Source organism: Lithobates pipiens, unplaced genomic scaffold, assembly GCF_037356315.1.
Source record: "Lithobates pipiens isolate NorthernLeopardFrog02 unplaced genomic scaffold, aLitPip1_a1.2 Scaffold_19, whole genome shotgun sequence".
NCBI lineage: Eukaryota > Metazoa > Chordata > Amphibia > Anura > Ranidae > Lithobates > Lithobates pipiens.
Genome location: NW_027507764.1, coordinates 452,653,451 through 452,725,539, shown reverse-complemented (window position 1 = coordinate 452,725,539; position 72,089 = coordinate 452,653,451). Strand labels below are relative to the sequence as shown.

Here is a 72,089-nt window from a genome sequence, read left to right as displayed (position 1 = left end):
AAAATCTGCCTTTAGAACCCCTTTCAGCAATTGGTCTGTCAGTGCAAGCACATAGCAATGGGAAAGGACTATGGCAATGGAGTTGAGGCTTCCTATCTCTACTGAGACTCTGAGCAGTGAAATGTGGGGGGCGCCCCCCTGTCAGAACATAACAGCACAGCAGGGGAGATCACTGTACTAACATCAGATTGTTAGTACAGTGGCTCTGACCTGAGATATTTCTGTTTTTTTTGTTCAACCTAGCAGTGTGTGCCAGGCTTTAGACAAAGCATACAGTGAACATAAGTTGTTCGGAGACTTTTTCTTCTGTCTCTTCATCGTGGATGGAACTCTGTGAGGCTGTTCTAATATTGCAAGCTGTGAGTGTAGCTTACACCACCGAGGAGAATGATGCTGGGAGACAGCATGGGGAAAGCTTAGCATCACCTGGCTTTTTCCAAAGGCCTCAGAAAGTAGCAATTGAATAGTTTGTGTGAGAGTGCCCATTGCTTTAAAGAAGAAGCCTGTGTGTGATTTTTAGCTCACATTCAGCCAGAGCTGGAGCTACTCACTCCCCTCTGACTGCTCCACATTTTATTTGCTTGCTCCGGGTTGCCAGACAAAGAACACCTGGTGCTCATTATGAGAGAATCTTCAGACTGTGACAAAGGGTCCCATAGTAACCAGTGTTGTGGCAGACGAACTAGGAAAAAGTAATATTGCTAGTGATGGTACAGCGCTCCCCTAATAAGTGTGAAAGTGAATTACCTCAGTACTCTATATGGATCCTCTATAAGGCCTGGTTCACACCTATACAGGTTGCAGATTGCATATTCCAGGTGCATTTTGCATATTTCAATACACATTTTTGAACCAAAAACAAGAAAAAAGGTCACCGGCCCTTTCCATAAAATGCACAGACATGAACATGACCCATAGGAAACCATGTGGAATGGACTGTTGTGTGTTTCTGCAAACCTGAAAACACACAAAAAAATGTATAGGTGTGAACCGGGCCTTAATGACGACAACACAATATATAAAAAAATGAAAAATAAATGCATAAATAGTGAAAAAACTACAACAGTGTCACTTTAAATGTGACGGTGATAATCAACTGCAATAAACTGGGAATAGAGAATATCATATGTATAAGCCGGTGTCACTTAAATCTATATGGCAAGGCAAAATACATTCCAAGAAGTCAAAGGGAATTTGTGGGTAATGTGCTAACAAACAAAAAACCTCCAGTGGCCAAACATCATGTGACTTTGAAAAAGTCACATGACGTGTGAAGAAACACATCAGTGGTGTGGACCTCATGACGTCAGCGTGCACATCTAGGAAGTCTTCAACCTGTGTGTTTGTTGCTACCACAAAGACTGTGCTAACACGAGAAAAATCTCAAATGTCCCACACATCATGTGACTTTGAAAAACGTGTGATGAAACACGTCAACGGCGTGGGCCTCATGACATCAGCGTGCACATCTAGGAAGTCTTCACCCTGTGTGTTTATTGCTACCACAACAGACAAGTGATCCTTAAGGGGGGCGCACACCCTGAATGTGCTTTGTCTGTGATGTGAGTGCACCAGATTCAGTACACCAATACATATGCATTTTATACTTTTAAAGAGTTTTTATTAAAGTTTCTTAAAAGATTCAGCACTATGTTAGTCCTTTCCATTCCTTTCTGAGCATTATTAAGATCACCACAGGATACATTGCAAGCCCTGTCAGTATCCATTACCACCAGATATTACTGAAAGCCTCAACAGAGGATTTAGCCATCCTCCAGAGGATTCTTATACCCTTAAAAGGGGTAGAGGCTGAGAATCCCCCACTAACGTCAGCCAGGGAGGAGAGGAGGAGAGAGCTGAGGAGTCACGTGAGTGCCGGGAGACCCTCTGATATAAGGTAGAAATTGTTTTTATATAGCTCAGACACTGGGACACATATTGTTATTTAACAGAGGGGATGGGATAAATATATTGTTTTTATAGCAGCCAGAGAGGAGGGACGGGCAGTGTTTTGAGCTGACAGGCAGGGAGGGGGAGAGAAGGACAGAGAAGTACAGAGCAGGACTGCGGATGACAGAGGCATGTAAACTGACCACGGTGTCAGGGCTCAGCAGCCATGATAAAGCGCGGTCAGTTTACAGGGGGGAGGGCAGAATCAGGCAGAATCAGACAGGTATTTTAGGTTATACAGGGGGCCATATGACACATCACAATGACTGTGCAGTGATGCATGCTTTAGGGGAACAGGATCCATTTTTTTTTTAGGGTAACAAACACTTTAAAGCAGGGGTCCCCAACCACCGGGATGTGGCCTCTCTGCTCATGGACTGCAGGTGCGGCAGGGGGCAGGCAGCTTGAGAAAGCCAGGCAGGTAGGCGGATGAGAGAGCTGGGTGGATGAAAGAAGCGGGTGGGCAGATGAGTGTAGCGGACGGGCGAGCAGAGATGACTTCCTCTTTCTTTGCCCACCCCGTATCACCACTCTTCCACCCTCACAGCCGGGCCCCTTCAATGTCAGAGGTGAGGCAGGGAGCAGAGAGATGACTTCATCTCTCACCGCCCGCATCACTGCTCTCCTGTCCTCATTCAGAAACTACCACTGAACAGAGACCTGCTTCTGTGCTAAATTAACCAGTGCTGCCACCAATGCAGTGACAATCCACATCTGGTGGTACTGGCAGGCAATATGGCAAGTGACAATCTGCATCTGGTGGCAAGTGACATTCCACATCTGGTGGCAGGCAACATGGAAAGTGACGATATGCATCTGGTGGCAGGCAGCGTGGCAAGTGACAATCTGCATCTGGTGGCAGGCAACGTGGCAGGTGACATTCACATCTGGTGGCAGGCAACATGACAAGTAACAAGCTGCATCTGAAGGCAGGCGACATGGCAAGTGACAATCCACGTCTGGTGGCAGGCGACCTGGCAAGTGACTATCCACATTTGATGGCAGGAGAAGTGGCAAGTGGCATTCAGCATCTGATGGTAGTCAATGTGGCAAGTGTCAAGCTGCATCTGGTGGCAGGTGACGTGGCAAGTGAAACTCCCACTAATTTGGCATTATGGTTAGTTGAACTATTTATTTTACAATGTAATAATAGAAATAATGCACTTCAATCATCCTGACACCATATCAACCATAGTCCCAGGATGACTGAAGCGCTAACACCAGCCATTGACCCCAAAAAATTTCCTGCAAAAAATCTCTTACCCCCTCCCAACTGATACACTGTATTCTGACAGTGGGGAGACTTCCTTGCCATCAGAATACACTGATCGGCACTGATCATGTGGACATTTTCCAACAGGTTGGATGTACAGACGTCGATTAGGAGATTGACTTCTGTACAAACCATCCTGCCTATACATGGATCAAAATTCGGCTGGTCCCTGCTGAACCGGCCAAATTTCAATCCATGTATGGCTGCCTTAAGTGGGCAAAGTGACCATCATTCAACCTAGAAGAAAAACAACATCTAGCAGTAAAGAAGAAGCAAGCTCTGGATTGAAAGTGAGCATTGTAATAAATGCTGCTTTAATTTTAACAGGTGCAGGGCAACAAATTGAACAAAAAAAAATAAGTTAAACTTTAACATTTTGGAAAGTAGTACATAAAAATAAAAAATTGATTTATGGGGCTTTTATTAATGAAAATTCTTTTACTGTATTAACCATGATACAATTTACCAACCACAGTGTCCTCTAGTACAAATGGGACACTCATAAAATAAGCCATCATGCAGAGCCAAAGGCATTGGCAAACGGCTTGTTTCTTTAACACTATGGGCCATTTGGTTTGGCTGAGAGCCTGACAAGGAAATAACATTGCTTACTTTGTTAAAGTGCAATTAGAAAAGGCATGGAATAGGAAGTCATATATATACCATTTGTTTCCAAAATGCCTTTCATTAAATTGGCAGTAACTGGATGCAATGTTTGTATTTTATAAAACCTAAGCTATGCACCCTTAAAGTAGAACTAAGGGCTCTGCATTTTTTCCCTTAATGCATTTTATTAATATTTTATTAGAGTTACTTATATAGCGCTGTCAATTTACACAGTGCTTTACATGTATATATTGTACATTCACATCAGTGCTTGCCCTCAAGTTTACAGTCTAAAGTCCCAAACTCACAGTTTACGGTCTAAAGTCCCAAACTCACATTCATACATACACATATTAGGTCCAATTAAAGAGGAGCCAATTAACCTACCAGCATGTTTTTGGAGTGTGGATGGAAACCAGAGTATCCAGAGGAAACCCACACAGGCACAGGGAGAACATGCAAACTCGAGGCAGGTAGTGCTGTGGTTGGAATTAGAACCAATGACCCTAGTGCTGCTGGATGGGAGTGCTAAGCACTTAGCCATTGTGCTGGATACAGAATTAAGGTTCAAACACCCCAGTTACACCACATATACCTTACTCCAGGTACATTGGCTAAAATCTTTCCTAAGTATTCCTGCTGATGGTGGTGCAATTCATCCAGAGCAAATTTTATGCACATCTTCTAGCAATACAACGGGTTTGGTTAGAAATGAGTGCATGTATAGAAAATGTTAAAACTTTGTGTGTTGACCATCCATAGAAGTGTGTCTCTTGGGGCTGGTGGACTCCCTGGCTCCTAAGAAAGTGGTTCACACCCTTTTGATGCTGCTGTTATATTTTGCTAGGAAACTGATTGTCCTCTCATAGAAAAAAACCTGCTTGTCTTGCCTGGAAAGTGCTTATTAACCACTTCAGCTCCGGACCAATAAATACCTTAAGGACCAGAGGTCTTTTTGCAATTTCGCACTGCGCTGCTTTAACTGGTAATTGCGCGGTCATGCAATATTGCACCCAAACGAAATTTGCGTCCTTTTCTTCCCACAAATAGAGCTTTCTTTTGATGGTATTTGATTGCCTCTGCGATTTTTTTTTTTTGCGATATAAATGGAAAAACAGCGAAAATTTTGAAAAAAAAAGATATTTTCTTCTTTTTGTTATAAGAAAAATCGAATAAACTAAATTTTAGTCATACATTGAGGCAAAATTTATTCAGCCACATGTCTTTAGTAAAAAAAATGTCAATAAGCATATATTTTTTGGTTTGCGCAAAAGTTATAGCGTCTACAAACTAGAGTACATTTTCTGGAATTTACACAGCTTTTAATTTATGACTGCCGATCTCATTTCTTGAGGTGCTAAAATGGCAGGGCAGTACAAATCCCCCCCAAATGACCCCATTTTGGAAAGTAGACACCCCAAGGAAATTGCTGATGGGTATGTTGAGCCCATTGAATATTTATTTTTTTTGTCCTAAGGGATTGAATAATGACAAGAAAAAAAAAAAAAATTTTTTTTTACAAAAAGTTGTCACTAAATGATATATTGCTCACACATGCCATGGTTATATGTGGAATTGCACCCCAAAATATATTCCGCTACTTCTCCCGAGTATGGGGATACCACATGTGTGGGACTTTTTGGGAGTCTAGTCGCGCACGGCACCCCGAAAACCAATCACCACCTTCAAGATTTCTAAGGGTGCAAATTTTTGATTTAACTCCTCACTACCTATCACAGTTTCGAAGGCCATAAAATGCCAAAATAGCACAAAACCCCCCAAAATGACCCCATTTTGGAAAGTAGACACCCCAAGCTATTTACTGAGAGGCATGTTGAGTCCATGGAATATTTTATATTTTGCCACAAGTTGCGGGAATATTACAAACTTTTTTTTTTTTGCACCAAGTTGTCACTAAATGATATATTGCTCACACATGCTATGGGCATATGTGAAATGACACCCCAAAATACATTCTGCTGCTTCTCCCGAGTACGGGGATACCACATGTGTGGGACTTTTTGGGAGTCTAGTCGCGCACGGCACCCCGAAAACCAATCACCACCTTCAGGATTTCTAAGGGTGCAAATTTTTGATTTAACTCCTCACTACCTATCACAGTTTCGAAGTCCATAAAATGCCAAAATAGCACAAAACCCCCCCAAATGACCCCATTTTGGAAAGTAGACACCCCAAGCTATTTACTGAGAGGCATGTTGAGTCCATGGAATATTTTATATTTTGCCAAAAGTTGCGGGAATATTACAAACTTTTTTTTTTTTGCACAAAGTTGTCACTAAATGATATATTGCTCACACATGCTATGGGCAGAAGTCAAATTACACCCCAAAATAAATTCTGCTGCTTCTCCCGAGTACGGGGATACCACATGTGGGGGACTTTTTGGGAGCCTAGCCATGTACGGGACCCCGAAAACCAAGCACTGCCTTCCGGATTTGAATATAAAATGCTACCAAAAAACCTGTTAGCGATGGCAGGGATCAGGCCTGACTCTGCGATCGCTGCAGTTATGTGTTTAGTGTTTTGTAAGTGACAGTGATCGATCGATACTGCACTTGGGTGGGCTGGGCAGAGGGGCAAAACGCAGGTGCCAGCAGGTATTTGGGCTGATCCCGCTAACAATGCGTTTTTTTGGAACCCTAAACTGCTGGGGACGCTAGTATAGATCTGATCAGATCAGATATTGATCTGTTCAGATTCTATACCACTACGGGAGGTGTATGCTTTGCGTGTGGGTGTTAGCGGTACTGGCACTAACCTAGCGCTGCCTGGGGCGACGCAGACCCTGACCCTAAAACCTAATTGATATCACCCGCCGGGTGATCAGGGGGTTAAACCTTTATTGGGTAATAAATGGTGGGTGCCCTGATGCTATAAAAAACAAACTAACCAGAGTCACCCGTAACACTTATACGGTGATCAGTGGTGAAAGGGTTAACTAGGAGCAATCAGGGGGTTCAAATTTTTATTAGGTAGTATATGGGGGTCCCTGGCGCTATATAAAAACCTGACGGGGAACCTAAATAACTAACTGGCTAACCAGCGTCACCAGTGACACTTATACTGTGATCGCTGGTGAAAGGGGGTGAAAGGGTTAACTAGCAGCAATCAGGGGGTTAAAACCATTATTGGGTAGTATATCGGGGTACCTAGCGCTATAAAAACCTGGCGGTGAACCTAAAAAAATAACTAGCTACCTAGCGACACTAGCGACACTGATGCAGCGTTCAGAAAAATTATCGCTTAGTGACACTGGCAAAAGGGGGTGAAAGGGTTAACTAGCGGAAATCAGGGGGTTAAAACCATTATTGGGTAGTATATCGGGGTACCTAGCGCTATAAAAACCTGGCGGTGAACCTAAAAAAATAACTAGCTACCTAGCGACTGTAGCGACACTAATGCAGCGATCAGAAAAACGATCGCTTAGTGACACTGGCAAAAGGGGGTGAAAGGGTTAACTAGCGGCAATCAGGGGGTTAAACCCATTATTGGGTAGTATATCGGGGTACCTAGCGATATAAAAACCTGGCGGTGAACCTAAAAAAATAACTAGCTACCTAGCGACACATGCAGCGATCAGAAAAATGATCGCTTAGTGACACTGGCAAAAGGGGGTGAAAGGGTTAACTCTAGGGGCAATCAGGGGGTTAAATCTTTATTGGGGGGTGATAGGGGGCTACCCTGGACCTAACACTAACTGTCCTGACAGTTTTTACTGTCACAACTGACACTGAATGCATTGATCAGTAAAGAAATGATCAATGCAATCAGTGACACTGTGACTGGGGGGGGAGGGGGGCGGGGGGGGATCGGGGGGCGATCGGGGGGGGATCGGGGGGGGTTTGTGTGCCTGTGTGTACCTACATGTCAGTGTAGTGTTGGTGCACACTTACTTTTACTCTTCTCCTCGTAGTCCGGTCAAAAAGACCGCCCCGAGGAGAATGACATCACTTCCTCCTTCCTGTGTAAACAATACACAGGGGAGGAAGCTTCTCATTGGCCAGGAGCGATCCAGAGGGGGTGGCCGAAAACCAACGGCCATCCCCTCATCACGGAGCGCTCCTGGACCGAATCGGACCGCCGTAACCAGCGGGAGGGGGTCCGATCGGACCCCCCACCCGCTGGAAGGCAATCACGTAGATGTACGTGATTGTGCCTGCCTGTGCCATTGTGCTGACGTACATTGGCAATACGGCGGTCCTCAAGTGGTTAACCACTTTCAGACCGGACCATTTTGCTGGTAAATGACCAGAGGTCTTTTTACAATTTGGCACTGCGCTGCTTTAACTGGTAATTGCGCGGTCATGCAATGTTGTACCCAAACAAAATTTGCGTCCTTTTCTTCCCACAAATAGAGCTTTCTTTTGATGGTATTTGATTGCCTCTGCGATTTTTATTTTTTGCGATATAAACGTAAAAAGACCGCAAATTTTGAAAAAAAATGATATTTTCTACTTTTTGTTATTAGAAAAATCCAATAAACTCAATTTTAGTCATACATTTAGGCCAAAATGTATTCAGCCACATGTCTTTGGTAAAAAAAAAGTCAATAATTGTATATTTATTGGTTTGCGCAAAAGTTGTCACATCTACAAACTAAGGTACGTTTTCTGGAATTTACGCAGCTTTTAGTTTACGACTGCCTATCTCATTTCTTGAGGTGCTAAAATGGCAGGGCAGTACAAAACCCCCCCAAATGACCCCATTTTGGAAAGTAGACCCCCTAAGGAAATTGATAAGTGGCATGTTGAGCCCATTGAATATTTTATTTTTTTGCCTCAAGCGATTGAATAATGACAAAAAAAAAATTTTTTTTTTTTTTTTTACACAAAGTTGTCACTAAATGATATATTGTTCACGCATGCCATGGGCATATGTGAAATGACACCCCAAAATAAATTCTGCTGCTTCTCCTGAGTACGGGGATACCACATATGTGGGACTTTTTGGGAGCCTAGCCGCGTACGGGGCCCCGAAAACCAAGCACCGCCTTCAGGCTTTCTAAGGGCGTAAATTTTTGATTTCACTTCTCACTACCTATTACAGTTTTGAAGGCCATAAAATGCCAAGATGGCACAAAACCCCCACAAATGACCCCATTTTAGAAAGTAGACACCCCAAGCTATGTGCTGAGAGGCATGTTGAGTCCATGGAATATTTTATATTTTGCCACATATTGCGGGAAAATTACAAACTTTTTTTTTTTTTTTTTTTTCACAAAGTTGTCACTAAATGATATATTGCTCACGCATGCCATGGGCATATGTGAAATGACACCCCAAAATAAATTCTGCTGCTTCTCCTGAGTACGGGGATACCACATATGTGGGACTTTTTGGGAGCCTAGCCGCGTACGGGGCCCCGAAAACCAAGCACCGCCTTCAGGCTTTCTAAGGGCGTTACAGTTTTGAAGGCCATAAAATGCCAAGATGGCACAAACCCCCCCCCAAATGACCCCATTTTGGAAAGTAGACACCCCTAAATTTAGGGGTACACTAGTGAGACTAGGTAATAAATGGCGGGTGCCCTGAAACTATAAAAAAATAACTAACCAACCAGCGTCACCTGTAACAGTTATATGGTGATCACTGGTGAAAGGGTTAACTAGGGGGCAATCAGAGGGCTTTATGCGGTAGTATATGGGGGTCCCTGGCGCTATAAAAAGCTGCGGCGAACCTAAATACCTACCTGCCTAACTAGCGTCACCTGTGACACTAATACAGCGATCAGAAAAATGATCGCTTATTAGGCTGGGTTCACACTGGAGCGATGTGGGAACGCCACGAATGCGCGGCGGGTTCCCGCATCGCATGCCTCCCGGCGGCAGTTCACACTGCCCTATGCGAACTGCTGGGAGGGTCAGTGAAATGTTAATGACACCCCCAGATCAGTTCGCATATCGCAGTGCGATCTGCAAACTCGGATCGCATGGTGTGAACACCCATGCGATCCGATTCTGCTGCGGACCAAAAAAAGGGTCCCGTGCGAGTTTGCGGCGGGTGCGGCGGGTGCGACACGAATTCAGCCATACTATCTGTATGGCTGAACTCGAATCGCACAGAGATCGGATGTGATTTGCACTGCAGTGCGGTGCGAATCACATCCCTTCTCATAAACCGCTGCAATGTGAACCCAGCCTTAGTGACACTGGCGACGGGGGGTGATCACAGGGTTAAACCTTTATTGGGGGGGTTAGGGGGGTACCTTAGAACTAAAGGGGGCTAACCCTAACTGCCCTAACAGTTATTACAGTCACAAATGACACCCACAAGGCTGCAGATGGACACTGATAAGGCTGCATTGATGGGCATTTAAATGTAAGTTTTTCCTGAAAATTCCCTCCTAAACTTTGGGTGCGTGTTATACAACGATAAATATGGTAATGTATAATGTAAGGTAGGGCCTGAAAGTGGATCAAGCCCAGGGGCCCCCACCACCTGCTGGCAGGGCACACACACGCATAGGTGTCTCTTTTGTAGCCAGCTAGCCGTGGGAGACACCCATCAACAGGGAGGCAGGAGAAGCAGTTTGGGGATCAGCCGGGTAGCCAAGGAGGATACATTTTTAATGAAGCAGACTATACATTATATATATCTGGACTTCCTGAACTAGAATTTAAAAAAATGGGTTTAGTATCACATTCATTAAATCTATCGGATCACCTTGCAAAGTTGTAGTGTCCCTGTTACAAGGACAAATAGGAATGTATAGTAGTAATAGTAAAAGGTGGAGAGGTGGGGCAGTGACATCATGTGCTCTACCTCATCCAATCAGAGAACACTTTGCAAAGCATTCTCTGAATGGCACCCGTGCCAAGCAGCCAACCGCCTGTATTCACAATGCAAAAAGGTGGTGGACGGGGGCATGCTGGATGCATCGCTGACCATGGTGGCTCTGGGGGACCAGCGAATGTGTTGCAGTCTCATTAATATCTGCTAATTGCAGCTTAGGCTATTGCTCACTGCTTATATACCGTATATACTCGAGTATAGGCCGACCCGAATATAAGCCGAGGCCCCCAATTTACCCCCAAAAAAACTGGCAAACTTATTGACTCGTGTATAAGCCGAGGGTGAGACATGCCTGTCCATCCCTGTGTGTGTGTCCATCCATCCCTGTGTGTCCGTCCGTCCCTGTGTGTCCGTCCATCCCTGTGTGTCCGTCCATCCATCCCTGTGTGTGTCCATCCATCCATCCATCCCTGTGTGTGTGTGTCTCCATCCATCCATCCATCCATCCCTGTGTGTGTGTGTCTCCATCCATCCATCCATCCATCCCTGTGTGTGTGTGTCTCCATCCATCCATCCATCCATCCCTGTGTGTGTGTGTCTCCATCCATCCATCCATCCCTGTGTGTGTGTGTATCCATCCATCCATCCATCCGTGTGTGTGTGTGTATCCATCCATCCGTGTGTGTGTGTGTGTGTGTGTGTGTGTGTGTGTGTGTGTGTGTCCAGCCTACCTGTGTCCCGAGCCTTTGTCCCGAGCCTCCGTCCCGTGTCGTGCCTTGCCTTCGTCCCGTCCCGTCCCGTGCCGTGCCTTGCCTTGCCTCCGTCCCGTGCCCTCTTCGTCGGCGGCCATTGTAAAATTCAAAAGCCGCGCCTCCTCCTTCGCCTGTGATAGGCGGAACACTGAATTTCCCAGCAGCCTGTGTTCCGCCTATCACAGACGTCGTATCATCCTCGTCCGTAGTACGAGGATGATACGACGTCCGTGATAGGCGGAACACAGGCTGCTGGGAAATTCAGTGTTCCGCCTATCACAGGCGAAGGCGGAGCCGGAGGCGCGGCTTTTGAATCAGAATGGCCGCTGTCTGTCTGCTCGACACGCTGATCGAGCGGGCAGACAGCGATGACTCGAGTATAAGCCGAGGGGGGCACTTTCAGCCTCAAAAAAGAGGCTGAAAATCTCGGCTTATACTCGAGTATATACGGTACATATGTTTTTGCCTGGCCAAATATATTTTTCATTGGCATTGTGGTTTGAAGACAGTCCTATATGGTTGTGTCCATAACACCCCCCCCCTCCCCTTCTCTTTTCTGTCTTTTTGGTTCTCCCCTTATTTGTTAATATACTAGACTAATATATGCTTGATACAATACTCTGAGTCACTTACTTCTGGTTACAAATATCCAAATATTTGAATATTACATATGATGATATCCGATGCTTAGTGGGGAGATTACCTTCTACTGACTTTCCAACAAGATAGTAAGACCTGTTCTTTCCAACAACCCCTGAATGTGTCCTGATGAAGCTAAACAGCAAAACGCACTGACGCACAGGGGCTCACTGTTATTTACATATGATATATGCTTTTAATTCTTTATTTCTTTTTGCTCTGTTTGCATTATGTATTATGATAAATAAAATTATATTTTTATATCTAATACTGTCCAGTGTGCCTATAAAGTCTGACCCTGGGCTACTTTTTGCCCCCTTTTTTTTCTTGAGTTTGAAAATAGAATGTAGATGAGCATTCTTTCAGCATTGTGTACCGTGCTAAAGATTGGTAAGTTAGGTATTGCTGATACATATATTGCCCTTGATTCACTTGTACTTTGTTGTGAGAGTAAAACACTTCAATTTATAAATATAAATTAGAAACTGGACGTTTATATACCCATAGAGTAAGATAATGGCACTTATACACTATAGGACCACCCACCTGCATTGTTCTGCTGATAGGCAGCTCCTACAGGCATTACGATATATCTGTATGTCACTGCCTTCTTCCGGGTTCAGAGCCCACCTGCAATTGACAATCAACAATTGACAATTAACACAGGAAACAATCACTGTTTCTTCTCCCTGCAAAGCATTAGTACTTAAAGTGATTGTAAAGTCTCATTAAAAAAAAAAATTAACAAAAATTACTTATCTGCTCTGTGAACTTAGTTTTGCTATTGTGGCACCCGACCCGAGCTGCAGCTCCGTGTGTCCAATCCGAAACGGAGCGGCCCTGCCCCCTCTCTCCCCTGATTGTCTAACTGACTTTGATTGACAACCGTGAGAGCCAATGGTGCTGCTGCTCTGTCTCAGCCAATCAGCAGGGAGAGTCAGCCGAGGAATTTGTGGACATCAATGGACAGGTAGGGGGCTCAGGTAAGTATTAGGGAGGTGCTGGGGTGGCTGCTGCAATTATTTTTTATTGAGTTTTCAATTTCACATACAGCTTTAGCCCACACAGAGGCATGACCAAAGGGTCACATTCTCATACAGCACATAGAACATAAAAAAAAGCAAACAGAACAGTCTGCTAAACTATTACCCCAATGTGGGGAGAGGGTTCAGTTCAGGATTAACCATGCTCAAACCTGGGATACTAAGATACAAATTAGAATGCTCCTCTCACGACTAAGTGAGTGGTCGGAGACTATATTTCAGTTAGAGTAGGGTTAATTTCTGCTTGCTGTAGTGGCATCATCGAGCCAACATGTCCAAACCTTATTAAATTTATTAGGGCAATCCCTGTTTGCATAAGTGGCCTTGTACAAGGGCAGACTGGCATTTATCAGACCCTTACAGAATTGAGGAGGAGGGGATGAATGCCTTGTGATGGATTTGCAAGTGTAAAAAAATAATAATATACTGTTAAGTATTGTCCTTGCCATGGTCACTGACAGTTGCCCCACCAAACCCAACAAGCAGTATCTCGGATCGCATGGTATGTGGAGTTTGGTTACCTTGTAAATCACTTGAAGGACCTCCTGCCAGTATAGTTGTATTGCTGGGCAGCCCCAAAAGATGTGGAAAAACTCCCCAGGTTTGGTGTGTACATCTCCAGCACAGTGGGGAGTGTGCCGCAGACATCCTATGGAGCCTGTGAGGCATATAATATGCTCTGTGTAGTATTTTATATTGAACCATCTTATCTTTGGCTGAGACCAGGGGGGAGAAGGGGGAATTCCAGATCTCCCTCCAGTCATCCTCATCCAGTCCCGGGATGTCCCTCTCCCATTTCCTGAAGGCATGAGCAATCTGGAGGTATCTAAATGTGCTTGTGGCCTGTCGATCTGGGATCGTGTAGAAATGCAGGAGATTGGGGTTCAGCCACAATGGTGTGTGTGGAGAAAAGGAATTCTGCTTGTGCGTCTGCAAGGCTTCACTCATTTTGCATGCTTGTATGGTGGTATTCATGGAAGGAGTAAGATGGTGACTTTTTTTTTCCCTTAAATAGCAACCCCTGTAAGGCCTCCAGGGATTTGACTATGGCTGCCTCCAGCACTATGGCGGAATTGGTTAGGTCAGGTTGAAGCCACCAATGGTCAGTCACTAGCTGGGCAGCCAGGAAACACTTATAGCAGCCAGGAAAGGCCAATCCCCCCCCCATCCACAGGCCTGGTCAAAGTAGTGTATTTGTATCTGGGCGGCTTTGATCCCCAGATAAAGGATGTGAAAAGTTGTTTGATGGAATTAAAGAGTTTTTGTGAGAGCCACTGAGGAGAGTTCCTAAAAATATATGTGAATTTGGGGAGGACCTTAATTTTGGAAGGTTAATGCGTCCAATTAGTGAGAGAGGTGGTCCATGCTTTTAGTTTGGTTTTAACCCTAGCTAATAAAGGATCCAGGTTGAGTCTCACAAAGTCCTTACTATGTCTGGATATCACAATTCCAAAATAAGTAAAGTGGTCCACCCACTGCAGCGTGAGAGATGGGGATGCAGAGCATCTAGCCACCTCATCTACTAGGAACGACAGGGCTTTGTGTCAATTCACCTGTAATCCTGTGAAGTCTGAGAAGGTGCTCGTTATATTGAGGGCACCTTGCAGAGAGGCCCCAGCATCATTCAAGAAGAGTACTAAGTCATTAGCATAGAGAGACACTCTCTTCGTCAGCCATCTCTGGGAGAAATTCTGAGGGCTTCAGCGATGGGTTCCATGGCCACCACAAAGTGGGCTGGGGAGAGAGGGCATCCATGTCTGGTACCCCTCTGTAGGGGGAAGCGTGCAGATAGTAATCAGTTAAGCCTTATAATTTGCCAGGGGGCCCTTGTAGAGCGTGCATACCCAGTCAATACATTTTAGTGGGAATCTCATCCTCCTCAACACCTCTCATAAATACACCCATTCCACAGTATCAAATGTCTTTTCCATGTCTAGAGTGGCATTCATTCTAGTGCCCTGGTTTGTGTGGGGTGCATGGATATTGGAGAATAGTCTGTGTATGTTGATGTCTGTGGACCTTTCTGGCATAAAGCCCATTTGACCTGGATCTACAAGAGATTTTATAACTTTGTTCAGCCTGGTGGCAAACAGCTTGGTAAGGATCTTCAGATCACAATTGAGAAGTGCAATTGGTCTGTATGAGGCATACAGCTTGGGATCTTTATTGGGCTTAGGTATTAGGATAATGTGGGCTTCTTTCATGGAGGGGGATAAATAGCCTGTTTGTAAACAGGATGTGAACAACTCATCCAATCTTGGGGCAAGCAGTTTGGTGTGGGTTCTATAGAATTCGATGGGTAAGCCATCAGGGCTCGTGGCCTTACCCACCGGGAAAGACTGTATGGCAAGTGTGATTTCTTCCAGCGTGGTGTCCACAACCAAAGATGATCAGAGAGGCTAGAGGGAAGATAGCATGCCTCCTGGATCTCATTAAGAAGGGCCGTGTTTGTAAATGCCAGGTCTATAGAGGATGAGGTCTTGAAGGTGGTAGAGAAACAGGAGTATGTCCTATCATTAGGCTGTAGCCACCTCCATACTTCCATGAAGTCCGTGGCATGTGCCCAGATCTGAATTAAAATTAGCTTGAGGTGAAGGCCTATCCAAATCTCGTGATAGGGTGGTGTTGAAATCGCCCATGGACAGAACCTGGGCAGGGCAATGTGGAGCCAACCTTTCGTAAAGAGGGTAGAGGGACTGCACCTGACTAGAAGGGGGCAGGTAGACATTAACAATAACATATTTCTTGTTGTATATGGTCAATACCAGCATAACATATTTCCCATGAGGGTCTAGATGTACATCATGAAGTATACATGGTATCTATTTTCTGATCAGAATAGACACACTGCGGAGTATGCGGAGTAGTTCGCATTGAAAGCTTTTTGTACCCATGGTTTTTTAAGAGTCATTACTGTGCTTCCCATTAGGTGGGTCTCCTGCAGCAATACTATGTAGGGGTTGTGCATTTTCAGGTATTGAAACAGCAGTGACCTCTTGTATTTGGAATTGAGCCCCCTGACATTCCATGAGAAGACAATCAAGGACTCTTTGCCAGAGTTAACCATCATGGAATACCAGGGGGGGCGTAGGACCAGGATGAGACCGGAAAGCCACTTTGCAGTAAAATCATCATGAACAAGAGCATTGTCTATGTGAGTCTTCAAAGAAACAGGTGTTTGAGCAGCAGTAGTTATATGTATATCTCTAAAACATATGTCCTCCTCTCCCCCCAAAAAATAACTCCCTACTCTAGCATCAAAAGAACAACAGAGCAGCATGGCCAAAAATAGGGGCCAAAAAGAGAAGAAGAAAAAACAAAATGATGCAGGCTTTGTTCTCATAACCATCAACAAGGTGAAAACTTCAGGGTTAGTGCAGGTGGAGCACACCCCAACAAAACGTCTGACAGTACCTGGGTAGGTTCCAGACGTAAGGTGGGTGAGGGAGAAAAGGGGTGAATTTCAGTAGTGTGTCTTGTAGAGTAAGTGCTTCACTTCTGCAACATGTGGCTAGTGTCAGGATCCCAGCCTCCATAAATTACTGTATTAGGTAGAATTGTATTCCAGTATTGATGTCAGGTAAAGAATCAGCTGACGTCGAACCAAGAGACAGCTGTGGCAGGGGTTTCAAAGTAACGGGTGGAACTATCATCCCCCACCCTGAGCTTGCTGGGCTACAGGAGGCTTTATTTCAGGCCTTTCTCCCGGAGGAGCTTGCGGATCTCTGAAGGAGCGATGGCGGTGCTGCACTTCAGGTGAGTAATCAGAGTACAACAAAATGGTAATAGTAGGTTATCCTCGCGCTACAATGGTGAATTAAACAGAACTGGTATGGTTGCAGCAAACCACCGACAGAGGTGCAAACCCTCCCCTCAAGTGATAAATAGTAAAAAGTACCTGGAGGAAAAGTACCTGGAGGAAAATATCTGGGGTGCTTGCACTACACTTAGGATATACACCGCAAACCATTGGAGTATACTGCTGTACCTATACCAACTGAGGATATACACCCTAATCGAGGACATACACCTTAAATATTGGAGCATATTGCTGTCTAACTGACAGCAGTGAGGTAAGGTACCCACTGCACTCAGTGTGTGAGCACCCACTTTGAGGAACTGTAAGATCACCGGTGGAACTACCCCCTGTTTATTCACAGGATTAACCCTTCACACAGCACAGCGTGGATTCACTTTATCTTGCATGAACTGATATGGATTGCTAGTCCTTTATGTCAATTAGAGACACTTTAAGAAACCTTTTTTGAATTGCTGTTTTTTTAGGTTTATTTATTCTTTGATATATTTTTATACACATTTTTATTTATTTATTTGTTGGATTTTACCCTTACACAATTTTCTGTATACACGCTGGCACTTGGATGCACTTTTATGGACTGAGACACACCTTTTTGATTTCACAACTTTCTGGATTGATATTATCAGGATCTGCGTTTTTCGTTTGTATTACTTCACTTGCACTGTATTACGATTGGATAGATTATTTATATCTTTTTATTTGATCTTAGTATGAATAACACTAGGAATATGTGTATATTCTGAACACCCCATTAATCACTTTGAATGATTTTATGCACATAGGTTGTAGATATAGTTTAAATTAATTTTAATCGCATAGGTGCGTCTTTTAGATTTTATATGCGATTATTTATTTATTGTTACTAGATTTAATTAATTTTGTGTGGAGCGCAACACCATTCTTTTTTACGAGTAATCAGAGTACAGGGAGATCTTGGAGTTCTCAAAGGATAGCTCTGTGGCATTTCTGGCAGCTGCCAGTAATTTATTCCTATCACAGTAGTTGAGGAGCTTAATCAGGAAGGGTCTAGGTGGAGCCCCAGAAATAGCTGGTGTAGTGGGGACCCTGTGGGCCCGCTCCACTACAAATGTGAATGGGAGATCTGTGAGGCCAAGCAGCATGGGAGGAACCCCGCAAATTCAGCAGGTTTGGCACCCTCAGTCTGTTCAGGGAGCCCCACCACCCACAGGTTGTTACGATGGAGCCTGATTTTTAGCTCCCTGGAGCCCTTATGCACCGCGTCTTCCACCTGAGATATGCAGGATTCTGCCTCAGACATCCAGGACCAGAATTTGTCCATATCCATACCCGTAGAGGTTGTGTGGTTCCTGGTATCAGGGTCACGCCTTGTACTTCCGATGCCCCGGGGCTACGCACCGCGGGCCTCGTCACAACTAGTTGTGACGTTTGCGTCAACCGAAAGTGATGTTTTGTCCCGCGAGTTGAAGACTGAGACTGACTTAGAGAGGGTGTTTGCTGTGTTATCGTAGAAGGTCCATTCACATTGGCCCTTTTATGTCTTGACTAACATTGGGGCGTGTAATTGGCACGTCTGTTGTACTCCACCCATCCAGTGGCTAATGTCTCCCCAGCAGTATTTGCGGACCTTCCAGCACGCAGAGCATTGCTGTATATCACTGCAACTGTACATTTGGGTCAGCTAGCTTGTGGGATAATATATTTTTTTCTCAAATTGTGTTCCTATTGGGCTATTTATAGTGTAAAATTTTGTCTTTTTTATTTAGGGAGCAATTGCCTTCCGAACTTCCTGGATATAAAGCTACAGCTTTTTGGCAACCCTTGTACTTTATTTTTGATCCATTACGCCAACAACTTAAGGCAGTGAAGCCCTTTTGTTTATCTTTTTATTATCTGGATCCTCCAATTACTGTGATGCATATTGTCCAATGCCTTGAACGTCTGGATATATAAGGATTTATCTGAGTCATTAGGTAAGTACTATGAGATATCGGGTGATTCAGCTCAAGTGGTGTATGCAATTTGAAGAAACATGTGTCAGTCTAGACTGCATTTTCAAGGGCATGGCAGCCCACTTTTATTTAAAGGAAGCAAAAAGTTTGAATCAAACAGAAATTTTCCACGCAGGGGGTCCCACCATTATTGCATTATAGTTAATCAGCCTCCTGGCTTACCTACTGATGACACAGCTGCTTCGGGCCTCACGCCTAGGCCATAGGTCTGTTCCTCTGACCTTTATGTTTACTATTTACTACCAACCCCAGGAGTCCAAATCTGTCTGACCACCTTCCTAAAGGGGCACTCCACCTACCCCTTTTTCCAGGTGTGCTTACATGAGCACCTCTACCTAATTTTTGGGGTCCTCCGTTTCTTTTCAACTGAACTCCATGCTGATTCTATGCTCCATGCCTCTCTTTGGGGGTGGGGGCTCTTTCGGTCATGCATTGGATGAGATACTTACCAAATCTTTATTATATACTAGGACACTAGGGCACTTTCCCTTGAATTGTCTCCTGGCTCCTGGACTTTTTGAACTATCCCGATGTCTGCATATACTTATCTTTTAATCCACATATTGTAAGGTATAGCTACATAGTTGATATTTGATGTATACAGCAATTTTTTATTGCATGTCATTGATTGACATTTATTTTGTAGAGTCCATGCACTGTACTCCTAAATAAATAACCCCCTGAAGAAGACTCAGCGAGTTGAAATGCGCAGAGGTCCCTTTGGGGCTGCAATGCTACTTTGATGAATCAAATTCTTTGCTATCTCTTGTTTGCCACATGTAACTTGTATTCTTTGTGTTCACGTATATAAACAGTAAAAAAGGGAGAACAGACCATATTGGCCCCATAAAGAATGAGGAAGGAGATATGGTTACAAAGGATGGGGAGATGGTGAAGGTATTGAATTTATTCTTCTCCTCAGTCTCCACGAGGGAATCGGGGGACTTAATAACCAAAACTGCAGTGTTTTGGTTACTCATGACACATCACAGGAGGCACCCTCATGGCTAACAGAGGACAGAATTAGAAATAGACTTGGGAAACTTAACATTAACTACTTCAGCCATGGAAGAATTTACCCCCTTCCTGACCAGGCCATTTTGTGCGATACGGCACTGCAACACTTTAACTGACAATTTTGCAGTCGTGCGATGGTGTACAAAAACAAAATTGATGTCCTTTTTTTCCCATAAATAGTGCTCTCTTTTGGTGGTATTTGATCAACTCTGGGGTTTTTATTTTTTACGCTATAAAAAAAAGAAGACAGACTATTTTGAAAAAAACAACAACTTTTTGCTATAAAAAAAATATATAAAAATAAATTTCTTCCTCAATTTAGACCAATATGTATTCTTCTACATATTTTTGGTAAAAAATCCCAATAGGTGTATATTGATTAGTTTGCACAAAAGTTAGTAAATACAAAATAGGGGAGAGATCTATAGAATTTTTATTATTTTATTTTACTAGTAATGGCGGCATTCTGCGATTTTTGTTGGGACTGTGACATTGAGGCAGACAGATTGGACACTTTTCACATCAAAGCTCTTGATTACTGTATAAATGTCACTGGCAGGGAAAGGGTTAACACTAGTACTAGTGTACTTAGGGAACTCAGTAAAGTAATTGCCAGACCATTGTTTCTAATTTTTACTGACAGTCTACTGACTGGAATGGTACCAGCTGATTGGAGAAAAGCCAATGTAGCACCAATATTTTTAAAAGGGTCAAAATATATCCCTGGGACTTACAGACCAGTTAGGCTAACATCAATAGTATGCAAACTCTCAGAGGGGGTGATAAGGGACTATATACAAGATTTTAGTAATGAAAACGGTATAATTAGCAGTGATCAGCATGGATTCATGAAGAATCGTTCTTGCCAAACCAATCTATAAACCTTCTATGAGGAGGTGAGCTGCCATCTAGATAAAGGAAGGCCCATTGACACAGTGTGTCTGGATTTTGCAAAAGAATTTGACACAGTTCCCCAAAAACTTTTACTGTACAAAGTATGGTCCATTGGCATGGACCATAGGGTGAGTACATGGATTGAAAACTGGCTACAAGGGTGAGATCAGAGGGTGGTGATAAATGGGGAATACTCAAAATGGTCAGGGGTGGGAAGTGGGGTCCCCCAGGGTTCTGTGCTGGGACCAATCCTGTTTAATTTGTTCATAAACAACCCTGAGGATGGGGTAAACAGTTCAATCTCTGTATTTGCGGATGACACTAAGCTAAGCAGGGCAATAACTTCCCCCCGCAGGATGTAGAAATTGCAAGAAGATCTGAATAAATTAATGGGATGGGCAATGCATTTGGGTGGGAAAAATATGAATGCAATCTATACACAGGAGGGAGAACCTCTGGGGGAATCTAGGATGGGAAAGGACCTGTGGGTCCTAGTAGATGATAGGCTCAGAAATGGCATGCAATGCTAAGCTGCTGCTAACAAAGCAAACAGAATATTGGCATGTATTAAAACGGGGACTGAATTTATTCTCTCTGGAGAAGATGCGCTTGAGAGGGGATATGATTTCCATTTACAAATACCGTACTGGTGACCCCACAATAGGGATAAAACTTTTTTGCAGAATGGAGTTTAATAAGACACGTGGCCACTTACTAAAATTAGAAAAAAATATAAAACCCAGTGGTGATCAAATACCACCAAAAGAAAGCTCTATGTGTGTGAACAAAAATGATATAAACTTTGGATACAGTGTTGCATGACCGCTCAATTACCAGTTAATATAGCACAGTGCTAAATAGCAAAAATGGCCTGGTCAAGAAGGGGGTAAAACCTCCTCAAGCTCATCTGGTTATATACTACAAATTTGTATCTCACTAAAACTAGTTGATGAAGACTTTCTTTTTGGTCAATGCACATTGAACCAAAACATTTTATTTTACCTGCATACTCTATTTGTATTAAGACCCCTTTCACACCACACCGCTGATAGCGTCGGCGGTAAAACGCCGCTATTTTTAGCGGCATTTTACCGCCGGATTTGCTGCGCATTTCGGCCGCTAGCGGGGCGCTTTTACCCCCGCTAGTGGCCGAGAAAGGGTTAAAACCGCCGGCAATACGCCGCAATAGCGGCATTTTGCCGGCGGGATTACAGCACTGCCCCATTGATTTCAATGGGGAGCAGCGGTGGAGGAGCGGTAAACACACCGCTCCTTCACCGCTCCAAAGAAGCTGCTGGCAGGACTTTTTTCTGACGTCCTGCCAGCGCACCGCTGTAGTGTGAAAGCCCACACAATCTTCTTTAGGGCGGATTGCAGGCGCTATTTCTAACACTATAGCGCCTGCAAAACGCCCTGGTGTGAAAGGGGTCTAAGAGTCACTCACTGGTGAAAGTATAGAACTGCTAGGCTAACCACTGGGTAAATGTCACATTTATAGAAGCCCACCCGAACTTTATCATTGCCGAAATAACTGAGATGTGCACTTTTTTGTACTGTAGGCCAAACCCTTCTTCAACTGAAGACAATTCAAAACATCAGTTACACTTGGAGCAAGTGGATTATTACTGTACGTCGGTAGAGGCAAATGCCTCAGAAGCATTCAAGACTCTGTAGTAAGTCAACATTTCTACTTCAACATATTTACTTGTAGGTGATGGACCTGATCTTGCAGCAACATATCCCCCTACTGTGGAAAAATCCAAGGACTCTCCAACATAAGACTGCAAGAGAAAGCAAAACCCTGCCTCTACCAAGATGGCTACCACAACACAGAGACAGTGCAGAACAAGATATATAGTAAGTCACTTATGGGAGAAGATCTGCTGAGAGAGTCCTCTGAAAACTTTTTTCCTAAAGTGGGAAAGGGTTATTATCTCTCTTTCAGGTTTTTACTGCTATCTGGGACTCCGTTAAAGAGATTTATTCTTACTGTTGACATCTGGTTTGTTGACATTTTACTAAACAAAAAGTTAGGGGAACGATCCAACAATACACAAGTAGGGAAGTAGGAACAGGGAGGCGGTGGCTTCTGCTCAGGAGGTGGGGATTAGTGGGCAGCAACATTTGATGCAGGGTAAGGAGTGCTTGGGAATGGTGAAGATGGATCTATGGGTAGAAGCACAATCAGACTAAAAAGCCAATATGTAACATGCCACACCCACTGTTTGCCATGAGACGCTATGTGTGATGCAGGTCACTATCTTCCTGCTAGGGTCTCCAGTGCATTTGTTTGCCCAGTGGCCCATGGTACTGTTAAGACACACTGCCCTTCCCCCCACTGCTCAGCTCAGATCAGATAGTGCTGCCCCTCTGCTCCTTTCCCACAATAAGATGCTGCTGTTCTCCCTGCCAGATGCAGACAGAGGAGCTGGGAGGCAGTGACATCTGATCAGGAGGTGTGGAGTGGGGGGCAGCATGTGTCACAGGATAAGCAGTGGTTGGGAGCAGTGGCAATGTATGTGGGGGTGAAATCATCTGAGGAGGGTGTAAGGAATGGGGGGATCAGCAAAAATGTATTCCGCTACTCACCTTTAGGTTAGATGGTGCTTCCACCTGCTCCTTACCCCCAACAAGACACTGCTGCCTGTCCCCCCCCCCCACACACACACACACACAGCAGCCAGGCAGTTGCACTTGATCAGGAAGTATGGACTTGGGTGGGGGGCAGCAACATCTGATGCAGGGTAATGAGTGGTGGGGAGCAATGACAATGTATCCGCTGCTAGCAACCCCATTGGCAGATGTTTCTGCCCTCCTCCACTTCTCTTTTCTCAATTCCCCTCTGCTACTTACACCCCCCCCCCCCCCAATAAGATGCTGCTGTCATCCTGCTCTAAACCTCCATTAGATGCTTCCCCCAAGTCAGATGCTGCTATTACCCAATGATCACCTCCTGATTAGATGCCTCTCACTCCTCCCATCGCACCCTGCTGTCTCCCAATCCTCATGCCTCAATCTCACCCTGCTGTTCTCCACCTAAGCCCTCCATCCCACCTTGTTGTCCACCACACCTTAAGATGGCCATGCATCGATTGACATTTGGCTGCTTAAGCAGAGACAGACTGAATTTCGATCAATGTATGGTGAGGCTGGTTCTACACCAGCCAATCTATTGATAGAAAATGTTCTGTTGATCAGCGCCGCCGGCACTGATGAGTGTATTCTGATGTCAGGAAATCCCTTTCTTTTGTTCAACCTGCTGGTTAAAAAAAAACAAACAACTGGTGCATGGCCAAGGTAATGGCGGGTCATACTGTCTGAAAATTGGCCAGTTCAGAAGGAACCGGCTGACTTTTGGTCAGCGTGTACAGCAGTCTGTATGACAGGAGCTGGTGTAACAATCTTCTTTTGTCAAAGGGACATGCTGGAAAAACAGAATCAGTGTATATCAGTGTATTCTGGCAGGAGGGGGTAGGAGTCCCCCCATCAGAATACAATAGCACAGTGGGGGAAATCACTGCACCAACATGGCTTGCGTTGGTACGGCAATCTGTCAGGTTTTTTTCACCTCACTACTAAGCTTTCCACTGCACACTCTACTTGGAGTTGAGCTGCTGACATCACATCCGTTTTCCCTACCCACGTCAGATCCGGTCCATGGAACTCACTTCAGCTTAGGCAACGCGAGCGGCAGTGCGAGGTACTATCCCACGGAAGCTGTTTGTGTTGGTGCTGCTTAAGCAACCATATAATGGGAATGTCTTTTAACATATTGTAAATACTATTGTTCTTAATAAAAAATATACTGCACAATGATCTATTTCTGGGTTCTTGTCCACTCTTATGAGAGAATGCTCGTTTTCTACTAGTGACATCTACATAGCTTGGAGAGATTTGTATTGGAGAAGACCTGATACCATATACACAGGACTTAATATTTATTGCTTGTGGGCTGCTGGTCGGCCACAGCCATTTGGTGAGTGCACACTCATTTGGGCACGTGGAGATGCACTTTTATTATGAAGCACAAGAAAGAATCACTTTCACATTGATATAATATCATGGTTATTGGGGACTTTCATCTTTATACTCTTTATACTGCAGGCATCAACCCGATACTGTTTATTTTAGAGCTGGCAGTCGGCTTTTTAGTGATAACAACCAATGTGGCTGTTATCCTAAGGCTCGGTTCACACAGGGGCGACTCAGATCCGACTTCAGGTGGCCCCTAGTCGCCTCAGGTCGGACATTTAAAAATCAATGTAAGTGAATGAGAGCCGTCTTAATGCACGCTACTGAAGTTGCTCCGACTTCAAAAGAAGTTCCTGTACTACTTCAATCCGACTTGTAGGCGACTTGTACCCATTGATTTCAATGGAGGTCGCCTCCAAGTCGGATCTCTGTCTATACGGAGGCGACTTTGACAGAATTATTAGCTCTGAAGGGGGAACTCCACGCCAAATTTATGAAAAAAATTTGGCGTGGGTTCCCCCTCCGAGAGCATACCAAGCCCTTAGGTCTGGTATGGATTCCAAAGGGAACCCCCTAAGCCGAAAAAACGGCATGGGGGTCCCCCCAGATCCACACCAGACCCTTATCCGAGCACGCTACCCGGCCGGCCAGGAAAGGGGGTGGGGACGAGAAAAGTAAAAAAAAAACACAACACAGGGTTAAAATAGTTTATTGCACAGCTCCGGGGGTCTTTCCGTCTTCGGGGGTCTTCTCGCCGGACTCCTCCGCTATCTTCTGCTAGCTCTTTTACTAGTGGCCCGGCAGAAGAACCAAAGAGGGGGACAAGACCCCCGAAGTCTTTAATGGCATTATGCTTTAATGGCAGTAATGATGTTCTGTAATCTATGGCAACCAATCAGTGAGCAGTACCGATGTGCTGTAATCTATAGCAACCAAGCAATGAGCAATAATAATGTGCAGTAACCTCTTTTTTTTTATTTGTCTCAAAATGGGGAGGGCAAGAAAATGTTTGTTCAGAGTCCAATCAATATTAAAGATGGCCCACCATCCAGGCATACCTGGTATAAAGAGTAAACCACGCTATTCAAACAAAAAATTATATTATATAAATTCCCTACAAGCAGCAACCCTAATCGTAATACTCCGATATCAAACTAAATAGGTGAACAAAATGAGCTGCGCTAAAAACAAAAATTTTTTTTTTCTGAAAACTAATCACAAAAAAAAACATCAATAATCATGAGAAAAAAAAAAATAATTTTTGGTGACAAAAATAGATGCAAATAATTAGATTAATTAAATTAACCAATTAATTAAATGCAAATAATTGAATTATATAAGTGAATAATATCTTTTCATCGTATAAGTGAAAAAAGTGTTTTTAGATCAGAACCAATAATGAAATTAGCATAAATTGTATACCCCTTATATATAAATCATATACATTAGAGAAGATAAACCTACACACCAATAAGTTAATTGTAGTGAATAAGCAAAGAAAAAAAAAATTTAGCAAAAAATATGTATTGAATAAAAAAAAAAAAAAAAAAAAAAAACAGGAAAAACTTGTTCAAAGAATAGTGTTGGTTCTTCAAAGGTGATATTATGGAGTAGACACCCACAGATTCCTGTGTGAAAAACAATCCAAACAATCCTCCACCAGTGAGAAGAGGGGCCGCTTACCAGAGTTATAGATCTCAGTGTCAATGAGATCAACAGAGCAACAGCACAGAAGTTCTGGATGAACCGTCACAGGCACCACACAGCTTTTATCTCCAATACGAAGCCTCCAGACAGGGAACGAGGGTATCGTGGATCATATAAAAAATCAAAAGGCACTCGCATAGCGTAAAACCACTTACTTTAATGGAATAAAATATAAAATATTACACTCACATGTGCATAGAAGAAAACGATCGTATAAATAAAACGAGCCGGCCGGGACTCGTGTGCCGCCCGCACTTCCTAGTTGGGCGTAGAACGCGGAGACGTCAGAACGCCTATCTCCCTACGCGCGTTTCGTCACGAACGGACGTGTTCACGGGATGCGGGACGGCGTTCTGACGCACCGCCTATATACCAAATCATAAACAAACAGCCACGGTCTGAGCTCCATGTTGTCTCTCAATCCACCATATTAAGTGAGGGAAAAAGTACAAGAATACCAATATCATCACCTAATCCGCCATTTTGCATGAGGGAAAAAGAATAAAAATTGCCCTACTACCACATAAAGCCAGACCTCTGCCCATAACCATCAGAGTTACCTGGGAATCATAAATTAAAAACAAAAAAATCATAAAAAATACAATAAATATGAAAAACTTTTTATAAAAAAACTTTTCATAAGGAAAAAGGGCTTGTCTCTTATCAGAGGGGATCCCCTCCTCCCCTCCCCCTCTCTCCGGACAAACATCCCACAGACCCATATCCATATACATATGTCCAAAGAGAGGAAAAAAGGGGAGGGAAAAAAAAGGGAAAAAAAGGAGGGAAGGGGGGGGGGGGAGGGGAAAAAAAGGGAGGGGGGAAAAAGAAAAAAAGGGGGGAGGGAGACCACCCCCTGAAAAATTTAATTTTAATAAAAAATAGTATTAATTAAAATAACATTTGATAAAAAAATATATACAAAATAATATTAAATGTGAATCAACACAGGCAGAACAATCCGAATAGATAGGCAAAGGGGCTTATATGGCAAAGATATATAATATTTTATATATCTGAATATTAATACATTATTAGTTGTATAGTTAAAATATGCCAACACCATAGAAAAAATATATGATGATACCCCAGGTAAAAAGCAAAAACAAAAAACGGTAAAAACAAAAATCCCTTAGCGAAGACTCATGGAACTCACACCAAGTTTACAATCCAAGAAAAAAACAGGGAGCCTAAACTATATAAGCTATTCAAACCAGTTATATGTTGTTCAAGCATTGTCAATGAACGCATTTACGTCTACTTCAATGTTAAGGCCATGAGGGGTATAACTTTTTAATTTATGTATCCACATAATTTCAAGCTTTGAGATACTTCTCACCAAATGGGTTCCCCTCCAATGGGGGTTGAACTTATCAATTCCCAAAAAAATTGTGTTGGTAGGGTCTCTGTTATGCATCAAAAGGTAATGTTTGGAGACCGAATGTTGGGTGTACCCCCTACGGATATTCCCAATGTGTTCATTCAAACGCACATGTAGGGCACGTTTGGTCCGCCCTACATACTGGAGGCCACAAGGGCACTCCAGCATGTAGACCACCGCCTCCGAACAACAAGTAATGAAAGGCTCTATGGTGAAAGACTTAGAAGTAACAGTAGATCTAAAAGTGGTACTTCTCCTGGACCGACAGCCATTTATGTTACATACCGGGCACTTCCTGCATTGATAATACCCAGTAGGGTTTGAGAAGAAATGCGGGCGGTTAGTGGGTGGGTCCAAGGCATTAGGAGCCACCCTATCCCTCAAAGATGTCACACCTCTATAAACTACTTGAGGTCTATCAGGCAAAATGGTTCCCAATATTGAGTCATTCCTAAGTATGTGCCAGTGCTTTTTAAGTATATGTTTAATCCTAGTGTGTTGACAAGAATAATTGGTAATGAAGGGGTGGCGAAAATTGTTTTGACGACCCCCTTCTCGTTCCTTTAATAGCTCAGATCTTTCAATATGGCTGATCTCATCTACCAAACATGTCAAGGGTTCAAACGGGTAACCTTTATCAATGAACCTCTGGGTAAGAACACGGGCCTGTTGTATAAAAACATCCTGTTCTGTACAGTTGCGTCTCAACCTCAAAAGTTGGCTTCTAGGTACTGATTTAAGCCAGGCTGGGTGGTGGCAGCTAGCGGTAGGTATAAAGGAGTTCCTATCGGTGGCTTTAAAGAAAGTTGATGTAATAAAACTCTCTCCTTTAATCGCAATAGTAAGATCTAAGAAATTAATCTTAGTAGGACTAGCTTCATAAGTCAGGTGTATACCCCTGGTGTTAGAGTTAAGCTCACTCATAAACAGGGAAAGGTCTGATTCACTACCATCCCATAGGAGGAGGATGTCGTCTATGTACCTAGCCCAAAAGGTCAGCTGCGGCCTGACTTGGGCATAGACAACATCCTCCTCCCATCTCGCCATAAAAAGGTTCGCCAAACTGGGGGCATATTTGGCCCCCATGGCTACCCCCTTGATCTGGCGGAAAAAGTCCCCTCCAAACCAGAAAAAATTATGCGTAGCCGCATACTCTAAGAGTCTCATGATGAAATCAATTTGTTCTGGAAGGAGATCAGAAAACCTCTCCAGGGAATCTAAAAAGGCTTCTAAACCCATATTTTGGGGTATGCTCGTGTATAATGACGCAACGTCTGCAGTTACCAGCAGGGTCCCTTGTTTGGGATGATGTCCCTCGAGGAGATTGATAATATGTCTCGTGTCTTTAATGAATGATGGCATTCGACGCACTAAAGGTTGTAAAAAGAAATCTATGTACCTGCCCACCCGGGAAGTAATGGAATCAATCCCACTAATAATGGGTCGTCCCGGGGGGCAGGTAAGACTCTTATGAACCTTAGGTAGGTAATAGATTATAGGGATTCTGGGAGTTTTTGGAACAAGGAAGGCCCTCTCTTTCTTATTCAAAATTCCCTGATCGAATCCCTCTGCAACAAGAGACTCCAGAGTTCTTTTATATTGTGCATTCGGATTAGAAGGTAGGGAGATATAGGTAGCCCTATCCCCTAAAATGCGATTCATCTCGCCTATATAGTCATCCTTATTCAAGATGACTATACCCCCCCCCTTGTCCGCTGGGCGGATGACCACATTTTTATTATTACAGAGGGATTCAATGCCAGCATCGATCACCTCTTTATTTTTGACTTTTTTAATGCGTAAGTCTTCAAGATCTTTGAGGGCCAGATCGCGAAAGACTTTTAGAGAGGGACACAAATGCCCAGGTGGGTTGAAAAGTGATGCATTAGAAAGTCCCGAGTGACAATAATCACCAGAGGCATTCCTAAGAAAATTAATGGGATTTGAAGCTACATATCTTTGAATGTTAAGCTTCCTTACATACTTATGAATATCCATGTACAGGTCCTTCTCAAAAAATTAGCATATTGTGATAAAGTTCATTATTTTCTGTAATGTACTGATAAACATTAGACTTTCATATATTTTAGATTCATTACACACAACTGAAGTAGTTCAAGCCTTTTCTTGTTTTAATATTGATGATTTTGGCATACAGCTCCTGAAAACCCAAAAATCCTATCTCAAAAAATTAGCATATTTCATCCGACCAATAAAAGAAAAGTGTTTTTAATACAAAAAAAGTCAACCTTCAAATAATTATGTTCAGTTATGCACTCAATACTTGGTCGGGAATCCTTTTGCAGAAATGACTGCTTCAATGCGGCGTGGCATGGAGGCAACCAGCCTGTGGCACTGCTGAGGTGTTATGGAGGCCCAGGATGCTTCGATAGCGGCCTTAAGCTCATCCAGAGTGTTGGGTCTTGCGTCTCTCAACTTTCTCTTCCCAATATCCCACAGATTCTCTATGGGGTTCAGGTCAGGAGAGTTGGCAGGCCAATTGAGCACAGTAATACCATGGTCAGTAAACCATTTACCAGTGGTTTTGGCACTGTGAGCAGGTGCCAGGTCGTGCTGAAAAATGAAATCTCCATCTCCATAAAGCTTTTCAGCAGATGGAAGCATGAAGTGCTCCAAAATCTCCTGATAGCTAGCTGCATTGACCCTGCCCTTGATAAAACACAGAGGACCAACACCAGCAGCTGACATGGCACCCCAGACCATCACTGACTGTGGGTACTTGACACTGGACCTCAGGCATTTTGGCATTTCCCTCTCCCCAGTCTTCCTCCAGACTCTGGCACCTTGATTTCCGAATGACATGCAAAATTTGCTTTCATCCGAAAAAAGTACTTTGGACCACTGAGCAACAGTCCAGTGCTGCTTCTCTGTAGCCCAGGTCAGGCGCTTCTGCCGCTGTTTCTGGTTCAAAAGTGGCTTGACCTGGGGAATGCGGCACCTGTAGCCCATTTCCTGCACACGCCTGTTCACGGTGGCTCTGGATGTTTCTACTCCAGACTCAGTCCACTGCTTCCGCAGGTCCTCCAAGGTCTGGAATCGGTCCTTCTCCACAATCTTCTTCAGGGTCCAGTCACCTCTTCTCGTTGTGCAGCGTTTTCTGCCACACTTTTTCCTTCCCACAGACTTCCCACTGAGGTGCCTTGATACAGCACTCTGGAAACAGCCTATTCGTTCAGAAATTTCTTTCTGTGTCTTACCCTCTTGCTTGAGGGTGTCAATGATGGCCTTCTGGACAGCAGTCAGGTCGGCAGTCTTACCCATGATTGCGGTTTTGAGTAATGAACCAGGCTGGGAGTTTTTAAAAGCCTCAGGAATCTTTTGCAGGTGTTTAGAGTTAATTAGTTGATTCAGATGATTAGGTTAATAGCTTGTTTAGAGAACCTTTTCATGATATGCTAATTTTTTGAGATAGGAATTTTGGGTTTTCATGAGCTGTATGCCAAAATCATCAATATTAAAACAAGAAAAGGCTTGAACTACTTCAGTTGTGTGTAATGAATCTAAAATATATGAAAGTCTAATGTTTATCAGTACATTACAGAAAATAATGAACTTTATCACAATATGCAAATTTTTTGAGAAGGACCTGTATGTTTGGAATTTATTCACATTCTTGGCTGGAGCAAACTTAAGGCCCTTATCCATTGTCCTGGATAAGGGCCTTACGTTTGCTCCAGCCAAGAATATGAATAAATTCCAAACATACATGGATATTCATAAGTATGTAAGGAAGCTTAACATTCAAAGATATGTAGCTTCAAATCCCATTAATTTTCTTAGGAATGCCTCTGGTGATTATTGTCACTCTGGACTTTCTAATGCATCACTTTTCAACCCACCTGGGCATTTGTGTCCCTCTCTAAAAGTCTTTCGCGATCTGGCCCTCAAAGATCTTGAAGACTTACGCATTAAAAAAGTCAAAAATAAAGAGGTGATCGATGCTGGCATTGAATCCCTCTGTAATAATAAAAATGTGGTCATCCGCCCAGTGGACAAGGGGGGGGGGGTATAGTCATCTTGAATAAGGATGACTATATAGGCGAGATGAATCGCATTTTAGGGGATAGGGCTACCTATATCTCCCTACCTTCTAATCCGAATGCACAATATAAAAGAACTCTGGAGTCTCTTGTTGCAGAGGGATTCGATCAGGGAATTTTGAATAAGAAAGAGAGGGCCTTCCTTGTTCCAAAAACTCCCAGAATCCCTATAATCTATTACCTACCTAAGGTTCATAAGAGTCTTACCTGCCCCCCGGGACGACCCATTATTAGTGGGATTGATTCCATTACTTCCCGGGTGGGCAGGTACATAGATTTCTTTTTACAACCTTTAGTGCGTCGAATGCCATCATTCATTAAAGACACGAGGCATATTATCAATCTCCTCGAGGGACATCATCCCAAACAAGGGACCCTGCTGGTAACTGCAGACGTTGCGTCATTATACACGAGCATACCCCAAAATATGGGTTTAGAAGCCGTTTTAGATTCCCTGGAGAGGTTTTCTGATCTCCCTCCAGAACAAATTGATTTCATCATGAGACTCTTAGAGTATGCGGCTACGCATAATTTTTTCTGGTTTGGAGGGGACTTTTTCCGCCAGATCAAGGGGGTAGCCATGGGGGCCAAATATGCCCCCGGTTTGGCGAACCTCTTTATGGCAAGATGGGAGGAGGATGTTGTCTATGCCCAGGTCAGGCCACAGCTGACCTTTTGGGCTAGGTACATAGACGACATCCTCCTCATATGGGATGGTAGTGAATCAGACCTTTCCCTGTTTATGAGTGAGCTTAACTCTAACACCAGGGGTATACACCTGACTTATGAAGCTAGTCCTACTAAGATTAATTTCTTAGATCTTACTATTGCGATTAAAGGAGAGAGTTTTATTACATCAATGAACACATTGGGAATATCCGTAGGGTGTACACCCAACATTCGGTCTCCAAACATTACCTTTTGGTGCATAACAGAGACCCTACCAACACAATTTTTTTGGGAATTGATAAGTTCAACCCCCATTGGAGGGGAACCCATTTGGTGAGAAGTATCTCAAAGCTTGAAATGATGTGGATACATAAATTAAAAAGTTATACCCCTCATGGCCCTAACATTGAAGTAGACGTAAATGCGTTCATTGACAATGCTTGAACAACATATAACTGGTTTGAATAGCTTATATAGTTTAGGCTCCCTGTTTTTTCTTGGATTGTAAACTTGGTGTGAGTTCCATGAGTCTTCGCTAAGGGATTTTTGTTTTTACCGTTTTTTGTTTTTGCTTTTTACCTGGGGTATCATCATATATTTTTTCTATGGTGTTGGCATATTTTAACTATACAACTAATAATGTATTAATATTCAGATATATAAAATATTATATATCTTTGCCATATAAGCCCCTTTGCCTATCTATTCGGATTGTTCTGCCTGTGTTGATTCACATTTAATATTATTTTGTATATATTTTTTATCAAATATTATTTTAATTAATACTATTTTTTATTCAAATTAAAATTTTCAGGGGGTGGTCTCCCTCCCCCCTTTTTTTCTTTTCCCCCCCTCCCTTTTATTCCCCTCCTCCCCATTCCCTCCTTTTTTTCCCTTTTTTTTCCCTCCCCTTTTTTCCTCTCTTTGGACATATGTATATGGATATGGGTCTGTGGGATGTTTGTCCGGAGAGAGGGGGAGGGGAGGAGGGGATCCCCTCTGATAAGAGACGAGCCCTTTTTCCTTATGAAAAGTTTTTTTATAAAAAGTTTTTCATATTTATTGTATTTTTTATGATTTTTTTGTTTTTAATTTATGATTCCCAGGTAACTCTGATGGTTATGGGCAGAGGTCTGGCTTTATGTGGTAGTAGGGCAATTTTTATTCTTTTTCCCTCATGCAAAATGGCGGATTAGGTGATGATATTGGTATTCTTGTCCTTTTTCCCTCACTTAATATGGTGGATTGAGAGACAACATGGAGCTCAGACCGAGACTGTTTGTTTATGATTTGGTATATAGGCGGGGCGTCAGAACGCTGTCCCGCATCCCGTGAACACGTCCGTTCGTGACGAAACGCGCGTAGGGAGATAGGCGTTCTGACGTCTCCGCGTTCTACGCCCAACTAGGAAGTGCGGGCGGCACACGAGTCCCGGCCGGCTCGTTTTATTTATACGATCGTTTTCTTCTATGCACATGTGAGTGTAATATTTTATATTTTATTCCATTAAAGTAAGTGGTTTTACGCTATGCGAGTGCCTTTTGATTTTTTATATGATCCATGATACCCTCGTTCCCTGTCTGGAGGCTTCGTATTGGAGATAAAAGCTGTGTGGTGCCTGTGACAGTTCATCCAGAACTTCTGTGCTGTTGCTCTGTTGATCTCATTGACACTGAGATCTATAACTCTGGTAAGCGGCCCCTCTTCTCACTGGTGGAGGATTGTTTGGATTGTTTTTCACACAGGAATCTGTGGGTGTCTACTCCATAATATCACCTTTGAAGAACCAACACTATTCTTTGGACAATTTTTTCTGTTTTTTTTTTTTTTTTTTTATTCAATACATATTTTTTGCTAAATTTTTTTTTCTTTGCTTATTCACTACAATTAACTTATTGGTGTGTAGGTTTATCTTCTCTAATGTATATGATTTATATATAAGGGGTATACAATTTATGCTAATTTCATTATTGGTTCTGATCTAAAAACACTTTTTTCACTTATACGATGAAAAGATATTATTCACTTATATAATTCAATTATTTGCATTTAATTAATTGGTTAATTTAATTAATCTAATTATTTGCATCTATTTTTGTCACCAAAAATTATTATTTTTTTTCTCATGATTATTGATGTTTTTTTTTGTGATTAGTTGTTAGAAAAAAATGTTTTTTGTTTTTAGCGCAGCTCACTTTGTTCACCTATCCAGGCATACCTCCCCAGGAATTGGCTGGAGCTGCATAAATATTCAGGCTGCTTATTTGGCTCTTGTACCCACTATGTTCTGGAAATCTCCGGAAAACAGAGGGAAGTGGTCAACTTGCAGCCTAAAGTAACCACACACTGCTCTGCTGATTATAGGAGAGCCACAGCACTCAGTTTGTCTACACAAATCTAGCAGACTGTCTAGGCGGGTGCTACAAATAACTAGCTAAATAAATACATAAAAACAACTCTGAAGTTTTAATTCTTTTGAAAGACACCTCCCTGTGACTTCCTAAAATAAAAAGAGGTAGACATTCAATGTATGCCAACTACAATGTATGTTTACCAGCATTTTTTATATAGAGAGGAACTGTGACTAATATTTAATATGTATGTATTTACAAGGGTATTTCCATTAAAAAAATAACAACAGTCGTCATGTTGTATTGTCCTTCAATGTTCTATTTTTCTCAGAATATTTCTTTATTTTTTCTTTTTTCATGTTGGATGGGGTAGAGAAGTATTCATTGCCTTCTACTGCAGAAACCCAATCTTTAAAGCAGACCTTCAATAATTTTTTCAACTTTCCATCTATTAAATCTTCTGCCCTTGTTGTTTTAACTTTGGATAATACAACTTTTTTTTCTGACAGTAAATACCTTATGCAACCCACTTCCTCTTTCTTGTCTGGTAAAAAGCCTAGGCTTATGACATGCACGGCTCTCTCTCTCACTCTTGTGAGTGTTTTCCAGGAGGTGGGGGGGGGGGGGGGGGGGGGTGAGTCATAAGAGGGCCAATGAAAGCTGCAGGACTGCAGAGCTGGAGGTGTGCCTCTGTCTGTGTAAATCTGGAAAGTGAACAGGCAGCAGCTTCAGCTACCACAGTAAAAATGGTAGCAGCCACCTTCAGTGGAGAGAGATTTCTGCAGCATATTTGGCAAGTATAAAATCACAGTATATTGAAAAAATATTCAACGTGGTTGGAGGGAAGCTTCAGAATGGCAAAGATGTTTTTATTACAAATTATGTGAGCAGAATGCGATTCCTCTCACTTCAGCCCCGGAAGCTTTTACCCACTTCCTGACCAGAGCACTTTTTGTGATTCGTGGCTGTGTGATGTTGCACCCAAACAAAATTTAAGTCCTTTTTTTCCTTTCTTTTGGTATTTGATCACCCCTGTGGTTTTTATTTTTTGTGCTATAAACAAACAAAGAGCAAGAATTTTGAAAAAAAACGCAATATTTTTTACTTTTTGCTATAATAAATATCCCCAAAAAATATGTAGAGTTTTATTCATCAGTTTAGGTCAATATATATATTCTTCTACATATTTTTGGTAAAAAAAAAAAAACGCAATAAACGTATATTGATTGGTTTGCGCAAAATTTATAACGTCTACAAAATAAGCAATAGTTTTATGGCATTTTTATTATTATTATTTTTTTATTAGTAAGGGTGGGGATCTGCAATTTTTATTGGGACTGCGACATTATTCCAGACGCATCGGATACTTTGGACACATTTTTGGGACCATTGTCATTAAAAATGTACTGATTACTGTGTAAATGACACTGGCAGGGAAGCAGTTAACCACTAGGGTGGTGATTAATTGGTTAAGTGTGTCCTAGGGAGTGATTCTAACTGTGGGGGGGGGATGGGCTTCAACTCACATGACAGTGATCACTGCTCCCGATGACAGGGAGCAGTGATCTCTCTCATGACACAAGGCCTGCTATCCCCTCCTCTTAAAGGCGATGTACAGGTACACCCTTTTGCCCACCGCTGCCATTGTGCCGATGTATATCGGCATGCAGCAGTCAGCAAGTGGTTAAAGTGTATCTAACGCAAGAACAAAAATGTAATATATTCCAGCTTGTAAGTCTTTGTAAGTCTTGTTGGCTCCATTTGTTTTTAGGCTTTTCTTTAATTTTTCACCTGGCAATTTTGACAGTAACACAATTCTTGTCCTAAAGCAACAATACTCTGTCACTGTAGTGTTATCACTCTAGGACTGAAAGTGTAGGACTGCAGAATACCTACCTTTCTCCCCATCTCCATAACACAGGTGTTTACAGCAAGGCTGCTAAGACTCCTTGGGATATCAGTACAGCAGAGGCTCTGTGTTGTCAGCTGACAACCAGAAAATAGTAGCTCACTGGTAGAATCAACACATATATTTTGCACTTATCAAACAGATATAACAAAAGGCTTTCATGTATAAATGACCAAAATGGAGCAAATAAAGGAATTTTATTTTTAGGGTTTATACATACCTTAGCCGTTGTACACACAGTCAGACATTCCGACAACCAAATCCGTCGGATTTTGTCCGAAACTGTTGCATACACACAGTCGGACAAAGTTGTCAGAAAATCGGATCGTACTTAACGTGATGACGTTATTTCGTTAGGACTGGACTACGTTCAGGCTAGTAGCCAATAGCTTTGGTCTAGGAATCTGATCTGAGCATGCGTGGCAGTTTGTCCAATCGGAATTCTCTACACATGATCGGACAAAGTCCGATCGGATTATGTTGTCGGAAAATTTTATAGCCCAGCTGGAAAACTTGGTCCCTCGGATACTCCAACGGAAACAGTCCGATGGAGCCCACACACTGTCGGATTATCCGACAACACGGTCCTATCGGACATTGTCCATCGGAATGTCCAACCGTGTGTACAAGGGCTTAAGGTAATACTGTATACATAATAATAATAATAATAATAATAATAATATAATATATGACTGTCGTGTCTGCGAGGCTAAAGCATGGTAAGCCTGGTACAGCTGGAGTTATTTGGAGGGCTGCCTTTATTTTACTGAGCATCTGAAAATGCTATCTGCCTGGCTGTTATGACTACCGATTAACATTACTTTATGAGCCAATGGTGTAGAGTAGACATACAGATGGGGAAAAGAAAAGCCAAAATAATTTACCTCCATTCTTGTTCCAGGCAGTTGAATCAAACAATTAGCATAGCAGCCAGATACCTAGAAGAGATGTACAGTCTGGCAGTCTCTGTGTTTCTCTTGTGAAAATTAAATCAAACTTTATCTAACTTTTCAAATTAGAGGTCACTTGGAAAGGATAATGCATTCTTAGCATGTACCACTAGATGGCTCTATTACAGCATAACTAGAGTATAATGTATAGGAGCAAGCTATACAAATAGTGACAACAACAAAAATGTGTTTATTAACCAATTGACCTCTGGAAGATTTACCTCCCTTCATGACCAGGCATGCAACGATGTACCCAAATAAAATGTATGGTCCTTTTTTTTTTTCGCACAAACTGAGCTTTTCTCTGGTGGTATTTAATCACCTCTGCGTTTTTTATTTTTTGCGCTATAAACAAAAAAAGACAGACAATTAAAAAAATATATATAAAAAAAGAAAATATATATTTTTTTACTTTCTGCTATAAAACCTATCCAATAAAAAACAACTGAAAGAATCTTATTTCTTCATAAAAAGGTTAACTGTGTGCATAGCCAGTGTTTTAGTGGACTGGACTAAATTTCCAACCCTTTCCTTCTGTCGGAACGGTGATCTGCCTTGTTAAATCATGGATTGTGGAGACTAACTAGTGTTGGGTGATTGTATATAGTGTATACCACATTTCCCACTGACTAATGCAGAGTTGCAATGCCAGGAGATCAGCTAAAAGTAGTTGGATCTGTATGTGCGTTATAATTAATCAAAATTAGTTGATTCATCAATTTAAAAAAAATCAAGTCCTTCTCATACTTCTATATACATGTATAGAGACATGACAGGTTCTCTTTATACTCCTATATACATGTATAGAGCGATGACAGGTCCTTTGTATTCTCCAATATACATGTATAGTGCCATGACAGGTCCTCTGTATTCTCCTATATACATGTATAATGCCATGACAGGTCCCAATTATACTCCTATATACATGTATATAGCCATGACAGGTTCTCTTTATACTCCTATATACATGTATAGAGCCATGACAGGTCCTCTGTATTTTCCTATATACATGTATAGTGCCATGACAGGTCCTCTTTACACTCCTATATACATGTATAGAGCCATGACAGGTCTTCTTTGTACTTCTATATACATGTATAGAGCCATGACAGGTCCTCTGTATTCTCCAACATACATGTATAGAGCCATGACAGGTCCTCTTTATACTTCTATATACATGTATAGAGCCATGACAGGTCCTCTGTATTTTCCTATATACATGTATAGTGCCATGACAGGTCCTATTTATACTCCTATATACATATATAGAGCCATGACAGGTCCTTTTTATACTCCTATTAACATGTATAGAGCCATGACAGGTCCTCTGTATTTTCCTATATACATGTATAGTGCCATGATAGGTCATCTGTATTTTCCTATATACATGTATAGTGCCATGACAGGTCCTCTGTATTTTCCTATATACATGTATAGTGCTATGACAGGTCCTCTGTATTCTCCTATATACATGTATAGTGCCATGACAGGTCCTCTGTATTTTCCTATATACATGTATAGTGCCATGACAGGTCCTCTTTATACTCCTATATACATGTATAGAGCCATTACAGGTTCTCTTTATACTCCTATATACATATATAGTGCCATGACAGGTCCTCTTTATACTCCTATTAACATGTATAGAGCCATGACAGGCCCTCTTTATACTCCTATATACATGTATTGAGCCTTGATAGGTCCTCTTTTTGATATAAAATAATGAATGTAGGGGCCTTTTGGTGGGTGTAATTTTTTTTTTTTTTTGGGGGGGGGGGGGGAGGCAGCAATGTGCTTACATCCAATCAGTCTCATACATCCAACCACTGTCCACATCCAACCATTATTACGCACCTCCTCATTACAGTGTGACTTCTGATAGCGTGCAATTGGAACAGCAACCATCTTCCTTCAAAGCAGCAACTACTAACCACGTCAGCACTTTCAATTGGAACTTATTAATGCAAAAGCACACCTTACAGTATCAAGACTGCAAGAACTCTGGGCCACTTGGACCAACTATTCCGCAAACTTTATCACCCTGTAAGTGTGTTAACTTAGATTACCTGATGTAATATCTTTTCACCATGAAAGTAGACATTAAGTTTGCTGCTCTCTTCCTACTGCCTTCAATTAAATTGCCACTCAGCTAAGCTCCCAAGTACTTCCCTACTAGGGATGGGCTCGGGCATGTTCGCACACTCTACGTGCAGAGCCCGCCAGGAAGTCGGTATGGTGTTTTGCTAATCACAGGCAGTGAGACATTGTCCCGATGTGCAGCTGCAGAGATTGGGAAATGTCTCACTGCCTGTGATTAGCGCAGCACCGTGCTGACTTCCTGCTGGGCGCTGCACGTGGACTGTGTGCGAACACGCCCGAGCCCATCCCTATTCCCTACATCCCCACCCTTCTACTGATACCTAGTACTTGAAACATCTTTACATAGCTATATGCTATATGCATAGTTATATCCGACACTGGATCACAAGTCTCTAAAGACTCATTGATTGCTGCCGTTCAAACACAAAAATTTGAGGTGGGGGAAAAAAAAATAATACCGTATATACTCGAGTATAAGCCGAGATTTTCAGCCTCTTTTTTGAGGCTGAAAGTGCCCCCCTCGGCTTATACTCGAGTCATCGCTGTCTGCCCGCTCGATCAGCGTGTCGAGCAGACAGACAGCGGCCATTCTATCATTCAAAAGCCGCGCCTCCGGCTCCGCCTTCGCCTGTGATAGGCGGAACACTGAATTTCCCAGCAGCCTGTGTTCCGCCTATCACGGACATCGTATCATCCTCGTACTACGGACGAGGATGATACGATGTCCGTGATAGGCGGAACACAGGCTGCTGGGAAATTCAGTGTTCCGCCTATCACAGGCGAAGGCGGAGGCTTTTGAATTTTACAATGGCCGCCGACGAAGAGGGCACGGGACGGAGGCAAGGCAAGGCACGGGACGGGACGGAGGCAAGGCAAGGCACGACACGGGACGGAGGCAAGGCACGGCGGCACGGCGGCAAGGCACGGCACGGGACGGAGGCAAGGAGGCAAGGCACGGGACGGAGGCTCGGGACAAAGGCTCGGGACACAGGTAGGCTGGACACACACACACACACACACACACACACACACACACACACACACACACACACACGGATGGATGGATGGATGGATGGAGACACACACACACAGGGATGGATGGATGGAGACACACACACACAGGGATGGATGGATGGATGGATGGAGACACACACACACAGGGATGGATGGATGGATGGACACACACACACACAGGGATGGATGGACGGACACACAGGGATGGACGGACACACAGGGATGGACGGACACACAGGGATGGACGGACACACACACAGGGATGGACAGGCATGTCTCACCCTCGGCTTATACACGAGTCAATAAGTTTGCCAGTTTTTTTGGGGGTAAATTGGGGGCCTCGGCTTATATTCGGGTCGGCCTATACTCGAGTATATACGGTAAATCGCAGATCACCACCATTACAAGTAAAAAAATAATAATAATAATAAAAATTGTATAAATCTATTCCCTCAATATACGCTTATTACGATTTTTTATAGAATATAGAATATGTAGAAGAATACATATCGATCTAAACTGATGAAGAAATTTGTTTAAAAAAAATAATTGTGGGATATTTATTACAGCAAAAAGTAAAAAATATAGTTTTTTCAAAATTGTTGCTCTTTTTCTGTTTATAGCGCAAAAAATAAAAACCGCAGAGGTGATCAAATACCACCAAAAGAAAGCTCTATTTGTGGGAAAAAAATTTAAATTTTGTTTGGGTACAACGTCGCACGACCGCGCAATTGTCAGTTAAATTGCTGCAGTGCCAAATCGCAAAAAATGCTCTGGTCATTAAGGGGTAAAACTTTCTGGGGCTGAAGTGGTTAAGGGGGTAAGTCCTTCCGGTCCTTACGTGGTTAAGGGCTCAATTATAGAGATTTTCTCTCACTTTCTTTTCTGTTGACAATGTTTTACAAGACAAGAAGTAAAGGGAACTCTCCAGCAACAACACAGACAGAAATAAAAATAATTTTTTAAAGAAAAGTAGGGGTAACACCAGAACGCCAGTCAGAATTTTTTTGTTTCTGTTCCCTCTGCACGGGTGGCGTTGTGGTGTTCTGCACTGTCACCTGCTACCCATGCCTGGTACTGCGCACGGAAGGTATTTTCTTGCATGTAATTGCCTCTGAATGCCTGGAAGGAGTTTTGCCTTAGCATTTAGCATGATGTTAACCTGACTTTTATTACAGAATGCCAAATCAAGAGCCAACCCCTCCAAAAGACCGGCATATGCAAAGCAGGTATGGCAGTTGCTCAATCTATATATATTTAAATATATGTATATTACCTTTTTTTTCTTTTTTCTCTCATTCCCCTCCTCCCTCTTCAGCTGACTGGCTAACGGCAGATTTATTGTAGTCCTTCCAGATCTCACCATTCTACCGGTGAGCTTGCCTCCTCTTCAAGATGTGGATCCAGATCAAGGAAAGGCATCATTCCAGTTACAATGTATCTCATCTCGCCACTTCTCCTTCGTTAATCTTCAATCATCTCAGGAGCCTAATATGTCTGATAATTACTCACAGCTACAACCAAGGGAATGCTGGGCATGTTCTAATGTGGCCCTTCCTGGCAAATGGCTTGCAAAACTTGCTTCTTGGAGGCCACGAGGGAGAGGGAGACATACAAGTAAAAAATTGTGTCGTTGGAGGCGCATGCGCGGCAGCTCAATGGACGGTCGCATGTCCTGAGAGCTCCGTTCACTCCGGCCGAGAAACCCCGCCATCACGCCATCCGGAGAGGAACTCACCGGCGGAAATTCACCCCAACACCGCAGCGGACCAGAGCCATTCGCTTGGCTGACAGGCAGCACGGTGAGACGAAGCTTATCCCGGCAACTAGATCCGGTGATCCAGGCCGAGACCACCGCCATGATGGCGGACGCCGTCTCCTCCGCACAAGGCCTGACACACAATCCGGAGCAATCCATCGCGGATCGTGGCCCATCCGATCCACACATCAAGGATCCATCTCATCACACAGTGAGTTACCCACAGATTACACTATTTTCCCCAGCATCCACAGAATCTTTGCTGTGGAGATATCATGGGGGCTCTCCACTCACTCCTATGGAGGATTAGCTTTCCTCACCAGTGGCTAACGGGGCTGTTTCATCTACCCCCACTGATCTCTCTTCCCTAATGGAGACATTCTCCAAAATGCTTTCTAGAGGCCTAGCACAGAATGCCTCCATATCACCTCTATTATTCAAGCTGACTTACACCAGCTGGGGGCCAGGATTGAGGCGATTGAAGCTAAAACTGATCAGACTGTTGCCAGAACCATTTAGAGCTTGATCGTGCACACAGAGCACTTCAACCCCCACGCCAGGATGGTCTGCCTAGAGACATTGTGGTCAAAGCCTACTTCTTCAAGACTAAGGAAGAGGTCATGCGCAAGGCCAGGGAGACAGAAAACCTCTCCTTCCAGGGCCACCCAGTCCAAGTCTTTTCGGACTTATCCCCATACACGATCCAACTGAGGAGATCCTTGAAACCTCTCTTACAAGTTCTCACGCAAAACGCCATTGCATACCATTGGGCCTTCCCATTTAGATTGAACTTCACGTACTCTAACAAACCGTATGGTTTCTCTAACTTCAATGATGGCGAACGCCTCCTTCTACAATTGGGCCTCATCTCACAATCTCCGGGTAACCCCGCAGACTCCAAGTCCTCAGGTTCCACAAAGAGGCCGCCCCCGGCAAGCCTCAACAAACCACTATGGCAAAAGCAGAAAGCGAATCGCCCTAAGGATGGGCGTCCACCTTAAGAGGAAGATTTTTCTAAAAAAAATTTTTTTTTCTCTCTTGTTGCTTGCCCCTTAACCTGCTCGCAACAGAGATAGCGCATAACCTGCGCATTTTTACATTTTTGGGTTCATCCCACTCCTGAAGGGTTCTGTCCGCACCGCCACGGACATCTCCAAAGACTCTCTACACGAGCCTTTTGGCCTATCTGTTTTTTCTCCCCCCCCCCCTTTTTTTTTATATATTTATTTTTTTGCGTTTCCCCTTCCCCATCACTGCAAACGCTTGGCGTAGATACTGTGATTTGACGTTCTTCTCCTTTTGGCTAATGATAGCCATCGCAAGCTTATGGCTCTACATATGTGAACTTTTTTTTTTTATGCTAATGTTTGATGTTTGTTGTTGTTGGTTTTTATTGCATTACTCTACTTTTAAATGGGTATTGGGCCCTGGGTGGGGTCTGGTCGAAGTGGTTTGCACTGCGCCTCCACCAGTCTCGGAGTGACGTTTTTTTTTTCCCTCACTCAGAGACTCCCACACTTCCCCTTTGGTTGGGGATTTTTCCTGAGATGCTGAGTCTCAGGTTATGCCTGCTGGGGACTGACTTGTGTCTCCCTCCCCTGCAGACAGTTAATTCTGTTACACAAGTTTATATTGGTTTTCTTAGAAAGCTAACCAGAGCTCCCAGGTGGATTTTATGTCATCTTCTTTTTCTCTACAGGATCAGTCAACTCATCACCCCTCCCTTTTCTCCTCTTTCTTTTCTGGGTCTTCCAGGGTCCCTCTCTCCTGCCTGCTACAGTCCCTCATACTGTGACACCTCCTGCCAGGGACGAGCCCTGCTATCGCAAGGCTACGGTAAGATCTCCCTCTATGAAGTGTTTGCTAATGCCTCTGACTCGTGATGTCTGACCACAAGACCCCTCCAGCCCTCTGTGTGGCGACACATAATGTGCAGGGTATAAACTCTCCTATCAAAAGGAGAAAACTTTTTCAACTTTACCACTCTCACAAGATAGATGTTGTTCTCATGCAAGAAACTCACTTTAAGGCCTCTTACAATCCCTCCTTCCTGCATAGTCGTTTCCCTCACTTCTTCCTTTCCAATGTCAAAAACAAAACGAAGGGGGTAGCAATATGTCTCTCTAGGAACCTTAGATTTGCTTCCACAGATGTGGTTAGAGATAAGGAAGGCAGATTTATTTTTGTTAAGGGATCCCTGGAAGGAATCACTTATTCGTTTGTATCCTATTACGCCCCTAATAAGGGCCAATCAACTTTCTTTCGCTCCATGATGTCCACGCTGAGCCCTTTATTGGAGGGTAAGGTAATAATGGGAGGAGACACAAACCTTCCTTTTGATCATTCTCTGGATAAAGCAGGGAAGGGTTCCGCACGCAATAGGAAACCTCCTAAACAGAGCACTAAAATTGCAGATACTTTGCACTCAATGGGTTTGGTGGACATCTGGAGGGAAAATAACCCCACATGTAAAGACTTCACACACTACTCAGCCCCTCACCAAGTACACGCCAGGATTGACCACATTTTTGTCCAGTCACACTCAATTCCCCTGGCCCTAAGGTCGGAAATCAGGGACACCTCATTATCTGACCACTCCATGGTGCTCCTATACTTTCAATGCGCACACAACCCAAGCACACGATTTACTTGGCGACTTAATGAGGGTCTTCTTAGTGACCCCGCTCATTGTGCTGCTCTCTCTACTGACATACAAGAGTATTTCACCTTAAACAAAAACACCTTCACCTCCCCAGAAGTTTTATGGGCCGCACATTAAGCAGTTATTAGGGGGAAGATCATCCAAATTTCTTCTCAACTCAAGAAGGGACGGAAGGCGAATATAGATACGCTTTCCAAGGAATTCCGATTGCTAAGCAAAGCCCACAAAAGTAATCCCACTAGAGAATCTTTAGAAGCCCTGCACTCGGCCAGAACTGCCCTCAATTTAGCTCTCACTACTAAGGCTGAAAAGCACTTGAGATGGTCGTGCGCACGGTTTTACTATCAGAGAGACAAGATAGGAGCAAAACTAGCAGCCAAACTATCCCCGAAGCTCCGTTCCTCCGCTTTCCCCAAAATCAGGGACCCGGGTGGTGTTCTGACACAGAATCCCCTCCGCATAATGTCTGCCTTCCACAAGTTTTACACCTCCCTTTATAAACATGATAAGGCTGACCCACGGACTTCAGTAGATGAATTTCTGGACTCTATTCCCCTCCCGAAATTATCTCCAGACCACGCTAGTCTACTGGAGGAACCGATCTCGGTTCCCGAAGTTCTTGAGGTGATCAAACGACTCAAACCTAACTCTGCTCCGGGGCCCTGACGGATTTTCTGTGGATTATTACAAGAAATTTGCCTCGGTCATTGCCCCATTTATGGTTGACTTCTTCAACTCTACCCGGTCCGGTTCTCCCCTGGATAAAGCCCTAAACTTAGCCTATTTTCTGTTATCCCCAAACCCGGCAAGGATGCATCCTTGGTACAAAACTATCGTCCGATTTCGTTCATAAATAATGATCTTAAAGTCTTAACTAAGGTGCTTTCCAATAGGATTTCAACATTTATTGCACGGTATGTACACAAGGATCAGGTGGGCTTTATCCCAGGGAGACAAGGACTGGATCAGATATGGAGAGCAATTGACATAATCCCAAGAAGGCTTTTTACTGTCTATCGATTTACAAAAGGCATTCGATACGCTTACATGGCCTTTCTTATTTAGTGTCCTGGAGAGGTGGGGCTTTGGTCCTCTCTTTTTAGGTACCCTCAGAGCTCTGTACTCTACCCCCAGCGCACAAGTCCGTTTACAAGGATGTTATTCTGAGACGTTTCACATTGAAAAGCGCACCAGACAGGGGTGTCCACTCTCACCCCTGCTGTTCACCATAGCAATTGAGACCCTGGCCATTGCAATCAGATCCCACCCAGACATCAGAGGAGTCCGTTGCGGCCAACAGGAACATAGATGCGCTCTTTTCGCAGATGACCTGTTCCCTTTTGTCACTTCCCCACTGACTTCCACACCCAACATATTCGCATTCTTAGACACATTCGGACAAGTCTCGGGCTTAAAAGTGAATGCCTCAAAATCCCTAGCCTTAAATGTTTCAGTGCCCCTGACATTAGTAACTACCCTACAAAACCACTTCCCATTCACGTGGTGCTCCGCTACTTTGCCTTACCTGGGAATTAACCTAACATCTAGTGTGGACACTGTCAATTATCCCACCGCCCTCTCGAAACTATCTGAAGAATTATTAATCTGGTCACGACTTGGCCTTTCTTGGCTAGGCTGCGTTTTTGCGATCAAAATGACATTCCTTCCCCGTCTCCTGTACCTTTTTAGATCCCTCCCTATCCCACTGAAGAAATCACAAATCCAACCGCTTCAATCCAAAATCCTGCAATTTATCTGGGGTTCCAAGGGCTGTAGAGGTTTGAAACATCTTTTATATAGACTTAAAACGCAAGGAGGTTCCGCATTACCGAACATTTGGTGGTACTATCAGGCAGCACAATTGGCCCAGATTTCAATGGTCTATGCCCGGGGTTCCAAACCTGACTGGGTATCTATGGAAAGACAGGCTACTCCCCATCACACAATTGACTACCTCATTTGGTCCCCCCCTAAAAGCAGACCCCCTATCATGTCACCAACCCTCTCTCATTCGTTAGCCCTGTGTGATCAGCTACACAAAAATCCTGCACTGATCTCGGATCTCCGACCCTTAACGCACATCTTCCATAACCCGGATTTCCCACCAGGTATGAACATCCTTGCTTTCAGTTGGTGGCTCAACAAAGGATTATTCAGGATTGGCAACTTTTTTACCGCCTCAGGCCCTATCTCTCTTGCTTTTTGCTTGAAAAAACTTGAGATGCCCCCTGCCGAAAAATTTAGATTCTCCCAACTCACCCATTTCCTGCACTCGAGATGGCCCAATAGGCCTAATCCCCCTGTTATCACGACATATGAGTCTTGGTGTGCAGACATCGTGAGTCAAAGGGGAGGGATATCAACAATTTATACATCCTTAGCTTCTTCAGTGGCTAAACAACCCTATGCTTTAGCATGGGAAAATGATCTTAATATTTCCTGCGATAGTGACTTATGGTTTACCTGCTTCCAAAGATCCTTCACTGGGATCCTCAACATATCCCTGATTGAAACTAGCCTTAAATTAATCACTAGGTGGTACAGGGTTCCCGCTCGGCTGGCTCAGATCTATCCCGAGGCGTCCCCGCTTTGTTTCCGCGGTTGTGGTCACGTAGGATCAATAATCCACACATGGTGGACATGCTCACACATTAGGGGCCTTTGGAATAGGGTATTTGTCCTAATTCGTAAGCTTGTGCCGGTTCCAGTGGCCCAAAGCCCTGAGGTGGCGCTACTTAACCTCAAAGTGGAAAAAGCCATTAAGCCCTCTCAGGCACTCATGTTTTTTATCCTCCTGGACACCAAAATCACCATAGCATCACACTGGAAACAAAATACAGTCCCATTCGCTGCAGTGAAATGAAAAATCTCTTGGATTATGACACGAGAGAAGATTGTTAGTCGCATTCAGGATAGGTCCCGCTTCTTTGAGAGGGTTTGGGAACCTTGGGCCACCTTCCACAAAATTTCCCTTTTCCCGGGCTTATAAACTTGATTACGGTGTCCAGCCCTGGTTGACCCCCCTCCCTCCCTTCCGACTCCTCTCCTTGTCTTTATCCTTTTTCTCTTTCTATCCCCCCCCCCCCTCTTTTACTCCTCTTTATTTGACCTATCTTCGCAGAGTTTTGAGTTGACTGATCCCATCTCTTCTATGATTTATGCACAATCTGCAATACTTATTACCCACCTCTCAGACTGCGCTGTTTTTCAGGCATCATAGCCGGAACATAGCGCTACTATAGACCTACTTGGGATTTTGGGAGCTAAGACCCTAGTAGGTCCAGCTCTGCATTGGAGTACCTGTTTCAATTGTGGTATTAAGTTTTCCATACTTTTTGTGTTTAACTAGTTTGGCCTCCGATGGTCCCATATTTGTCTGGACACTGAATGGTTAACTGGGACTGGGACGGATGGGGGGGTCTCCTGCCACAGCAAGTGCCCTTTTCGGGGTGGTGGGAGACCTTCTGTCATTCCTCCCCTGTCCTCACGCAATAAGGTGTAGGTGTGAGATACACCCTCAGCAATACATGTGATTTTGGACGGGTAGTTACTTAGGCCCTCTCTACTTCGCCAATTTATCTTGATTAAGGTTCTCCACTCCCGGTATTTTGCCTCAATGTTTTTTTGTGATCTAATTATATCCTGGCCTCATCTAATAACACGGTCTGTCCTTTCAGGAAAGAAGATATCAAGTACCGGGACGAGTTGCCTGTGGATGCTGCCCTGTTGAGGTTTGCAAACATATGACGCAGTATCGTTTAGGATACCCTAGACAAGGAGCTGACCTTGACCTCAAAAGATTTATGTATTAGCCGGTGAAGCATGAAGGCCTACAGTGGCATTTGGTGTCAGTGGAAAGTCATGGAAGTGTGGGTGAAAAGCTTGGGCCCAACTGCGGGTCATTTTGGCGGTTTGCTCACCCGGTCCCTTCCAGTAGGGGCCAGTCTGCTCTGGTTTCAAAGAGTATGGACCAATGTAAGAGAGAAGTGGGTCTTGTGCATCATATCCGAGGGTCACACTTGTCTGTTTCAATAGATGATGCGCTCCAAGTTTATTCCAACAAAGATGCCAATTTTGTGCCTTGAAGAAGGGGACTCTTTCCTCATATATAAACACATTGCTGTTCCAGGAAGCAATCATCCCAGTGCCTCGTTGGGAATGCTTCTCGGGCGTGTGGTCTAGAATATTTTTGGCCCCTGGAAAAAATCAGGAGAATGGAGGCCTGTTATATACTGTACCTAACGTGGTGTAACAGACCTATAAGGAAAGAACACATCAAGATTCATGTCAAACCACACTGAAAGTTGTTTAACCAGGAGATTGGCGGCTATCTGTGGATCTAAGAGATGCTTATTTTCACATTACCATACATCAAAACTGCCAATATTTCTTTGCTTCACCTTGGGGCCTCTACACCTTCAGTTTTTTAGTTTGCGCTTCAGGCTTACAACCTTTGAAAGGGTGTCCTCCAAGGTTCTTCTCTTCCCGGTGGTCCATTTACGGCAGAAAGGAGCTCGATTTTACAATTACCTTTCGCCGGCCCAGAATTGGGAAACTCTTCCTTCACACTAGACATGAGTGCTGTCAGTTCTTCAGGTGGCTGTTCAACCTAAAAAAATAAATAAATAAAAGCAATCTCACACCTAGTCAATACCTTATATACCTGGGAATGTGTATAGACACTCATCAAGGTTTCCATTCCAGAGTAGAAGTTTTCAACGACTCATGTGAGATTTTGTTCTGCACTCATAGCCAACTTTCTCGCAGCCAAAACAGTGCCAATAGGTAGTAGGGACGATGGTGGCTGCAATAGGCATGGAAAGATGGGCTCAGTGGAAGGCCTGAGCTTGCCAATTCAGGTTCCTCTCCCAGTGGAAGTCAGAGAACACGAGCCAATTGATTCGTACCTCATCGCAGGTGAATACGATTTTGAGCTGATGGCTGGACACTTAGAGTCTTTTTGTCTGGTCACTCTCTTTTGCCGATTGCCTGGATAGTAATCACAACCAATGGCAGTACTCAAGGCTGGGGAGCTGCTTGTCAGGGGAGAGTAGCCCAAAGCAAGTGGTCCCGCCAAGTGAAGAATATAGTGCCCAACATCCTGGAGATGGAAGCTGCCTTTCAAACCTTTTTTTTGCCTTCAGGGATATTTAGTCGATTCTCCTCCATCTGTGGGCAGCCTACATTCCAGGTCCCTCCATTCTCGAGGTGGATTATTTGTCAAGACATCAGTTAGATAATGAAGAAGTGGTTCCTGAATCCACAAACCTATCAATGTTAATATGTTGGGCTTTTCAGCCGGGGGTGGACCTATTTGCATCACCAGCAAATGCCAAACTGCCAGTGCTTTACACCAGTCTACCTTATCCACAGGTAGCAGCGACAGTTACTCTGACAGCAGCGTGGTCTTTTTAGCCTGCATATGCCTTTCCACAGGTTCCGCTAATCTTCAACTTTCTCAGAAGACTGATAAAGGGGAAAGTCACAGTTCTGGCTGTAATACCCAACTGGCCCAAACGTCTGAGGTTTCTACTTCTGTGTTTATTATTATTATTATACAGGATTTATAAAGTGCCAACAGTTTGTGCAGCGCTTTACAATAAAAATCAATACAGGATGGATCAGAGGGCCCTGCTCGTTAGAGCTTACAATCTAGAAGGGAGGGTCAAGTGGAAAAAAAGGTAATAACTGTGGAGGGGGGTGAGCTGATGGAGAAAATGAAAAAAAAGTTGTTAGGTGTGGGTAGGGTAGGCTTCTCTGGAGAGAAGTGTTTTAAGGCAGGGGTCATCAACCCCCAGGCCACGGCCCACTACCGGTCCGTAGCGTCTTTGCAGCCGGGCCGCGGCAGGCTGTAAGGCACCGGTTGATCAGAGAGGAAAGTGGGCGGGCAAATAAGAGAAGCGGGCTGGCGAGCAGAGATGACATCTCTCTCCACCCGCCTAGCATCACCACTCTTCCGCCCTCACAACGTGCGGAATGTCGGCGGTGCGGCGGGGAGCAGAGAGATGATATTATCTCTCCCTGCCCGCCTAGCATCACCGCTCTTCCGCCCTCACAGTATACAGAATGTCGGAGGTGCGACGGGGAGCAGAGAGATGACATAATTTCTCACTGCCCTCCCCGCATCTCTGCTCTCCTGCCCTCATTTAAGAAAGACCACTGAACCAGTGTCACCAATGCAGTGACAATCCTCATCTGGTGGTACTGACAGGTGATGCGGCAAGTGGCATTCCTCATCTGCTGGCACAGACAGGTGATGTGGCAAGTGGCATTCCTCAACTGGTGGCAGTCAGCGTGGCAAGTGCCATTCCTCAACTGGTGGCAGTCAGCGTGGCAAGTGGCATTCCTCATCTGGTGGCAGGCAAGCATGGCAAGTGGCATTCCTCCTCTGGTGGCACAGGCAGGTGATGTGGCAAGTGGCATTCCTCATCTGGTGGCACAGGCAGGTGATGTGGCAAGTGGCATTTCTCAACTGGTGGTAGGCAGCGTGGCAAGTGGCATTCCTAAACTGGTGGCAGGCAGCGTGACAAGTGGCATGCCTCATCTGGTGGCAGGCAGTGTGGCAAGTGGCATTTCTCATCTGGTGGCAGGCGACATGGAAAGTGACACACTCAGGGCTCCCACTGATTCTGCATTATGGTGAGTTGAACCATTTCATTTATATTACAATGTAAGAAATAATGCGCTTCAATCATTCTGACACCATACCAACCATGGTGTCATGATGATTGAAGTACCAACAGTCGAACACCACACTATTGCCCCGATAAATTGCCTGAGAAGTTCGCTTATTCCCCCCCTCGCCAGGCCTTGGCACAATTTTCTTCCACGCAGCCGGTCCCCAATGCCAAAAAGGTTGGGGACCACCAACATAGAGTATGAAATACACAATTGATACATATAAAGACGTTGATTACATCTCTGAAGACCAAACATTTCTGGCTAAATACCTTTCTTTAGGGATTAACAAACAGAGCACAAATGTCTATTGAAGAAACATATATATCATTAAAAGAACAGTAAACACAAGTTGAAACAGACAACTGCAGGCAAATATTGATAAAAATGTCAAATACATACCAATAATATGAAATTGTTTGTGTAAAGAATAAGAGGAGAGACCTAGAGGGTCCCCTCCATGAAGAACAGAGAGACTGGACAGATGGGTCTTTGAATGCTAGATCCCTCACAGGCAGGGGCAATATCTCAGTGAAGGTCCAAATAATGATCACATGAATGACATCAGAGCTAGTACAAGCTAAGTGAACAGAAATAGCACAGTAATAGTCCATATGTCTTCCTAATTATCTCAAATGGGTGTGTATTAGTATGTGCATAAAAATATAAAGTATACACACCTATAGAGTAAATACATACCCCACAAGTATCCCCAAAGAATGGGTCCCACAAAATAGCAGGGAAAGTTCCAATAAGTCCCTCTGTTCAGCAGGAATGCCTGTGCTGGACCAGAAAGGGGGAACAGGGAGAGGATTGCTGTTAGATTGTGGATCACCAAACATGGATCAGAAAACCAAGGGAGTCATGATGAGTAACACCATCTTGCCTCCTGTAAATCGATCATGTACACGTCTGATGTCCTGTCCGTCAAAGCCCTGTCAGTGACTGGCCACAGCAGAAGCTTTATACACACTGGGACGTGCGCGGTAGTCCCATGTGTATCGCGCATGCGCTGACCAAAAGGTCACCACGCATGCGTGTTTCTGATCAGGAAGGACCAACTGTCCTCAGAGCGCACAGCGCAGGCCCAGGGAGAAATGTGGTAAAGCCCTGTGCCCCATTGACACTGACGCATAACACACAGCCTACTGGCAAAGGGTGGAACCAACACAATGGTCTGACCTCGCCATTACAAATGTAAACAAAAGGAGGAGCCACTGCTAGGATGTGTGCTGAAGGTGCCTACTGTATTCCATCTAACCAGGAAATAGTTCTGCCGACATTCTTCTCAGCCTATGATAGCCAACTCAGTCCTCTTGACATCAGGAAACAGGAGAACCTGAAACTCCTATAGAGGTCACATCCTCCCTAGGGTCATCAGATCACCTCTTTCTGTTTCCAACAGGATCAAGCGAGGGCTCAAAGCATTAAGCAGGCTAACCACTTCCTGGATACTTAAAGCTATAACCTTGGCCTATAAGGGAAGGGGTTGGCATTGTCTGATGACATCAGGGAGCCTGCTACTTGCAGTATTTCTACATACTGGGTAGCAGCGAAGGGTGTGTCCATGGAAACTACCTGCAATTTGGCCACTTGTTCATCAAGACCTTCCTTACTCACTATTGTATTGAACCTGCTGCCTAATTACGGTGGAGTTGGGCCCAGAGTCATGGGCTCTGCGTCATGTTGATTAAAATGGTTCTGTAAATGAATACCCATCCTGTATTTTCTCTAGTTATTTCTCATGTGTGTTCTGACATGGAGCTGTCAGGAAAATAGAAAACTGAATATCAAATACTTACCGCAATTTTCCTTTCCTGACTGGCTCCATGTCAGCACACCTGCCTGCCAGTTTGGAGTGCTAGTTACAGAACACAGTGCTGGCCCAGGTGCTAAAATTTATGAGTTAAGCGTCCTTTCATTGTGGGGGTGGGCTGGCCCCCATACCCGTGTGTGTGTGCTGACATGGAGCCAGTCAGGAAAGGAAAATTGTGGTAAGTATTTCATATTCAAATTTCCATTTTATTGACACTTTATTCTACAGGTATTTAGCAGCAGTAAAAATAGTATTTTTTCATCATACTTACCTGTAAAATCCTTTTCTTTGAGTACACCACAGGACACAGTGAGGTTGATTTACTAAAGGCAAATCCACTCTGCACTACAAGTGCACCTGGAAGTGCCGTCACTGTAGATCTGAGGGGAAGATCTGAAATGAGGGGAATCTGATTTTACCATGAAATCATGTGCAAGCTAAAATGCTGTTTTTTTTTAAATTTTCCTTGCATGTCCCCCTCAGATCTACAGCAACTGCACTTCCAAGTGCAAAGTGGATTTGCCCTTAGTTCCTCTATGGGAGGGGTTATATAGGAGATAATTTTCCAAGTATTGCCTTGGGGAGATGCAGCCTAGAATACTGCAATCACTGAGCAGCAAATGATATCACCTGTGATGTATTTCAGTGATCTTGCAAACCTTGCCTGTTAGTGGGCCCTGAGAGCCACTGTCCTAAGGCTAAATTGACACTGTAGCAGGTCTGGGAATGCGTGTATTTACATGCGCACCCCAACCCACAGGCAATATGCACTGCTATTTAACAGACACATAGGGTGCCATTCATTTTTAATGGCACCCCCACTAGAGTTGCCACCTCATCCCTTTAAACCCAAACACATTTGAATTACACAGGTTCTGAGGCTAATTAAATGCAGATAAGGCATTAGGTGAGTTTAATTACCAACTTAATCATCCACAGAACCTGTGTAATTAATATGTGCTCAGGTTTAAAGGGATGAGGTGGCAACCCTAACCCCCTGTGCATTTTTGGGTGTGGTAAACCTCATGGCGTGACCATGTTTTTGAAAAAGGTAAATTTTAAACAGAAATCGTTGGTTTCTTCCCTGAGACCATTGGCCCATATATTTCATAATCAAGACTTTGTTCCAGGATTGAACACAACAGCTTTCCAGTGGTGGTTAAATAAGGGCATGTTTAGAATAGGACATTTCTTAACAGCATCAGGCCCTCTCACGCTGAATGAATGTATTAACAAATTGGAAATGCCAAATTCTGAGAATTCTAGATTTAACCAAATTAAGACATTTTTAAACACTTTATGGATAGATAAATCCATTCCCCCAAAACCAACAGCTTATGAACAGTGGTGTGGTACACTCGCGGATCTACACCTTATTGGCGAGTAAACACAGCTTGCCTCCATATGCTCAGGCATGGGAGACTGATTTGGGTTTGTCTTGGGAGCTGAATAAATGGAACAATCTCTTCCAGAAATCTTATAAGGGAATACTCAACATAAACCTAATAGAGGCAAATATTAAAGTTTTCACACGTTGGTATTGTGTCCCCTCCAGGCTTGCTAAGATTTTTCCTGATACCTCACCTCTATGTTTTCGGGATTGTAAGCAGGTGGGTACTATGCACCATATTTGGTGGACTTGCCAACGTATAAGAGGCTTCTGGAACAGATTTTTCCACATGGCACGGAAAGTTACAGGCATTGGAATTCCACAAACTCTTACTATTGGACTACTGAACCTCGGAATAGAAGGTGCTCCCAAACACACCAATAATCTTATTATTTTATGCTCCTAGGAGCAAAACTTACTGTTGCAAGAGCGTGGAAAACAAACAAGGTTTCTTTGATAGTCACCAAGCGGAAAATTACTTGGATTATGACCCAAGAACAAATCACTGCAAAATTATTAGACAGGGTGCCCAAGTTTGAAGCGACTTGGGATCCTTGGGCTCGCTATATCAAGGTTCCCCTATATCCGGGCCACTTACCTTAATTTCTCACAACGATTGATTCAAGTAATTGGTTTCCTCCTCCACTCCTTTTTGATAATCACATCACAGATGCACTTATTCTCTCTCTTTTTTCTTTCCTTTTCTATTACTCTCTTCTCTTTTTACTTATTATAAAAACATTATTTTGCATGCCATTTGATCAATAGTCATCTATTATTAACTACATCACTTGGAGTAATGCGCCTAGGCAGTCATTACATTTATTTAATTAATTTGGAGGGGCAGGGAGGGGGCGAAGGGCAGAACCGAAATTTCCGGGGGGAGCAGGGGGACACGTACAGTTCACAGCTAGATCCCAGTTGGGGTGGCTTGCGTGTCTCCCTTGATCCCTCTGGAACAAAATCAGATTTTGATACTCTGCCGACCCCTGCTCAATCTTATTATCCTATAGCAAACAAAGAATTTATTGTCACTAATTTGCTCTGATCAATGGTTTATTACAACCTTTCAGGGCATTAATTAGCATTGATATATGTTATAAATATGTTGTTACATTAACATCGCTGTTATCTTCTTAAATTTTGTTTTTGATAAACCCTACTGAAGGGCTATGTTGGCTCCCGGTTTGGGATATTTATTACTCCATTGTTTTGTTATATTGATGAAAAAAATTTAACCTTTAGCAGAGCCTGTGTAGAGATGGGTTCTAATCCTTTCACACGCTATCCAAAACTTAACAAATGAAGTTTGCTTGACATGAATACATAGCCGCATTCATTGCTGCCTGGAGTTCAGCTGTTTGGAAACATTCATTAACCCTCCACCCCGCCTTTATAACCCATGCACAGAATTTTAAGCCTATGTATCCAGCAAGCACTACTATGGTTGGAACAGCATGTTAAAAAAAAAATTAAAAAAATCTCAAAAAACGTGAATGCTGCTCAGGTATAATGATAAACTACTACTGTTTTTTTTTTTGTTTGTTTTCCACAAAGCTAAACTTTTGTGTTATTTCATTCTATGCTTTAATTATGTGGGCAGATTTGATTAGAAATGTATGTTCTTTGCTTGAATCCATTGCAGTAAATGAAGATCACTAGCATATGTAGATTAGGGATGAGCTCAGGCGTGTTCGCATGGACCACATGCAGAGCCCGTCAGGAAGTCGACGCTGCGCTAATCACAGGCAGTGAGACATTTCCCGATCTCTGCAGCCGCACATCGGGGCAATGTCTCGCTGCCTGTGAGCGCAGCGCTGCGCCGACTTCCTGGCGGGCTCTGCACGTGATCCATGCGAACACGCCTGAGCTCATCCCTAATGTGGATAAATGCTCTGCATTGCTTAGCGTGATAATATTACTGATGAGTTTACAAAGCTCAAAAATAACTTTACCAGATTTTTTAAACACGCAGTTTATATCAGAACACCACAAAAAAACCCGCTTGATCAGCGCTGTTAAAAAGTTGGCAAATCCCTTCAGAAAAACACACTTGGGGGAATATTCAGAGGTAACGTTTCTTAGACTGCACTATTTTTATACATGTCCCACTGTGTTTTAGGCCATGCTTACACGGTTGCGGTTGGGAGTGGTAAAATCAGGCGTTTGAGCCACAAACTTTAAATGCAAAAATCAAGTGAATATTGTGCTCTCAAGTATATTATAGTGCCCAGCATATGATCTCAGTGCTCCAATGAGTACAAAATTTCAAGTAAAAAAGATTAAAGTGAAAAGCCAAAAACGTACTTCAATCACCATTCACATATAGGGGCAGTGCTCGCTCACCTTCAACTTTGACCATCAAGCTCAGTAAACGCAGATTAAAGCTAGCTTTATTCATCCACCATGCGGATCATAGTGTCAACTTCATAACGTGTTTGTCCCCTTTAATCCATACAGATTGCTCAAATCTATAAACGAGATCTGCACATAGCGCAAAATGTTTGCAAAAGGCAATTTATTAAGATGTATAGTGCACTCACGCTGTGGATGATATTTGCATTTAAAGGTGGTGGTTTTATTTACAGTATTTTTATATATTGATATTCTTTTTTTCACGTTAATTCGTATATTATGCATATTTAAAGAAACCGCACATCTATTCCGTTCCAATTCGCACCAGTGTGAACCCAGCCCAAAAGAGGAGCTTCACCCAAAAGGGGAAGTTCCACTTCAAGTTATCTGCCTAATTTGGCATGTAGTCTTCTCTATTTGAGGCACAAATACCTAGCTTTGACAGGTACCATCTCCCACTGCTACTCGTATCGCCAAGAGGATCTGAGCGGAAGTTCTCCTTCCCCTGCAGGAGTTTTGGAGCACTTTCTGAGTCTTGATTCACACCTATGTGTTTTTCGTGCTTTTTGCACTACAGCTGATTTAACATGGTTTGCTATGGAACACGTTTTGTAGAGCAAATCTGCAAAAAAATCACTAAAAATGCATAGCTGTGAATCAAGCCTGAAACTGCATTAAAACCGCATAGATATCTACCTCATAGAAGTCTTATGCCTCATACAACACTCTTTTTCTGCTGATTTTTTTTTCCCTCAGGTTTACTAAAACCATGTAGTGCAAGGGCCTGCCTGATTGCATACAAATTGAAACTCAGGTTTGATCTCGTATTATTATATGGTTTTGGTAAATCTGAAGGGAAAAACTCAGCAGAAAAACTGATGGTGTGTATGGGGCTTTAGGCTCAGTTCATACATATGCAGCAACTGCGTTGAAATCACACGGTGTTTATGTGAACTCCAGTGGATGTCAATGTTAAGTTAATGATGCCCCAAAATGATTTGCAAAATTCATTGTGCGATTGACTGACAGAATTGGATCGCATGGATGTGAACAGTGAAGGGGGGGGAAAGGGTCCTGCAGCTTTTTTGTGCAGATGCGGTGCGATTTGAGCCATACAAATAAGTGGCTCAAATTACACCGCACTGCAGATATGTTCAACCGAGCCTAAGGGAAAGCACAGCAAAAACCACAAGTTAGCTGCGCTATAGCAAAAGTGCAGTGGGGCAGTGTGAAGCTGCCCTAAGTGTATCTAAAGTCATAGCATAAAGAAGGGTTTCTGTCAGACCTTTATTACTGTTGGTGTCCCCACAACAGAGATTCCATCTCTATTTTACTGGCGGGTCACCAAAACAGAAGGTGATGGGAAAATCACAAAGTCTGAGTTGTCAGCAGAACAAAATTAGAGCAAAATTCTTTGGACTGGACTTTTGTTGTGGTGACAGCTGTCTAAGCCCCTGTACAAATGGTCGGAGATTTTCACAACCAAATCTGTCGGATTTTGTCCATCGGATCTTGTCCGAAACTATTGCATACACACGGTCGGACAAAGTTGGCGAAAAATCTGATCTTTCAGAACGTGATGACGTAATTTCGTTACGATGGGACTACATTCAGGCTAGTAGCCAATAGCTTTGATGTAGGAATTTGATCTGAGCATGCGTGGCACTTGGTCCGATCAAAATACTCTACACATGATCGGATTAGGTCCGACCGGCCCAATTGGTCGGGAAATATTTCCAACATGTTGGAAAATTGGGCCCGACGGAGATTCGGACAGAATCAGTCCGATGCGTACCACACACAGTCGGATTATCCGACGACACGGTCTGATAGGACACATTCCGACGGATTCTCCGACTGTGTGTACAAGGCTTAAAAGAGGATTCCTCTAATGTTGTAGAGATTTCCAACCCCCCCACATTGTATTTAGTGATTCCTCCCACTGGCCCCTTGTGTTGTCCTCCAGTGACATTTGGGGATGGTGGGAGGATCTTTGAGTGCAATGAGAGGCCAGGAAATTGACAATTTTGGAAGTGTTTGGCATGTCTGCAGAGTCTTTAGTTGGCAGTTTCCCTTCATTGTAGTGATGTTCACTGACACAGGCATCGGAAAAGTGTGTGTGTGTGTGTGTGTGTGTGTATATATATATTATAATTTATTTCAAGCCAGTTTTTAAAGTCAATTTCAGGATTTTTTGTTATCTTTGTCCCAAACACAGCAGGAAGTGAAAATAAATCCCTCCAAAGTTAGGACAGTTGTCACAGGTGCGAGTGTCCCCATTGAGGCCCAGTTCAGACTGATGCTGTATGGGAACATTCCTATGCGGATCCCGCATCGCATCAGAATCTCGGGCAGTTCACACTGTACTCTGTGAACCGCTGTGGGTGTCAACATAAAGTTAATGACATCACCAAAACGGTTTACAGGACGCTGTGCAAACTGTGGAATTGGATGGAATTGGATCTCATGGGTTTGAACACCCATGCAATCCAATTCTAGTGCAGACAAAAAAAAGTTCCTACATGTGTTTGGTGTGCATGAATTTGCATGTCATTTGTACAGGAATCCAGGGCTGGGGGATCCTGCGCACAGAAGGTACTTTACCTTAAAGTGGTTTACAGCCACACTTTTTTTTTTTTTCTTACCTGCAAGGCAAAAGCATAATGTGCTAGTATGCATTGCATACAAGCCCATTATGTGAAACTTACTTGAAAACAAAGTGTTCAAGCTATACCATCGCTGGAGACAGCTTCTATCTTTACTCGTCTTGCTTCTGGGTTCGCGGACAGATGACGTCACTCCCACTAATGTGTGCGGGAGTTGCTGGTCATGGAACAAGGCTCTGAAGGAACGGCACAGGTGGCCATTCCTTCAGAGAGCATGTGCCGGTGATGTCACTGGCTGCATGTACAGTAAATCTCTCCTAAATGGTGCATGTTTAGGAGATATTAACACTACCTATATGGGTAACCCTTGTTATAGGCTTACCTATAGGTAAAATTTTAAAGCTGGAAGCTTAATTCCTCTTTAATGCAGAGAATGCTTTAAGTTTTTAAAAACCTTAAGACTTTAGAACCACTTCACAGTATTTCTGCATTGCTATTACTGTGCTGGGACAGAACACCAGATAAACACTGAAAAGTAAATGGCTTGCCAGTAGCCAGTGAACTTGACCTAATAGTTAACAGTTAGTAAGCTCATATGAAAGACCTGAACACACCCAGGGACCTTGAGTTTATCTATTATTACAACTCTTTGCTTACTTTGGAACCTCATCATACCTCTGGACAAATGGTCAAGGCTATCTCTATGATGGTCTGCGTTGAGACCTTTTTTTTTTTCTTTTTTCTTTTTTTTTACAGGTACCTGCACAGGAGTACAAGCTTAAAGGAGAGCATCCCATTGGCTGAGAGGTTAATCATCAATACATATTCCTGGTTACTTGAGTTCATTTCTACACTGCCCATTATACTGCAATGGGTATATAAGTGGGGACCACTTTTCTACCTTTCAGCATTTCTCTTTGCTCACAAGTGTGGTCCATCCTGAGGTTCCATCATCTTAAAAAATGCTGACAATATCATTAATATGGGGATCGGTTGTGGCTCTATGCTGTTTTTTCTGGCTTATTTTTGGCATTAGAAGACGGTAAGAGTAATCAAAATCCTGAATTTAAGCTTGTGTTTACTAATGTTTTTATAATACTGTCTCAATTACATTTTGAATTTGCTACATTATAGCTATGCCAATAAACTCCTTGCCACCTGTTATAAAGTTTGTGTTATGTGGCAGTATGTTTTCTTGGCATAGCTAAGGCTTTTTTAAATGGGTACAGCATGTCATAGAATTATCTACATTTTGAATTTGCTTGTGTGTGTATATAAAGTATATATTTAAATTTGCTACACTATAGCTATGTCAAGAAAAAACACTGGGCTTTTTAAAACGTATACAGCAAAGATTATCTCCATGATTACCAACTAACCTACAACTGGGTTTGGACATTGTTGCAAATTAGTTTTCAATTTAATGCAGCAAATTTAAACAGCACTATAATTTTGGCAATTAAAAAAAAAAAAGTACAAATCCCTTATCAAAAAACAAAAATTCAGCAGTATATTTGCCAATAACCCCGCATAGCCTTCTTTTTCAAATATTTGATTTTTGTTGTTGGTCTACTGTGAGATGTTCAGAACAGAATGTGTTTCACATCATGTTTAATCTTGTCCTTGCAGGCGGCTAGGTGAACCACCTTTGGAAAATGGGCTCATTCCCTATATGGGATGTGCCCTGCAGTTTGGGGCCAACCCTCTCGAGTTTCTCAGGTCAAGGCAAAAGAAATTTGGGGACGTCTTCACCTGCAAGATTGCTGGGCAATACTTTCATTTCATCACTAACCCTTTTGCATTTAATTCAGTGATGCGACATGGGCGACACTTTGACTGGATGAAATTCCACTTCTCAACATCATCCAAGGTACAATATAGCATAGTGTGCTGTGAGTGGTGTTTTTTTTTTTTTATCTATCTCAATAAGTTACACACATTGTAATACTGAATTGATATGACTATCAATTTAATTGTGCAAATTACCATACCACATCCTATAAAAATAAACATTTACAGTATTCACTGTGAATACTGATGGCATTTCTTTTTTCATTGGAGCTGCAGAATTCATGTTCCTAAAATAATACATTTTAACTTTTTAATATCTGAAAGAAGCGTGGGCTACTGTTGTACTTCCCTCCTCTTTAACAAGTTAAAGCTTAAGGCTCAGTTCACATAAATGTGAATCGGATGCCTTTTTAACCACATCCAATTTGCATAATATGTGAATCGGACCAGCTTTCAATGGAGCCGGTTCACACATGTTCGGGGCAGCTGCAACCCTTTTCAGAAATGGGGCCCTGTGCGGGGTGTTTTTTTTTTTTTTTTTTTTTATGTGGCTATTTCAGAACACATTATACAGTCATGGTCCACTGTTACCAACATGAAGCTTGCCCTGGGAGTAATGACATGCAGCTATTATTGGTGTGCATGAAGGTAGACAAGACGTTGCTGCAGGAAATCGGCAGCAATGAGATGCACAATGAAACTGTTTATTATACAAAGTACTTTGGCAAACTATGTCACCCATTTAGGGTTCCCTTGTTTTAAAGGGGGGGGGGGGGGGAACAGTACAGATAATGATGGTTAAAATCGAATGGTATGCCAATTATTTATGCGGTTTTGGACATTGCTGAGTGACAGGATTCTAAGGTGTGTGTGTGTGTGTGCATGTGAAGAAATCCATTGCGTCAAATGGGTTTTTCACACTGTCGCCAACCGCAGTTGTTGCAGTTGGTATGCTTTTCTCTCTTCAGAACATTTTAAACATATACCTCATTGGCTGACAATGTTCCAATGACTATCCGCTGCCTTGGTCCTATTCTGGTCCTAAGTGAAATGTCTTTCTAATGAAGTGAAAATAGGGCAAAGGGCCATATTCGGCCTCTGGGCCGCAGTTTGGAGACCACTGCTCTAAATGAATCCAACAAATTGAACAAAACTAATTCTCACATGCTCCTCTGTCAGTACCATGTGCAAAAATTGTGATGCTAAATAAATCACAACCTAATGACATTAAATGAAACAAAACAAACACAATGTGATAAAGTGAAATGTAGATTTGGGGCATAAATCCTGTAAATGTAAGTCCAAGTGTCCTTACCATTACTATTAAAACAGTTCAAGTGTTTATTTCTTGACACCAATATTTTCCAAAATTATTATGAGCTTAAGTGCTCCAATCCACCGGTGCTACCACTCCACCATATAAGTGAAATGCCTGCTCACCTTAGTGGTGGACCTAAAATGAATAGGCCACTTGTGCTTTTTACTGATAATCTGTGCGATTCCAACTCTTATCAGTTACTTTGTGTGGGGTCCCTTCTTTTTTTTTAAGAGACCTGTCCCAACTTCCTTCAATGTAGTTGTGGCTGCACTGCAGTCATGATAAAACTCCTGCAGCTACACTATCTCTGTGTTGTGCCCAACATTCTCACAGATCCAGTTGCAGGGTGTGATGTGCAGCGCACACACATGTGGTGGTCAGGAGTCTCTGTGTGTATTTGGTCTCCCTCCTCCTTGTATCAGCTGCTTTCTCTTTCTAGCTATGCTAGACATTCCTCTGCATCCACTGCCTTATTAAGTTGGATTTATTGAAGGGAACAACAATCCACACTAACCACAAAAGAGTTTAGACAAACAAACAGAAATACACTAAAGCCCCGTACACACGAGAGGACTTATGTCCGACAGACTTCCGAAGGAGTTCCGTCGGAGTTCTGCTGGAATTCCGACGGAGTTCTGACAGACTTTTCGGCTGAGCGGACTTGGCCACACACAATCACACTAAACTCCGACGGATTCGAACGTGATGACGTACGACTGGATTCGAATAAGGAAGTTCATAGCCAGTAGCCAATAGCTGCTCTAGCGTCGGTTTTAGTCCGTCGGAGTAGCATACACACGAGCAAATTTTTCGAAGGGACTGGGTCCGGCGGAGTTCATTCGGAAAAATTTGAAGCATGTTCCATATTCTAAAGTCCTTCGGACTTTGGTGAGTCAAAAGTCCGTTGCAGCCCACACACGATTGAATAGTCTGACGGACTTAGTCCGTCGGACTTTGGATGTTGAAAAGTCCGCTCGTGTGTACGGGGCTTTAAGCTTACCATACATTATACCATTTTCCTATTCAATTTCCTTTAGATTTACCTTTAACTATGTAGTACAAGTGCCTGCCTGATTGCAAACAAATTAAGTGTTTAGATTTACCAAAACCATATAATATGGAGGTCAACCTGAAGGAAAGTGGTAGCAGTAGTTCAATTAAACACTGAGAAGAACTTTACAACTTAACACATTTTACTTTGAATCATTATTCTTTTGATCCTATCAGAAGCAGTGCATGAGTTTTCTTTACATATTTATCTTTTTTGTCTGATTATGTCTTTATTTTTCTTTTTTTTTAGGCTTTTGGGCACAGCAGCTTTCATCCTGTGGATGGCCACACAACTGAAAATGTGCATGAAACATTCATAAGATCCTTGCAGGGTGATGCCCTGGATTCTCTGATTTCTAATATGATGGAGAACCTTCAACACACCTTATTTCATATCAGTGCATCTAAAGAGAACAACAATGACTGGCTAAATGGCGGTCTCTATGCCTTCTGTTACCGTGTGATGTTTGAATCCGGATACTTGACTATCTTTGGAAAAGAGCTGAAGGCAAAGGACGAGAAGAACCTAGCTAGAAAAGCAGAAAGAGCTTTCATTCTTAATGCTCTTGAAAACTTTAAAGAGTTTGACAAAATTTTTCCTGCTCTAGTAGCAGGCCTGCCAATTCATGTCTTCAAAACAGCACACAGTGCCAGAGAGAGTCTGGCCAAAGATCTCCTTCCGGAGAAAGTCAAGCAAAGAATTAATATTTCCAGCCTCATCTACAATAGGATGTTCATGAATGAAGCTACCAGCATGAATGACTCAGAAAAAGCAAGGACCCATGTGGCAGTACTCTGGGCTTCCCTAGCTAATACGCTCCCAGCAACATTTTGGACTGTCTACAACATCCTCAGGTAAAATTAAAAAACAAAAAAAAAAAATCACATTTGCAATAATCCCACTGGGTTTTTCTTTTCTATGTCTCTCCTATGATCTAGAATAGTATGGATTTATATATATTTTTTTTCTTTCTCCCCCCCCCCCCCAGGTGCCCAAAAGCAATGAAGGTGGCAACTGAAGAAATCAAAGATGTCTTGGAAAAAGCTAATCAGAAAGTTTCATTGAGTGATGGTTTAATTCTCCTAAATCGGCAACAGCTAGAGGATATGCCTGTCCTAGGTATGGTTAAATGTACACTCAACATTCCAGTTATAATTTATAGATAAAATACAGAATAATGGTCATATTAATGATGGCAAAACCCGTCTCTGCTACAATATTACCATTGGAACCCATTAAATTCACTTTATAGTTCACATAATGAACTGTAACTCAGCTTCAACTAAATGCACAGCTTTAGTAAAGTGCAATAGTTTCCTTTTTCATGAGTATACTAGAGGATTTAATGACAGGAAAAGGGGGTTTAATTACATGAAACATGCTCCAGAATTTAAAGAGAATGAGTGGTCTTGTGTCAATTCATTGTGAATTATTTATTTTTTAAGTGGGTTTTTATATTTTGTTATTGAGCTCTGTACACAACAGACTTTCAGCAGACAGGAGTCCTAGAAAACCTGTTCAGAGAAGCCAAGAGCCTCACCTGCTGCTAAATATCTAAATTGCTAATATATAAAACTTCCTAAACCCAAAATGTGTGTGTGTGTGCTTGCCAAAATAATGTAAAACAAATGCAAACCCCCCCCCAAAAAAAACTCCATTGGCTCTAATGGACAGCAGCATCTAAATTACCAATCTGAGTAGACTGCGTAACAAGCTACAACCAAACAATAAAAAGTGTGCTATCTTTGTGCTAGGTTTATCACATAAACCCCATAAATGACATTTCGATATATTAACTTATATCTAGCAGAAGGATAGCGCATATAAAACTTCCTATTTACCTGCCTGAAAAACTTCTTTTTTTTTTCTTTTTTGCATTTATTTAGACCTGACAATAGTAAACAAATAAGATTATATAATTACATATACAAATCAAAATGGCTTCCCTTTAAAGTAAAAGATGCAGCAGGTACCCCATCACCTCACAGGTCCTGTAATATATGCATCCCTTAGTATGTGCACCACCACATATTTCTTGTTAGAAAAAGATAAATATTTGTTTACGGTCTTTAATTCACAGATAGCATTATTAAAGAATCGATGAGGCTATCAAGTGCATCAATGAACATCAGAGTGGCCAAAGAGAACTTTGTTTTACAGCTAGATGGTATGGGGGCATACAACATCCGCAAAGATGACATCGTAGCATTTTACCCACAGACCGTACATCTGGATCCTGAAATTTATGAAGATCCCCAGGTACGTAGTACAGAAAGCAGTGTAATGTGAGCTTTAATGAGTCCCAATATCCTAGAAAACGTATAAGGACTGGAGACTAAAATATATATCGCAAAACAGAAAAATATCGTAGAAAACAAACTTGTGTGTATATAATTTACAAAAACTTTAATATTTCCATTAGCATTACTGCATGCCCATTTTTTCTATCTTAAGGTTGCTATACAGATGGGTTATGGAAAAACAATATAAACAGCACTTGCAAAATGTGAATGAATACAATTAATATACATGATTTACATAAATGGCTGTGAAAATAAAGTGCTAAGTGCTCAACAGTGCTTGAAAAGTGCATAAGTGCTTCAATATTATTACTGGTGCTCCACAATTGAATGGTGCCGTGTGCAACACTCCCCTGTTGTGACCTCGCTCACCAAATGGCAAGGACCCACAGCTTGGCAGTCTGGGGTCAAAAAGGCTTGGATCCAATCGGATCAATTAGGAGACAAACATTTTCTCTGGAGATGCAGACTGTGCTGATTTCCATATATATTCAAAGGTGCTCGATCATAATCACGTGGGAGAAAGAAAGAACTGATAGTGTAGTACTGTATCTAAAGGTAAAATCTGTGCTGGCTAAGTGCTACTTACAAGGGACCAAAACAGGCATTAGCATGGAGCTCCAGGTGCGCCGCTGGTCGGCGTGTGTTCCACGGAGGGAGGAGGTGATTTCAGCGCTTCGGGAAACCGGAAGCGTGTCGTATTTCACCCCTCCTCCAGGGTGTCATCAATAACATTGCTTTCAGTTTCGTGTAATCTAATTTATACCTGAGAGCGGGTCCCTCCTCTTGGGCAATTCCCTTAGGTGTCAAAGCACCGACTGCCTTAATGTGACATTGTGTGCTGTTACCATCGTATATTCAATAAAGCTTTTAATACAATCAATGTTTTCAATAAAATGATACCTACGAAAATTACCTTTAAAATATAGATATAGTATAAATATCTCTAGACCCTTTATCTTAAAATCATATACCATATTTAATTTGTTGACAATGTTAAAATATGAAAATGCGTATGTAGTGAAAAAAATAAAAATAATAATATAATAATAAAGTAAATAAAATGAAATAAAAACAAAATAAAAAAATGTGAATAGGATAAGAATAAAATAAAATTAATCTAAAAATAAAGAGAAAAAACCCCAATGGAAGTATGATAAAAATTGACTTTGGGGTTGTCTGCCAGTGCAACCAGCAGATATTACCAGTTAGGCCCCGTAGACTTAGTGCCACATACAAATGGGTTGGCTATAAATTATTAGGGGTGAAAGTGGGATGGAGAATTTCCCTTTTTATGCATAATTTTGTTCTTCATAGCACTATGCAACTGCGTACTCTAAATTCAGCCTAATTGTGTAACCATCACTTCATGTCTAAGGCCTACTTTAGGCAAAGGGAAAACTCACAGCAACCATCAGAAATTCATTTAAATCCTCTACCTTTTTTAGTAAGTTTTTTTTATTTTTATTTTCTTTGTCTCTCCCCCCATGGATTGCTCCTGCAAATTACTATTTGCTGCATGTTTTACTGTATAACCTTTGTATAGGGGATATAAATCTTATACTTGTTTTATTCTAGACATTCAAGTATGATCGTTATCTGGATGAAAATGGGAAAGAGAAAACAGACTTTTTTCTTAAAGGAAAGAAACTGAAGTATTACTACATGCCATTTGGATCAGGGAAAACCAAGTGCCCTGGCCGTCAATTTGCAGTCCATGAGATCAAGCAGTTGGTGACCTTGTTGATTTCTTACTTTGACATGGATCTTGTGGATAAAAATTCCAAAACCCCACCACTGGATGAATCCCGAGCAGGCCTGGGAATTCTGCAGCCAACTTACGATGTAGATTTCCGATACCGATTAAAAGTCTTCTAAGCATAACTACCTGACATGTACAGTAACAGCTTTGTAAATGTTGTATTTAGTTCTGAAAACTGGTTCTTGCTCTCAATGCAAAAGTTTCTGTAGCCCATTTATAGTGTTTTAACTATAAATCATATTGTAAATATTGGTGATTTCCTTCATAAGCATCCAGGTGTTAAACCAAGGACATGTTCTAGATGGACTCAACCAGTAAATGTATTGAACTGGTATATTGCCATGTACTGTATGTACAAAAAACTGCCAAAGATTATTATATGTAAAACATTATAGAGCTTTGTGTTCTCTTAACCCTCTATAGAATTAACTGTATACTTTGATCTATCATTGTATATTTAAATATAACATATGTATAAATAAATATTTTTTTCATTTAAAATTTGTTTTTGTATATCCAGTTTTGAGTGGAAAGGTTAAAATAATGTGCAGTTGGATAAAATGGTAATGTATGGCTAGTATATGTAGAATCTCTATTTATTTTACCAAACATTGTCGGGTACATTTAGAAAAGAATAGTATATTTATAAGACCTGTCTGAGCAGAGCAGATGGCGATGAAGAAAGAGGTCACTCTTCTGACTTATCTCCTGGGAGTAACTTGAGCTTTAACTGAGGTTATGATATAAATTCTTATGTTTTTAGTTCATCTGGGTAATTGTTTCCTGCTTCAAGTCTGATGATCAACAGTGTAAAAAACTAAAATTATTTGATTTTAATTATTAGCCTTATTTAAGGCTATGACCACGAGGTTCAAGTAAATGGATATCTAGGGCAGTGGAAGTGATGGTGTAGGAAAGCTAGGTAGAAAGGATAAGTGTACTTTTTTTATGTGTAAAAAGTTTTCTTTTAATCTTTTTAAATCGGCAAAATTGGATGTAGTGTGCTTATAGTACGTAAATATGTTTTTGGCTTTCATCATGAAGTAGAATATATGCTTGACAGTACCCACAGACATTAAGTCATCTGTCCAATCCTTACATCCAATCAGTCTCATACATCCAACCACTGTATGACGTCTATGTGCTGCTTCAACCTAGCCCTTTCCTTTTTTTTTTTTTTTTATATTCTTGATGGCTGGAATCCCTTAGAGTACAAACACCTGATCTGTGTCATGGTGATGTAACTCCTGTGAGCATGTGTGGGAGTTATGTCATCCTGACATGGCTATTCAAGCATCTAAACAAAGAAAAGGCATAAAGCTGCAGGGGGCTCGGATTAAAAAAAAGGCCTTACGGACAGGAATTATTTCTTTAAAAAGTAAACCTGCTCAGCCAAACGCTAAGAGATTCAACATGATATCAAGCAAGAGTTTAAAAAAAAAAATTGAAATTGTTGCTATGCTTATACACGGTGAACACAGAAACAAATGTTACTATGTTTATATCATACCTGGATAATGCCCCTAGAAGTTGGAAATCGCTGTAGTAGACGCAAATATCCCAGTAATCTCCACTTCCTTCCAGGTCCTGTGTTGAGTTGCTTGCCTGATCACTATTGAACACACAAGATCATTTCCTGAAAAGCGTTCTCTGATTGGATGAACAGGAGAGGCGGGGCACTGATGTCACGCTCTCCATGCACCTGTCTTTTCAATGCATCAGACCAGTTCAGCATGGGAACCGATAGCAAGTGGAGATCTCTGTATTAGCATTGTATAGGTCAACAATTTACAGCTTCCAGGCGTTTCCGCCAGATATGGTGTGTGTGTGTGTGTGTGTATATATGTATAGCACCCTCTAGTTTGCAATTTAGTTTAGTGCAGGCAAATTGACTCTTACAAAGTGTGAGTCTGGTCAGGGTTTACTGCAGGTCAGGCTAGCAACTTCTAGAAGTTAGTGGGTGGAGGGTTGATCTGCAGACATAGATGAACCTTGCCAATCCCCAGGTGTACTGTCCTGGCAGGAGGATGGCTAGGCCAGCTATATATATATATATATATATATATATATATATATATATAATATGTGTGAATAAGCCATGCTAGCAAGGGAGTCTGGAAGATGTAGTGCTGAGGAGGCTGTTGGTGGCTTGGGAGGGGTATCCTAGGTCTAGGCGAGACCTCAGGCTGGGCTCGGGCTGATTCAGGAGGATCCATTCAGCAGAGCAGTTTGATTTGGGATCTTGCCTGAGAGCAGTGGGAGCAGAGCCGATCCGCCCTATACGCCCACTACGCAAGCTGCGTAGGGCCTTGCTGCCATGGCTGGGCTGGGCGCTGGCTGCAGAGAAGAGACTTGACAGGACAGAATCATCACCCGCCCGAAGAGACCTGGCTCTCTACTGAAACACACAACCCTCCCCAGCCTGAAGTAAGGTGTGGTGACCTCTGTTGTGATAAAACTTATTAACTGTATGCCCTTTAGTAGTAAATTTAAGAAATGATGCATAGCAACAATTTTAATGTTTGGCACTGGAGGCTCAAGGGCAATCGACCAACCCAAACCCCCCCCCCCCCACCAGCGGATTCAGCCAGCAACCCCCTGCCAGTGGACTCACCCAGTAACACCCCCACCAGCGGACTCATCCACTAAGCCCCCCCTCATCTAGCAACCCCCCCACCAGCGGACTCATCCAGCAACCCCCCCGCCAGTGGACTCATCAAGCAACATACAAGCCGGCACGCACAGATGCACATAGCCACTCTGACCCCCCATCTGGTCAGCGGAGCAGACTGATCCAGGAGGACCCCCACCCACTGTCTGCCTGGCACTTACCCCATCACCTAGCTCTAATCAGATGCTTAAAAAAAAAACCTGGCCACTGTAATTCATGTGCCCAGTGACCCGAAAGGGGCCAGATGCATGAATAGGGGGTGGCAGTGGATTGATTCATGCTATGCATGAATCTATCCACTGCATATAGGGGGTGGAGAGAGAGAGAGGGCGGCACCCGGGCACTTCTAATGGACCGCCACTGCATTTTGGTTCTGCTGTTTTGAATGGAGCCCAGTCACACATCGAACTGTATTTGGACTCTGAGCAGTGGGCACTGAGGGCTAGGACAGACATGCAGAAATCTGCTATACTACATAGAACTGTGAGTTCACTATCCCACAAGAATGCATTCTTGCAATTGGCTAGAGAGATTTTGAGCTCCTAGTTCTGTATAGAGGGCTGTGAGAGAGACCCAGGCCCTGACATCCTGGGCCCCATTTGACACCCACATCCCATGGGCACTGATCAGGCTGCACCGATGGGCACTGTCTGCACTGGTGACCACGAGGCTGCATTGATGGGCACTGCACAGGTGAGTCTGCACTGATGGGCACTGGCTGCGCTGATAGGCACTGTCTGCACTGGTGAGGCTGCATTGCTGGACAATGTCTGCACTGGTGAGGCTGCATTAAGGACACTAATCAGGTGGCGTTGCTATGCACTGGTGAGGCTTCATTGATTGGCAATGTCTGAACTGATCCGGCTGCACTGATGGGCCCTGATCAGGCTACATTGATGCCTGGGCACTCTCTGCACTGGTGAGGTTGCACTGATCGACACTCTCTGCACTGGTGAGTCTGTACTGATGGGAAATGTCTGCACTGGTGAGTCTGCATGGATGGGCACTAATCAGGCTGCAATGTTGAGGCTGCACTGATAGGCACTGATCAGGCTGCACTGGTGAGGCTGCATTGATGG

At 42.9% G+C, this 72,089-nt stretch overlaps 1 protein-coding gene across 4 annotated transcripts; it reads left to right on the top strand.

Moving 5' to 3' along the window:
* Positions 1–18,580: 18,580 nt before the first annotated feature.
* CYP7A1 (cytochrome P450 family 7 subfamily A member 1) lies at positions 18,581–68,840 on the top strand. 4 transcript variants are annotated; one of them, XM_077492738.1, is made up of 8 exons: positions 18,581–18,787; positions 22,297–22,410; positions 60,874–61,159; positions 61,747–61,987; positions 64,527–65,131; positions 65,266–65,396; positions 66,358–66,536; positions 68,156–68,840. In XM_077492738.1, the coding sequence occupies exons 3-8, from the start codon at positions 61,080–61,082 to the stop codon at positions 68,453–68,455; spliced, it is 1,536 nt and encodes a 511-aa protein (XP_077348864.1). In that variant the 5' UTR covers positions 18,581–18,787; positions 22,297–22,410; positions 60,874–61,079; the 3' UTR covers positions 68,456–68,840. The 4 variants fall into 4 exon arrangements, with proteins under 4 accessions (XP_077348864.1, XP_077348866.1, XP_077348865.1 ...); XM_077492740.1 differs by lacking the exon at positions 60,874–61,159; XM_077492739.1 differs by lacking the exons at positions 18,581–18,787; positions 22,297–22,410 and adding an exon at positions 22,435–22,594.
* The last annotated feature ends 3,249 nt before the right edge of the window (positions 68,841–72,089 follow it).

Excerpts from the sequence above, each read along its gene's own strand:
- CYP7A1 (XM_077492738.1), top strand. The coding sequence starts at position 61,080 with ATGCTGACAATATCATTAATATGGGGATCGGTTGTGGCTCTATGCTGT. Across the intron at positions 61,160-61,746 it reads ATTTTTGGCATTAGAAGACG|GCGGCTAGGTGAACCACCTT; the intron begins GTAAGAGTAATC and ends TTGTCCTTGCAG. Across the intron at positions 61,988-64,526 it reads ACTTCTCAACATCATCCAAG|GCTTTTGGGCACAGCAGCTT; the intron begins GTACAATATAGC and ends CTTTTTTTTTAG.